This window comes from Miscanthus floridulus, chromosome 8, assembly GCF_019320115.1.
Source record: "Miscanthus floridulus cultivar M001 chromosome 8, ASM1932011v1, whole genome shotgun sequence".
In the NCBI taxonomy this organism is placed as follows: domain Eukaryota; kingdom Viridiplantae; phylum Streptophyta; class Magnoliopsida; order Poales; family Poaceae; genus Miscanthus; species Miscanthus floridulus.
This window is the reverse complement of record NC_089587.1, coordinates 43,768,394-43,839,685: the sequence shown is the minus strand read 5'-3', so window position 1 is coordinate 43,839,685 and position 71,292 is coordinate 43,768,394. Positions and strand designations below refer to the sequence as shown.

General features: G+C 46.8%; 3 protein-coding genes and 1 pseudogene across 5 annotated transcripts; 1 reads left to right on the top strand and 3 right to left on the bottom strand.

Moving 5' to 3' along the window:
- Positions 1–17,248: 17,248 nt before the first annotated feature.
- Positions 17,249–37,760, bottom strand: LOC136471804 (cysteine-rich receptor-like protein kinase 15). 2 transcript variants are annotated; one of them, XM_066469552.1, is made up of 7 exons: positions 36,824–37,760; positions 19,768–19,896; positions 18,918–19,054; positions 18,504–18,711; positions 18,176–18,413; positions 17,863–18,016; positions 17,249–17,785 (listed from the first exon to the last, which is right to left on the bottom strand). In XM_066469552.1, exons 1-7 carry the CDS (start codon positions 37,701–37,703, stop codon positions 17,411–17,413), a joined length of 2,121 nt encoding a protein of 706 aa, XP_066325649.1. In that variant the 5' UTR covers positions 37,704–37,760; the 3' UTR covers positions 17,249–17,410. The 2 variants fall into 2 exon arrangements, with proteins under 2 accessions (XP_066325649.1, XP_066325650.1); XM_066469553.1 differs by lacking the exon at positions 19,768–19,896.
- A 10,016-nt stretch (positions 37,761–47,776) lies between these two features.
- On the bottom strand, positions 47,777–49,719 carry LOC136471803 (uncharacterized). The gene is made up of 2 exons (XM_066469550.1): positions 48,335–49,719; positions 47,777–48,098 (listed from the first exon to the last, which is right to left on the bottom strand). The coding sequence occupies exons 1-2, from the start codon at positions 49,653–49,655 to the stop codon at positions 48,064–48,066; spliced, it is 1,356 nt and encodes a 451-aa protein (XP_066325647.1). The 5' UTR covers positions 49,656–49,719; the 3' UTR covers positions 47,777–48,063.
- A 3,805-nt stretch (positions 49,720–53,524) lies between these two features.
- On the bottom strand, positions 53,525–57,397 carry LOC136476258 (uncharacterized). Of its 2 annotated transcripts, none has more exons than XM_066474027.1 (5): positions 56,935–57,397; positions 56,121–56,235; positions 55,352–56,041; positions 54,609–54,780; positions 53,525–54,060 (listed from the first exon to the last, which is right to left on the bottom strand). In XM_066474027.1, exons 1-5 carry the CDS (start codon positions 57,015–57,017, stop codon positions 54,038–54,040), a joined length of 1,083 nt encoding a protein of 360 aa, XP_066330124.1. In that variant the 5' UTR covers positions 57,018–57,397; the 3' UTR covers positions 53,525–54,037. The 2 variants fall into 2 exon arrangements, with proteins under 2 accessions (XP_066330124.1, XP_066330125.1); XM_066474028.1 differs by having other exon boundaries at positions 54,702–54,780.
- Positions 57,398–65,398: 8,001 nt separating this feature from the next.
- LOC136468961 (uncharacterized) lies at positions 65,399–67,783 on the top strand (annotated as a pseudogene).
- The last annotated feature ends 3,509 nt before the right edge of the window (positions 67,784–71,292 follow it).

Here is a 71,292-nt window from a genome sequence, read left to right as displayed (position 1 = left end):
TTCTTACTGGATCATGCCTTCCGTGATGTTCATTGACATAGAACCTGAATGCCCTGTTCGAATTATTTTAGCGAATGCAACTTGTTAGTATCCAAAAGTGAACGTTACAAGTACGTATACAAATATATAAGCTAATGAGGATTGTCGATATGTATACGTCTTGAGAATCGATATGAAGCCTTTGTATGTCACCGGGTCCCTATCTATTGAATCAAAGACCCATGCCATGCTCCTCCCAACATCGACGTCTCTACAAATCCAGTGGTTGCTGCATGAATTTAATCATAGAACTAGATAAGCTCTTTTGCATCAAATAAAATATATCAAACAAAGCTTTAAGTATAGAGTTGAACTTACTCAAAGTTGTATGGTAGCCATATAGTAGAGTGTTGTTGGAGATTTTTAAAAGCCAGGGCAATGTATGCCGAAACCTTAAGGGACTCTTGCCTTAGTTTCTTCTCACGAATGTCCTTTTTCTCTCGAAGGGTCTTTCCAGCAGCTAGCTCTTTGGCATTCAGATTCCACTGTCTAGGGTAATTAAAATTTGTTTATGCTATAGCTTGAGGGTCTATATACCTGGCTTTCACACTTGGCATTTGTTTTATAATGTGCACTTGCATTCTACAAATCACAGCGAGGGTTAGTTACAACAAAATCCAAAGATTACATTCATATCATATCGGGAGGGCAAGGACTTACAGGCACCACGTGCGAATTAGATTCATTTCCATTGCTCTAAGGTGAAAGCCTGTCTGCATGTTTTTGAAGTCAAAGATAATTTTCCCGACTGGGCTTCCAAATGTGCCGGCGGGGAAGCATGCTTGTACGAGGTCTATGCTCATTAGGAGAACATGCAAGTACCAATCATGGAACCTTCTCATTCCAAGTGGTAGGCACTGGATGTCCCGGTTTGGTAGGAAGGGCTTGCCACTTTCATATGTTTTCGGGCAATCCTTTCATCATTTGATGGCATCAACATTTGGATACTTCTTTGCTATTTGGTGGACTTTGCTAGTGACGGCCTCCTCAGAAGCCCGTGTTGGGACTTTTTTAACTTGGTTCTCAGGCTTGAACCGGTCATGGGCATACCACTTGTGCATCGACGAAACTTCTTTCATCGGAACATAAATTGGCCTTATGGTGATTGGATGCTTCTTTCGAAGTTCCCATTCAGGCACGTCCTCATCTTCTTGTGCATCAGCTTCTTCAGGAGGCACTCGTTGTTCATGTATCAACTGCGCTTGTTGAGAAGACTGTGGCATCTTATCATGCACTTGCTCGGTACGAGCTAGAGAAGGTTGTGGCTTATCAGGCACATGCTCGCTAGGAGGTCAGAAAGAATGTGGCATCTCAGGAATGTGGTGGTCACAAGATGGTGAAAATATCTCTCCATCCTCAACAACTCGCTCCAAATTTAAGAGAGGGGGAGGCTGCGAAGAAGCAGTCAATATAATGTCCTGTTTGTGCCAGAGGATGAACTACCCCATTATGTCTCCGAGTAACACTAGCCCCTCTAGAGTTGTGTAGTCTATCCTCCACTGCATGAACTCGGGCTTCATGGTATGCACCTCGACCCTAGTGTAGTCCAGTGGTATCTTATTATTGTGGTGTAAGCCACCGGGAGGATGTGCCACACCCGTTGACACCTCCATCACAATGTTCTGCCGGCCGCTGAGAAACACCAAGGTGCAACTAGTTGGTTCCCATATGCGATCGACGGGGGTTGTGGCTGCAGTGGAACCTTGGCTGCTAGGAACTTCCGGAGGGCTGCCAACTAATGCCAGTTCTCCCGACGGCGCCATTAATGTTCATGGCTACGTAGACAGTCCTTGCTCCTCCAGCGCCTTTGCAACTAGAGCCTTCACTTGGAGCTCAAGATTAGCCTCCCGGTCTCTGCCATGTTTCTTGTACATGTGCCTATCCTCTTCGAATTTGTGCTTCTAGGTCATCCTTTTCCCTAGCCCCCTGGTGCGGCCTGTGTGCTCGTTGTTTCCCAAGCCAAGGCTAAGCTCATCCCTCTCTCTAGAAGGATTGAATGAGCCCTTCTCCTTGTCTTTAGCATATTTTAGTATCCTTTAGCATATTTTAGTATCCTTGATACTGCCTCTTGGGTCTCTAGCTTATCAAACTTAAGATTACCGCTGGATGATTCTGTACTCCTTGCATATATTCAATTCTTTGAGCGTACCTTCAAATTCTTCACACCGATATTCCTAGAAGCTATGGCCTCTTCGTCCATCTTGCTAAACTGCTCTTCCTTGGCATAGTAGCCATCGGGGCCTAGATGATGGTGGTGTTTGTACCTCTTTGCCAGCTCGGTGTTACGGGCATAGAGCTCCAATGCCTTCGGTGAAGTCTTCTGAGCCACGAGCTCCTCCCATTGACTAGGAACTATGTTGTCGAACTCGTTGAAGGGAGTTAACCCCTTTTGGATATACTTCTTATGAGCTCCGACCTCCAACATCAGAATGACTCTCCCATGATCTTGAAAGCATTTTTTCCCAGTTCTTGCTTACCCTCTGAAAATCTAAAATTGAGCTTCATCTGCTTATCCCATGGTTCATCCTTTTTCTTCTCTGGTACCTCTTTCCAGTTAGGGATTGCTGGGTTCAATTTATCTCTTACTAGGGCCCTGATCGCATTACGGAATCGTCCTCTAAATTCCTTTGGCTCAAGGATCTCCCATACTGGCCCGACCTCCGTTATCACATAGCATGCCTTATCTGGATATTGGTTTGCTTTTCTATCCCCTCGCTACCTCTTTGGCTTAGTAGTCATGTTTGTGGTTGTGTCTTGAGGTTGTGGAGCAGAGGCATCAATGTCCGTCTCTATGGCTGTTGCCTCTGCTCTCCCTTCCTCTACTCTGTCTTGTCCGGTGAGATGTCACGGACGTCGACGTCGTCTTTTCTGAGTTTTAGGAGGGACCTGTATATACGACAGGTCAAAGTGTTAGCAGAGGTAACACAGCCAAAGCTTTAGCAAAATTTACAAGCTAAGGCTTTATCCCTACCTCCTCGTTTGGGTCAAAATCCTTGTCCAAATCTTCCTCCGTTGGCCTCCTTCTGGCTTCACGTGGGAAAGTAACCTCGGGACTTACATATCCCTCTTCTAAGTCCTCCTCCTCGTCGTCTTCATCATCATCATCCTCTTCTTCTTCGCCTTCAGCAGCCTCTCCTGCTATTCCCTCTGCTCCCCCTTCCTCCTCGTCACACTGCTCCTGAGTAAGCATCACTTGTAGATCATTTTCTAATTCATTATCTAACTGCTCCTAAGTAAGCTGGTCCTCTAGTGCTTGCTCTTCATAGGTTGGCTACTCATCATGCTTGGGGCATCAGGCTGCACTTTCTGCTGTCCGCGACATTATTTCGTGCTTTGTTCGAATAGATGCAAGAAAGTGTGCTTTAAGTACGCGAGAAGGTATAAGAAATAAAAAAGGTCTATAAAACAAATTAGTCCTATAAAACAACAATATATAAAAAACGAGTAGTAGCAGTAGTAGATGCCTCAGAAACATGTCACTCATCATTTGATCATGAACTTGGAGTATCAAGGCATCATAACACAGAATAGAGGAGAAGGTAATGTAGGGGCGTCTGGTAATGATGTCAAGTTCCTCACAAGTTCTTGATCATCAGCTCATATTCCATATAATGTATGGACTTAGACAATTTCATCATCGGCAAAACAAAGGAGAGGAGAGGAGAGGGGAGATTTGGCAAAAAAAAAGCAACAGCTGCTTAACAAACATAGAGAGGAAAATGTGTAAAAAAAGTAGCAGCTGCTTCCCAAACATAGAGGATAGGAAAGATGGCAAAAAAACAACAACCGCTTATAAGTAGGGGGGCATTCGATCATCATATGAGCTACCTCATATGCATTAGAATGAGCTATAGTGTACCTTCTTTTTTTTCCCAAATTTCAATTTCTCTTATGACACAGAATATAGATTTGAGAAAGTTCTTGTGACACAAAATATAGATTTGAGAAAGTTGTCCTTTTGAATGCGTGCAGCTTCTGCTCTGGATTTGTTTAAATTTCTTTTTTCTGTTGCCTCATAGATCTGTAAGATAGAAGGAAGTTTTGTACGGAGAAGAAGAAAGAACTAGCCACATCAGATAGCTTTGCCTGTGAGAATTGAACCTTAACGCTTCCAAATTTTTAATGATGAGATCAGAACAAAAGAGAAAGAGTTGATCGTAAAGCTGGATTATGATAGAGTTAACTGGTGTTCACTGTATGCAGGTTAGAAAAGAAATATGAAAGGACCCTTGTGATGCTCCAGACGATCAGCATGTATCAAGGTAGAAATACGAAGTATTATTATATGTTGATCAGACATTTACAGTTACAGTATATTTTAAGGAAAGATGAGGAAGGAAGAACTTAGCCAGCAGAGCGGAAGGTCGTAGTAACCACATAAGTTCAAGAGGTGAGCCAAAATCACTTGCCGTATTAACATGTATGCCGTAGATTATTAATTTCATAGACTTAGGGATCCAATACAAAGGATCAGTGTATTTAATGGTTGAACAATTATATTGTACTTTTCGACATTTCTATTCATAAATCTAGGATTTGGTGTTCAGTTCAAGAGAAGTTTTAGGTTCAAAAGGAAGATAAATAAATGCAACCTGAAAGAACAGGGGGAAGCTTCAAGGGGAGTTGTGGCTAAATGTTGACTACATGTCAATTTATGCTTCTGATCTTGTACAAGCAGTTCGTAAATCTGCTGGAGACAAAGGTGCTTTCATGTGCTATATTTTAAAACTAATTTTTTACTTACTAGACTAGAGTACACTGTTGGATTTCTTGTCTGACACATTAACTTTTCATGTCCAGTTATCCACTGACAATTTCTTCAATCTATTTGATTACTTTTGTGTGCTCAATCAAATTCAGTTAGTTATACCTTTCGTCCTCCACTTGCACTTTTTAGCCCCTTAGGGCCTGTTTCGATAGAAGACGAGGAGATCCCCTTCCATCTAAACAAGCCCTTACGATTTGTTGCAATACCAACTTATTGTTTGAGTTTTTCTTTATCTTATAGTTATGATTTGTAGACACCATCTTATTTTGCATATACACCATGCCAATTTTCAACATTTTATATTCTTAGTTGTTTATTTTCTGCACTTCTTTACAAACAGCAGAAATTATCTTTTTGTTTCTGGGTAATCAATTTCTACTAGTGTTCCAACAAATCTGTCCATGTGAGTGATAGATATAGTGAAATTTTATGAAATGATTGAATGTCAAACATTAATATGACACAACTTATAGCCTTCAGGGAAACAAACAAATGAAACAACTTATGATGGTTATGTTTTTTTTCTTTGGCCTTAGAAAAACCATTGGAGTGACTGCATATAATCGTTGATGCAGGGAATGGTGCTGGTGGTTTTTTTGTGGTAATGTGTTACACTTCCAAAGTCCTGTACCAATGTACATCTTTTAGCCTTGGTTCATTTGTTATGTTGTATATCATTACCTGTGGTCAAATGGTTGATCAGTCTATTGAAATGCTTCACACTCTCCTCTCTGCAGTTTAATATAAGGCTCTGTTTGGCATTGAGATGGATTATTGAATATTGATGATATTGTTTGGTGGAACTTCTTTTAAAAATACTAATGTTGGCTAACTGTTTTTATTCTAATCTATCTTGCATATTAATATGTTTCATCTTACACAACACGTGTGAGAAAATCAACAACTCAGCAGTTGTGTAACACATTTTATCTAGACTTAATTGGATTTCCCTAACAATCTATGACATCTTCGTTATTTGCTTCCTATATTGCAGCCTCAAAAAATAAAAGACTTAATTGGATTTCCCTAACAAACTATGACATCTTCAGTTATTTGCTTCCTACATAGCAGCCTCAAAAAATAAGTGCAGCATGGCACAACGGCGGCAAACAGACCATTAATGTAACAGCTAGAGAAATCAAATTGTTTAAGTTTGAATTTTCAACCATTCCCCCCCTTAGAACACGCAATTTCCAACCATGTAGGACAGCAGATAACATTAACATTCAATTTTCATTCAAATGTTCAGTCAAGAATTTCAATCTGCTCTATATAAAGCAAGTCGGTATCTATCCATTTCAAAAACTCCATCCTAGAGTAATTTCCCAATTCAGAGTTCTACATTTTTTTGCATGATTTTCCTTTTACAGTGCCAAACTCTCCACTGAATACATAGGAGTGATACTCCTGAAACAACTAGCTATTGATAAAAGAATGGTTTTATGTTTGTGGTTTTTGTATTAGGATAAGGTACTCAAACCATTAGGAGCTGTTACTACTGGAAGTCAATTCCTTGAGCCTGATGGTAATAGCTTATTGTTTTCTTCATGCAATTATAATACTTTTGGCCTTTCTTCCATTTCTTAAACACCACTTATTTAGGTTTGTTTCCCAATCACATTCCCAACCCTGAGGACAAAACTGCAATGATGTCTATTACACAAGTAGTTCTTGATAACAAGGCAGACTTAGGCATCATATTTGTTTCCCAATTTGCAGTTGCTATACCATACCAATTTGCCAAGCATGCAATGAGCATTTACGCAAATAAGCACACAAGCATTGACAAACTAAGGCAATGCACGTTGGGTAAAGCATCAGGAACAAGTGATGGAGCAGCGAGCAGCAGCAGTGGTGGATCCGAACCTGTAAGGTGTAGGGGAAGCTGTGGAGGAGCATGGACGCCAGTGGAGGTGCGCGGACGCTGGAGAGAACGGGCAGCCGGGCCGCCCGCTGTTGGAGGTGTGTGGACGCTGGACCCTAATGGGCACCGGGGCTGCTAACCGGGGGATGGAGCGTGGACGCTAGGGAAGGAGCGCGGACGTCGGAGAGCTCGGGCACCATGGCCGCTCGCTGGGGGAGGGAGCACGGACACTAGAGCGCACGAGCACCTGGGCCACGGGAGGGCGGGGAGCAGGCCCGCGGCACCTCAAGGTCGGAAACAAGGCAGCGACGGACCGGGTCATGGATGTGGACGGCACAACCGCAAACCCTAACTTGTTTGGCGGCCTGGGGGATAGAGCGGGTTGGCGGAGCTCGAGGTCAGAGATGGGGAGGAGGCAGCGGGTCGATCGGCTGGGGGCTCTAAAACCCTAGCCGTCGTGGAGATGGGGCGTGCGGCGTCGTGGTGGCCTAGGGATGTCGATCTGTGGCCCGGGGGTGCGGAGAGGGGGCGCCGGCGTCAGGAGAGGTCCGGGAGGCAGTAGCGGCGGGGTGCCGGGAGAAAATTTGGGCAGCCTGATGGCGTCGGAGGAAGAAAAGAGCACCCAACACTTACAAAATTTTGGCCCCCGAGCACCCGTGCTTATATACCCAGGACAATTTGTAGGGGTGGCTTAAAACATCAGCCGCCCCGGTTCCTGATCTGGCCGCCCCTACAAATATTTTCCATTTAATTAAATTATTAATTCTATATTTTTTATATCATAAAAACACAAAGTAAATGTATATAATATTTTGTATTATTCTATTTATGCACAAATATATATAAAAACAATTCGGTGATATTCAAAACAATATAGAAAACAAAAAAAATTCAAAAATTAAAAAGTTGAATTTTAAAACTTCGACTATAATTTTAGGACATTAAATGATCTAAAATGAAAATGTTGTAAACATAAAAGTTGTATAACTCATCAACATGTACAACTTTTATTTTGGTCATCTTGTCATGTAACTTTGTTTGAATGATTCAAAATTTGAAATTCAAACAATTACAACTTGAAACAATATTTTGAAAGAGTATATGATTTCAACTAAAAAGTCATGAATATAAAAGTGGTACAACTCATCAAGATGTACAACTTTTATTTTGGTCATCTTTTCATGTGATGAACTTCGAACGATTCAAAATTTGAATTTCCGAAAATGACAACTTTAAAAAAGATTTTGAAACACTAAATTATTTCAGCTGAAAAACTCATAAATACCAAAGTTGTAGAACTCATCAAGATGTACAACTTATATTTTTTTCCTCTTTTCATTTGACCAAATTTGAACAGTTCAAATTTTGAATTTCAGTAAATGTCAACTTCAAATAAGATTTTGAAACCTTAAATGATTTCAAATAAGAAAGTCATGAACATAAAAGTTGTTGAACACATCACTTTCGACAACTTTTATTTTGGTCATCTTTTTCATTTGACAAAATTTGAACAGTTTAAATTTTGAATTTCAATAAATGGCAACTTTAAACAAGATTTTGAAACCTTAAATGATTTCAACTACAAAAGTCGTGAACATAAAAGTTGTTGAACTCATCACTATCTACAACTTTTATTTTGGTCACTTCTTCATTTGAAAAAGTATTAGTAAACATTGTTCATAAATTCACATATCACTCATAGTTTCATGAACTATATGAGAGACGTGTTGATTTGTGAACAATGTTTACTATCACTTTGTGAGATGGAAAAATAATCAAAATAAAAGTTGTAGATCTTGATGAGTTATACATCTTTGGTATTCATCACTTTTTCAGCTGAAATCATTTGGTGTTTCAAAATCTTATTAAAACTTTTTATTTTTTTAAATTTGAAAATTTGAATTGCTCAAACTTTGTCAAACGAAAAGAATGACCAAATCAACAGAGTAACTTGATAGGGTATGATTTTAGAAACTTTTAGGAAAAAATCATCATATTTGGAGTTAGTATGAGGGAGAAAGACTAGTTACAAATTTTACCCAAAGATTAAAAAGAAAAATAACAAATGTTCATGATGATCCATGATGAACAAGTGTGATTTCTCTTGTTAATCTATGGCTGAAACTTGTAACTAGTTTTTCTCCCTCATACTAACTCCAAATGTGATAGTTTTTTTTTCTAAAATTTTCTAAAATCATGCTCTATCATTTTAGTCTAGTCATCTATCTTTGTCACTAATTTTGGACAATTCAAATTTTGAATTTCAGAAAATGACAACTTCAAACCTGATTTTCAACCACTAAATAATTTCAATTGTAAAGGTGATGAATATAAAAGTTATATAACTCGTCAAGATCTCCAAATTTTATTTTGATCATTTCTTTATTTCATAAAGTGTTAAGTGTTTGTTTTAAGTGTTTCAATAGTAGTCCGAACATGTTGCAGTAGTAATAAGTGCATGTTTTAAGTGTTTGCGTGTTACGACTATTTTAGTAGTAATAGAGTGGATGTTGAATAGGTTCATCTAGATGTTGCAAAGGGTAGTCTCATACACATGCATAAATGTAGTTTCACACACATACATAAATATATAGTCTCACACACATACATAAATATATAGTCTCACACACATGCATAAATGAAGTCTTACAAACACACACACTTACACATACACTTCACGTTCTCTGTTATGACGTCTCTCCAGAGGGGGTTCAATCTCTGGGGTGTTATCATAAAATCTAAAGAATAATTTGCTGCGGTACTTGTGACTTGTCTTTAAGAAGCACTGGTTCCTTCGGTAAACTATATTCTTGGATGCATTCAGGAACACCCATGTAGGACCATCCAAGCAAACTAAGCATCTCGTCTTCCCTTTGATCTATCCAGACAAAGCAAACAGCACGGGGTAATCATTGGTAGTAACAAATATTATTGCTCTACATATGAAGTCCTCCTTTTGGAATGCATCGTGCATCAGCTTCCCATGCCTACATAGCCTCTCCATTTCTTGCATCAAAGGCTCGAGGAACACGACTATATCAATGCCTAGTTGTTTAGGGACAGAAATAAGAATAGTGAGGAGAAGGTACTTTCTCTTCTGACACAATCACGTTGGGATATTGTATATGGTCAAGATCACTGGCCAAGTGTTGTGGTCGCTCATCCTCTCATTGAAGGGATTCATTCCATCGGTGCTCAAGCCAAATAGTACAGTCCTTGGGTCATCGCTAAATTTTTTGTGCTTCTCATCGATCCTTTACCACTAACTACAATCAACCAGGTGTGCAATCTTATCATCATCCACCTTGCGCTCATTATCCCACCATGTCATGAGTGCGGCTTCTTTAGGGTTTAGGAAGATACGTCTCAAGCGGTCGGTCACTGGCAGGTACCACATTACTAAGGCATGAATTCTTCTCTGCTTTGCATCGTTGCTTAATGGAGTGTCCTCTAGGGCCTAAGATTCTTGTACCACCTTTTTCGTACCCTTCTTATTCCTCTTTTTCCTCATGGAGGCTTCATCCCCACCGTAAAGGTCATTGTTCTTGTATCGGCTGGCTCCACACCGGGGACATTTATCTACTAACTTGAACGTTTCGCCATGAAAAAGGATACATTGGTTGGGGCATGCATGGATTTTTTTCAACCCCCATTGTCAATGGACTTATGACCTTCTTCGCTTGGTATGTGTTGGTAGGAATTGAGTTTGGTTGTGGCAGCACCCATGACAGGAGATGCAATAGATCATTGAAACTACAGTCTGACCAGCCGCACTTAGCCTTCAGGTTGAGTAGCTCAAGCACAAAACCTAGCAATGCCCAATGTGTCGGAAAGCCCTTTTCAACACCATACATAGTCTCCTTCGATGCCTTTGTTATCCTTTCCAAATTTTCTAGACCTTTCGGGCTCTTTAGTAAAATCTCTGGTCCAAGGACCCAAATCATTTCCTCCAAATCATCAAAATCATCTTCATCACCAACATGTGCTCTCCCATCATTATTGGCACCACCTTCGTCATTACCATCCCAACCACCAGCTTCACCACCTTGTTCATTGCCAAACTCAGGATCCATTTGTGCATCAAACTCTTCTGAGTATTGGGACATGTATTCTAAGGTTTCGGCGTCGTCTTCTTCATCATCGTCGTCATTATCAACAACCATTGTTTCACCATGATAAATCCACACTGTAGTCCTCAACAAATCCTCGCACAATCAAATGTTCTCTGATGATACTCACATCTATTCATGCCATAAGGTTCTTGCAATCTTTGTAGGGATAAATAATTGTATCCTTATTCTCTGTCAACGTCGCTGCATGATTCTCTATGGCTTCAATAAATTTGTCCACCTCTTCACGGAACCTGCCTTGAACCTTAACGAACCATACATCCAAGACTTCCTGTACTCCATCTTTTAAAACATAATAATTAAAGAAAATACATTAAAGGACTACTAATTCAGATATATATGTAAATGAATCAAATTAATAATTAATTTCTTAACAATAATTCTATATACTTCAGATATATATAAAAATAAATATAAAATAAAATTACATGAAGCATATCAAACACACACCATGCTAGAGGGTAATTAATTAATGTCCTATTTATCAATAAATAATTAAAAATATATATTTATTAATTAAAATAAATAATTTCAAAGACAATAATTTGCAACAATTAATATTTTACCCACTACCTTTCATGCAAATCCTATTCCAATTTTATGAAACATAAATTTACAAAATTAAAATTAAAAAAACAAACCCTAGATCTAGATCTAAATCTACATGTACATGAAACATACATAAAAGTAGGGTGTAATCTCAACTAAAATCAAGCAAGATCGACTAATAAATGGTGTAATCTCATTTATCTAACTAATTTACACTAATAGCTTCAAAACTAGAGTCTAATTTGCTTCATACAAAGCTCAAGCACCGTAGAAGAGAGAGAAAAGCAAAACTCTAATTACGATCACTAACCAACCATTAAAACTTCAATTAAAGGCTTGGAATAACATTTTCTTACCTTGTACAACCTCTCCACCAAAGTATTTGAGATCAAAACCTCTCCCGTTAGTAGAGCAATTTTTGGGAGGAGCCCAAGGCCTCGCAACCTTTTTTGCTTGGGTTGGAGAGAGTGGCCTGAGGTGGAAGAAGGTGGCTGCTATATATACAACGAGTATTTGTAGGGGAGGCTGGTGATTCAGCCGCCCCTACAAATGGACACAGCAGGGGTGGCTGGTATACAAATCGACATATTTATAGGGGTGGCTCGTATTACCAGCCGCTCCTACTGTGCTATTTGTAGGGACGGCTGCTGTGCTGGAGCCCGAGCACGCCACTGTAGGGGCTGCTCCAATGACAGCCGCCCCTAAAAAAAGCTCCGTTACTGCAAACTATTTTTCACGTAGTGATGTGGCCAATTTTTTTAAGAATGTGTAATAGATTCACGTGTGGCATATCCATACATGTGTGTTGGACGTTGGATTAAAATCAAAAAAGGTATTCACGTATGTTTCCTTACTAGTCAATGGTCAGACTAAGGAAGGATGCCTCAGTAGATAAGAAGGATGCCCGATGAGATTTCTAGCCTTTTCTTTTTTTCTTTTTTAAATGACTTAGTTATTTAATAATTACTTAATTTTTGTATGGATTTTAAAAATGAAGGGCTGAGTTTGTTTGACATCTTGCCTCTTACGAGGTAAAAGTTGTACCATAGCAAGGCCCATCATTAAATATCATTACATGAATCCCACAAACCTTTAACACAACTATAAGGAAGTGATTAATAATCTCCTTGGTCACTGCATCTACCATGCGGGCATCAACAGGGAAAGCACTTGTCTGGTTCTCATGGAAATCCTAAGGAAACTTATCATAAGCTTCTACATATGATTACCTATCTTCGATTTTGTTGAAGTACAGCACACTATATAAAAAAGCCACATATCCACCACCTCACCACAGACGCGACTAGTAAGGCGCGTCTGCTGTAGTACAACTATAGACACGCCTTCCTGATGCGCGTATGTAGTAAGACGCCAGCAGGGGTCACCGGTCTGGTGAGGTCAACACGCGTCTGTAATAAGTGCTTACTGCAGACGCATGTTGGTAAAAGGCGTCTACGATAAACCTACAGACGCGTGTATGTAAAAAACGTCTGTATCTGCAGCAGTTATTACAGATGCGTGTTGTGATTTCTGAGTCTCGAATAACGGGATCAAACGCTACAGACGCACGTACGTGACACACGTTTGTAGTAAGATCTCTTATTGTAGACGCGTAAGTTGTTGCGGACGCATGTTTTGAGTAATCCTACTTGTAGCAGACGCGTCCTCCCCTATACGCGGCTGTACTTTATGGCAGATGTGTGTTCCATACACGCTTCTGTAGCACTTGACATGCGTACTTAGCCGTTGGCATGTGCTAACGGGCAGAGGGATGTACTTGACGCATACGGAACACAGCGGGCAGTGGCTCTTGCGCATGCGGGCGGCGGGCGGCCGAAGGAGGGGCTCGCTGCTACAGCGAGCGGCGGTGTGCAGCCTTGGGCCACGCCACGTAGGCGGCCAGGCATAGGTGAGCAAGTCTTAAGCTCGAGTCGCCGGCGCTCCACTCTTTCCCTCTTCTCGCCGGAGCACCGTCGCGCCGCTCGACGGCGAAATTCGTTGTCGTTGTTCCATCTTGTACCAATTTCTCGCGCTCCCAGCTCCGCCTAGTTCTTGCGGTCCTCCTCGAACTGCAGTAGCCACCTCTCGCCGCCGCAAACGCCTTCGACATCGGTTGCCGCCGCGGCCGTGCCACCATGGCCGCCATGGGCAGCTCATCGTGGCCAGCTCGTTCCGGCACTCCTCTGGTGATCCTATTTTCTGTTTTAGCTCTCCTACGACTCCGTGATGCTCATCGGCTTAATTCTTTTATCTCCACCACGCAGGTCGCGGCGGAACGGCGACCTCGCCACCAGTTCGCGCCGCCACACTCACCATCACCGCCGGCCATCTAGCTCCGCCTCGTCCCCGGTTCAACCAAGCAGCGCATCGACATCGCAGTGAGCTGCTCATGCAGCCTGAGCCCTTAGACTAACCTATACCATGTTGTATTTGCTGGAGCACCGCCGCGCTGCCGTTCTGTGTCCGCCGCACTGCCATGGAATGTGAAGAGAAGAGGACAACTGGGACGGTTGCAGTGTTCAAGAAACAACATTTTTGGCGTGAGATAGACACTGAGTTTTTTACTGTGGGATTAGAAGACTTGTTTGATCTCTTCAAACTTGATGGATTGGATGTAGGATTTCTTCACGTGTTGTGACTGTAAGTACAATTTCATCTATTTTCTAGGCTTGTTCATTTTTAGCTAGGGATGCTCTTCATATATTTGCTTGCTAAATTGCTTTTGTATGCTTCTTTATTCCTAGATGCCTGATTATAGAAGCTAGGACCAAAGATGTGCCTGTTGGCATTATTGATCCAAATCCAGTGCCAATAAAGACTATGAACACTGATAGAGGCTATAGAATGGATTATCTGGAATATTGCCTAAGGAAATATGCCAAGAAAAAGTTTGTGATGTTTGCACATAACTGTGGTGGGCACTGGATTGTTGTCATCATCGCTCGAATGTGGCAGAAGGTGATATACCTCGACTCCAATAGAGGCAAGAGGTCAGATTTGACTCCTATCAAATCTGTGATAGATGAGTGAGTATTGTCTAACCTACTATTGACCCATGTATTTCTTTCTTAATTATGTTAGTGGAAGTCAAAAAAATTTCATAACAACTCATGTATGTGTAGTGCTTTTGGCAATTGCCAACCCAAGCCGAAGAAAGGGCAGAGAAAATTGAAGTTGACCCATGCATTCAAAATTCCAGTAAGTAGTGCTTCACTTTCACAGTTGTTTTGTTAATTCAATTATTAACCATATGTTTCCTATGTTCGCAGTGCCAGCAGCAAGGTCTGGACCACACATGTGGGTTCTTTGCGACCCTCAACTTGATGCTGGCGATGGGACAGGCCAATCTGACTGATCCTCAGGTACAACTGCAAATATATATGTACTTATTACTGCTCAGCTGCTGTGATCTACTTGGAATGCCTTGATCCCCTCTTGTTATCATATATACTGCTGCTGTCAATTTTTGAAACTGCTACTATGATCTGGAACAAGATGAAGCTGTTGTTGTGATCTGCTGCTATGACCCTTTTGTAGACTATGGCTGGCTTATATACATTTACTTGTAAATTTTAGTTCTGCTATTGTCACACACACACACACACACACACACACACATATATATATATATATATATATAGTCATCTCTTGTTGTGCAGCTTCGTTTTATGGATGATGGCTATACACATGTGCAACTTCATCTTATGACTACCTTTCTTTGTCTTAGGAATTTGAAGTGCAGTCCACTGAAATCAACTTTGCGGACATTAGAGAGAAGCTCGCCTCGTTTATTGTGTCGCAGATCCTCGACGAAACATGTGAGTTTCATTGTTCACATACAAAACCATGATGAAGTGCCTGGTATATATGTTCATTTGATATGTGAACTTTGGAGTCTATGAGATACAATTGGAGCCGTGAGATATAAACATATGAGAATAACCTGGTAATAAACAATCGATCTGCTGTGAACTATGTGTGATATATGTGTACTTTGAACAAATTAAGTTTTGAGATGAACATATATGTCATTTCTGTGATCTGTGTATATCTGTGCTATTTGGGCTGTGTTGTGGGCTACAGACGGGTCTAGGCTACTGTAGCATTTTCTTACTACAGACGTGTCTATAGACTGGCCCCGTCTATGGTAAGAAAAATACTATAGACGCGTGTAGAGAACACGAGTCTGTAGTATGCTACTTACTACAGACGCTTTTACAAACATCGTCTGTAGTAGGATTCTTACTATAGACGCTTGTATTATACACGCGTCGGCACTATGTTTCTTCACATAGACGCGTTTACAAACAACGTCTGTAGTAGGATTCTCACTACAGACGCGTGTATTGTACACGCGTCGGCACTATGTTTCCTCACACAGACGCATTTACAAACATCGTCTGTAGTAGGATTCTTACTATAGACGCTTGTACTGCACACGCGTCGGCACTATGTTTCTTCACACAGACGTGTTTATAAATATTGTTTGTAGTAGGATTCTTGCTACAGACGCGTGTAAAGGACAAGCGTCTGAGATATGGTTCTTCACACAGACGCGTCTTAACCTTCTCACGGGCGCGTGTAGATACTCACCAGTCTCTGTTAAGGGCTCATCACAGACGCGTGTTCGTTTTTGTCACAGTCGCGTGTTAGTAACACGCGTCTGTAGTGTGTGCTTATTACTTGCGCGTCTATAATAAACCTTATTACGGACACGTTATGGCAGATGCGCCCAAGCACGTCTGTGATGTGCCTGAACGCGTGTCTGTAATGTGCTTTTTTACATAGTGGCAAGTGTGAGGACCGTCCTACTCAACTAGTACAACATGTGTTTATGCAATGCTAAAAACGCCATACTCAGGTCTACTACGTGCGGTAAGCATTTTTAGTTGATCATATTTTAAGATGTGAAAACATTTTTTGCAAACCCACATGATTAATGGTGAAATAAGCTGGAATTTACAAAATAGAAATTTCGACTCTTTTGTCTGTCTGTGATAGTCTTGGGATATCTCGGTTGCATCCAATTTTCAACTAATTACATTGTCATACAACATCAGAGTACATAATAAGGTTTTTTTACAAAAGTTTGGATACAAGCCCTTGGTGATAAATAAAAAAACACTAATTTCCTAATCATAAGGCATCCTTGAGTGTGGACGAAACCAAGTACTATCCTCAACACCACAGCAAGTCTAGAAATCTGCACACCATTATATGTGTGTGGGCCATGGTCAACACCAATGAGCTTCAGTGAAAAACAGAAAATAAGGGATTCAGTGGTCCTAGTAGTTTGGTTGTAGTATGTGTCCTTAGCGCATGCAAATAGCATCAAGTATATAGTATATCTCTACAAAACCAACCCAAAACTCTCATTCTCACCATCCACACCACATGTCTCATCTTCCCTCACAACACCCTCATTCTCTCGGTCTAAGCGAAAGGTGGCCATTGCACGCCCCTCATCTCAATGGCGTCAAGCCGGACCTATCTTCGAGGGAGGAAAGCAACGTGAGGAGCAGGGTTGATAGAGACGGCTGAACGAAAGAATGGTGAAATCAAACCGGCTAGGTGGAGGGATGGTGTGCGGAAAGAAAAAAATGGTAGGGTGAAAAAAAATAGTGGGTGTGAAAAAATCATCGAGAGGGGGTGAGTGGTCAGCGCTCCATTCTTCCTGCTAGATAGACGTTGGTCTTTTTTAGTTGTAGAGATACAATAGGTTGCATTCCTTTATTCTTGACGATTTTATCCAAATATCCAGAAGAGGCGTTGAAGCTCATCGTGGGGTGATGGTTGACAACGTAAAGCTACTGGATCAAATGAAATGGACGATCGCTTTGATGTACATGTGTATTTGGCACATGACAGTCTCACGGGTACCAAAATTTCTGTCTTTTCTCTTTGCCATAGTATGGTTACTTTTGGCCATGCCTTTGAAGCAAACTTTTGGTACATACTACTTAGTACTTATTACTTTAACATCCATGAGATTAATTATAGGTTGAATGGGCTCAGCTTGCGGCTTGTGCTCCACACCCTGTGCTGCACGTATCTACCACTCTACCTCGGCTGAAGCTCTGATATAGACATCTCATTCTCCGAAACTGCGGCCACTAACTGCTGCTGATTGCTAATCAGCACACTGTCAGAACTCCAAGAAGCGGCTCTTGGGCCATCGTATGAGGCAGCAGCAGTGATGCCGGAGCTGAAGGCGAAGGCTGGCCTGGACGGGGCTCGCCTGTCATCAGAAGTGGAGGTCGGACTGCTGAGCATAAGCACCACTGCGGAGGCGTCCGGCCGATCCGCCGGGTTCTCCTGGACGCATAGGAGCCCGACCTCAATGCAGTTGAGGACCTCGCCTTCTGGGTACCCCGATTCGGCCAGCAATGGGTCAACCACATCTGCTGTCGAACCTGTTCTCCACTTGTCCCAGACCTGCACAGACCATTGATTTTCATATATGATACATGGGACACGGGAAAAAATCATTCTTAGCAACATTGTGCACTTACATGGCTCAGCACAGACACGGAGTCTATTTCAGAGTCGTATGCACTGTTGTTCCTTCGCCCGGTCACCATCTCCAGGATTATAACACCGAAGCTGAACATATCTGACTTGGAGGAGACATGCCCCCAGTAGGCATACTCTGGAGCCATGTACCCGCTACATGCATCGACAACGTGCTATCAAGATCAGTAATTAAGAATTAATCGAGCTTACTAATTAATTATATCGATTGGCACATTGCTCATAGCCAACAAGACCTGAGCATGGCCCTAAAACTCTAAAAGTTTGGCACATTGCTTGGCAGTTGGTACTTACAGGGTTCCGACAGGTCGTCTTGTTATATCCCTAGACTGGTCTCCATGGAAAGCTCTAGCGATGCCAAAGTCTGAAATTTTAGGGTTCATATCCGCATCAAGCAACACATTGCTCGGCTTTAAATCTCTGTGGATGACCTTCAGGCGGGACTCATCGTGGAGGTAGAGAAGTCCCCGTGCAATACCACAGATGATGGCAAACCTCTTGCTCCAATCCAGCTGCTGCCGTCTCACTGGATCTGCATAATCCCAACAAGAGAATAAAATTAGAGGATGAATAATCTATGTGAGTTCTCTTATTTGAATTTGAACAGTAGTTTGATGTATACCAAGAAGGAAGGTATCTAAGCTTCTGTTGGGCATGTACTCATAGATGAGCATCTTCTCTTCTTGCAGGCACACCCCCAGGAGCTGCACCAGGTTCCTGTGCTTGAGCTTGGCAGCCAGCACGAGTTCATTCTTAAGCTCGTGGAAACCCTGTGAGGAATTCTTTGAAAGCCTCTTCACAGCTATCTCTTCCCCGTCCTGTAATGTACCCTGCACAAAGCAAAGAGCCCGTTCTTACCATTTTCGACAAATCATTCATATATTTTCATTGTGCATTTTAGATAATGCTGCAACCCGACACTCTAGTACTGCACAGTATGCATATTGCCAATTCACGATAATAGTGCATCGTGACTGAAAGTACCAAGTATTTTGTAACACCACGTTATGTGATATATAGAGAGAGGAAAATGTACCTTGAACACTTCTCCAAAACCTCCCTCTCCAAGTTTGTTTTCCTCCGAGAAATTGTTTGTTGCAGCTCTTATCACAACTAGATTAAGTTGCTCGGACTCAAAATATCCAATGTCCTCTTCTTTGCTACTACTGTTGTCTGCCACACAAAAGAAACAACACATATCCGTGAGGAAAAGATGATATAGTTCAAATTCTGGTGAGAGACTGACATTATTATTAAGTGGAATCTAGTCAGAGCACGCCCATCAAATTGAGAAATGAAATGTTGTTTTCCCTAAAATCTATCATATAAGGGATGTATGGGACGAAAACACGGTCTAGTAGATTGAGAAAAAGACCCCTTTCCTTAAAATATTTCCCCAATTGAGAAAAACAATTCCCAAAACCGCTAAAGAACGGGTAGCACACCTAGCCATCTGCTTCCTCTCCGCACTAGGTGTACTCACCTATGCCACAAAGGTTGTGCGCAGACCACCAAGCCACTGCCGTGCCAAGGCTGCAATCATTGAAGATGGAGGGAGAGCGTGCGGGGTGATGGGAAGGTGGAGGGGGTAGCGGGGCACCGAAAGACGAGAGGGAGAGGAAAGAGAAAAATTATTCACCCCACTTACACATGGTTCCCACATGTTAGTGGATGTAAGAGGACGTGGCTTTCCTAGCCTCCCACATATACCTCCTTTCTTAGCTTGAATCCTGCTTTCTCAATTTCATTTAAATAGATACAGGTATAATCAAAAATTCATTTTCAAAATTAAAGATTCGTCCTTTTGGGCTCCCCACGGCACCGAGACTAACGAATGAACCGGTGGCAAGTACTTAATTAGCTAGGGCCTAGGAGCATGGGCGTACCTTGTGGATTTTGCTTCTGGTTGGCCTTATTTCGTTTGTACAGGAAGACACCAACGACGACGACTGCGGCGGCTAGCACCGTTCCAACAGCGAGCGCGACCGGGAGAGTCGCGCCGAACGTCTTTTTTCCTGCGTTGCAGCCAGTTTTTTTTTAAATAAAAACGTACAACACCACACGTATTTCATTAGCAGCAGTGCCTTCGTCCACAAAAGAATGTAATTCTCGCTTTTCGAAAAGTCAGGTCATTTGAATTTTGACTAAATTTATATAAAAAAATACTAACACTTATGATACAAAATAAGTATCATTATATTAGTTATAGAATATATTTTTATAATAAATTTATTTAGAGACATAAATGCTAATAATATTTACTATAAACTTGGTCAAATTTAAGCTAATCTGACCGGTATGGATCCTATAATTAAATTCTTTTGTGGACCGAGGTAGTACTTCAGTGGGGAGAACAGAGTACGACCTAGAATGCCGATCGAGGAGCGACAATATTACAGCGGTCCTCTGTTGTTTAGCCCAGGAAAGAGCAAAAAGTAAACATGAAATTCTTTTATTGATCATGCGAGTCATGACTCAAACTCTAAACTTTGTTTCTGAAGTAAAAAAGTTGCACAACCATGGCATAGATGTTGGAAAAATGGGAAGAAAAGAGCGAGAAGACGATAGCTTGTTAAAGCCAAAGAATTGGTTGACGATGACTGTATGGAGTTCATACCGATGGATGCGACCGAGACATATGGTGAGAGTGGAATTCTAGTGAATGAAACAAACAAAACTATAAAACATTTTAAGTAAAAAAACAAATAAATGAAAAAAAAACTAAGGAATCCATGCTAGTTTTAGTTATTTACTTAACCCACTGTTATATAGATGTACTAGGAGCATCTCCAGCAGACAACCTAAACAGACAACATATCCTCAATTTGGATAGTGGGGCAAGAAAATCAACTCCAGCAGACCTACTTAACCCAACAAATTTGTTGGCTACCCAAATCTCTCTTCCCACTACCCATTCGTGTTGGGCCAGGAGGGACTACCCAAATTTCTGGTGCGCGGTTCTCATACACGCGCGCTCGAGTCTCTCTCGGTTCCGCCCAGTCTTCATCACCTCCGCCCCCCTCCGCCGTGGCTCCCCAATGCTGGCTGAAGTCCCTAGCGCGGTGGGCCTCTCCGACGAGCACGACGTACCTCCCCGGCGAGTGCGACGTGCCTCCCCAGTCCCAGATCTCGCCGCCCAGTCATCCGCCCTAGCCCCAAATCCCGACGGCGGCGCCATCCTCGAAGCCGGCGGCTCTGCAGCGGGCCTCGCACGGGCGCGGGCAGGCCTCGCACGGCTCCCGTGAGGACACGGCGGCCTTCTCCGGCGAGGACGCGACAGCCTTCTCTGGCGAGGACGGGGTGGATCTCGCCGCCCCGACTCCGCCACGACTCCCCCAGCGCGGGCTCCTCCACCGTGGCTCCTAGCGCGAGCGGATCTCGCCGCCGCGACAGCCTTCCCCGACCTGCTGCTCATTCCCCACAGTGGCGCACCCTCATTCCCCTCTGGCAATGACCGATGGTCGAGTTCCTCTATAGCGAGCCAGAGAACATAACATGTGGGTCCTACATGTCATACTCTGCTATGATGGATTTGGAAAGCCTGTTTTAGGTAGTATTGCTGGAAACGAGAGCAAAACATGGGTAGTATCAAGATAGATGGCTACCCAAATAGAGAAGTAGGTAGTCTGATTTAGGTAGCATTGCTAGGGATGCTCTAAGCTCTTGTTTGGATATAGTCGGATTTGCATCAATCCACATGGATTGAGGTGAATCCGATAATGTCCAAACAAGGCCTGACGGTGCAGAAAGTGACCAACACGTAAATATTTATAGTTTTGTCGTACGTTATGATCGGATGTGGCCTAGCACTCAATGACACAAGGTTTACACTAGTTCAGGCAACGTGCCCTACGTCCAGTTTGAGTCGGTCGGTGACTTTATTCCTAAGCCCAGGTGTTCGAAGTTTGCTGTGGGGTTACAAACGGAAGGGAGTAAGATGGGGGTGCAAGTGGTCCGGTCGGACCCTGGTCCGAAGGACCGAGAGTGACGGGAGCTCCGCTATGTGCTAAGTGTTCGAACGTATGTTGTTTGTTGGAATCCTTGGTTGTTCGGATCGTTGGAGCATGTTTCAGTTGTCGTTTGATTGATCTCCTGTTGGGAGAGAGCGCATCCCCTTTTATAGATGAAGGGGACGGCCTTTACAAGTGAGAGAGAGAGAGAGAGTTCATATGCTACTAAGTCTTGTTGCCCACGCCGTCGGGTACAAGATGATGGTAGGCGCCCATAACACTATTTATGTCAGACGCATGTGGGAGGTTTTACTGTATTCACCATGTACGGCAAATGATGGCACCCACAACACTGTCGATGCCCAGAGGCATATGGGGGTTTTTTACCATGTTTGCCTGGTATAGAAATTGATGGCGCCCACAATACTGTAGGGCAAATCGTCAGCGCCGACAACACTGCTTCGGTTCTGACATGCTCGGAAGGTTGCAGGGCACCCTTCCGACATGTCCTGTCGGTACTATCCTGCAGGTGTACAGGGTACAGTCCTTGGTTTTGCGGTTGACTTGAGCGTCCTGCTTTACTTGCCCTGCCCGTTTCCTAGTCCTCACCTAGCGGGCATCCCTGGTCAGTTGGTCCCAGTCAGCTCTGACTGCGCCAGTCAGAGAAGATCTGTAAGCAGAGGTTCGGTGTATCCCCGGTCGAAGACGTGGGTTGGAGTCGGAAGCGTTGTTGGCCATGCCTTCCGGTTGGAGAGTCAGGCCGAAGTCGAAAGCGAGGCCTTCCGGTCGAAGAGGCGGGCCAGAGTCAGAAGCGGGCGCCGTTCCTCCTTGGCCAGGCCTTCCGGTCAGAGATTGGATCACCCTTCTGGCCTGTCGTTTAGGTTTTTGGGCCGGCCCAGGAGTTGCGCATCATTCGCAACGTCGTCTGCTGGGCTGAGCTTTTGCTGGGAAGCAGGTCCATGAGGGACCCCGGGTTTATGAACCCGACAGGAGCCTCGAGCCTTCGGGCGATTCAGGTAGAATCGTTTGGGGATTTTTTGTCTTGACAACGGGTGCGTGCGAGCGCACCCGTGGGTGTAGCCCCCGGGCGATTCAGGTAGAATTATCTGGGGGGTTCGTGTTTGCCAGCAGGGGAATTTTTTGTTTCGTCAGCGGATGCACGCAAGCGCACCCACGGGTGTAGCCCCTGAGCCCCCGAGTGATTCAGGCAGAATCGCCAAGGGGATTTTGTCAGCGGGTGTGAGTGTGTGCACCTTAGTGGGTGTAGCCTCCTCTTTCTAGTTTCTGATCCATTATTTCTAGGAGCATGGTCCTAGGCATTTGGTCGCGGCCAGACCAAGGCGTCGGGTGACAGCCGAGGGATCAAGCGAGACGGGCTCACGGACCAAGGCATCAGGCGTAGCCAAGGGACAGCCGAGGGATCGGGGGAGATGGGCTCACAGACCAAGGCGTCGGGCGCAGTCGAGGGATCGGGCGAGATGGGCTCAGGGACCAAGGTGTCGGGCGCGCCGAGGGATCGAGCGAGTCAGAGTCGTGGATCCAGGCGCAGCCAAGGTCATCAGTTGGAGTTTTCATGCGCTACCCCGTCCATGGTTTTCGCAACTGGAGGGGCTGAGCTAACGTCGCTTGCCTCGATGGCTCGAGTGACGCGCTCGGTGAGCTCGCTAACGGGCACGTTCGAGTGAAATCTAGGTCCGTCGTTTATGACAGTGTCGGCATAGCCCTCATGTGACATTCCACTACTCCTTAACCTGGGTCCCGACAGATGCCTGGGTCATTCCGGAGACCGACCTAGGTGTCCCGCTGGCCTCCCCTCGATGGAGATTCAGTGGGCTTGGCTCGAGGTTAGGATCGAACAAGAAGGTTGAGATGAACCTGTCTACTTCGGAGCAGACTGGGTGAGGGCCGCTTGTGGCTCATCTACGTTTTCTCCCCTAGCTCTGTTTGATGTGAGGCGGCCTCGAGCCCTTCGTGGGCCGGCCTTCGAACCCCGGTCGGTCATTGCTCATGTTGAATGGGGTAACTACCACTTCGTGACGCAACATGGAGCGTTGTGATGCATTTAACTGCATATGTGATGCTTCAGATGTATGGGATGAATGAATGTGAATGCGTGCATGAATGTATGAATGACAACAGATGAATGAATGATCGTATAAAGAAATAGTGGGGTTTGGTAATGTTACCTTGATGACTCGAGTGACGGGGTTTGAGGAGCTCCTATCGGATATGTCCGACCAGGATCCACACTCGTCGTTCATGACAGAGTCGGCATGGCCCACATGGGGTGTCCCTCTGCTCCTTACCTATCTCTCAGCGTTCACCTGAGCCGTCCGATCGACTTAGGAAGCCCGTTAGTCTCTCCTGGGTGGAGATCCCATTGTTGGGCCTTTCCAAGTCCCGCCTAGGAAGGAGGAGGGCCGCCTAGGTGTAGTTGCTCCTTGTTTCTCGTGCCCGGCATGCGGTAGTGGTCGGCCATGCCTAGGCCATGTCCCGTCTGACCAGGCATGGTTTCGTCGAGCAGGGTGTGTCCCATCGGTCAGGGCGCGTCCCGTCGTTTCCCATCCGCATTGAATGGGGGAAGGGAGAGGGTTTTTCACCCCCAGTCCCTCGCATTTCCCCAACTGTTGCGCCTCCTCTTTAAATAGGGGAAGGGAGAGGGCTTCTCGCCACAATCCTTTGCCTATTCTCCAACTGCTGCCTCTCCTCCTTCATCCTTCTCACCAAGAGTGCTTGTGTGCCACGGCGGTTCCTAAGTGAGAGAGAGGGTAAACGAGGGGGAGAACTCATAGATCCATTCGTGAATCCGGAGCGCAATGTCGAGCTGGAGGCCACCCGAGGTGGTACTGGCCACCTTCGCCGAGAAGGGGCTGCTTCTGCCAAAGGAAGTAGTGCACTAGATCCTACATGAGCTCCTTGATGAGTGGGGACTGGAGCTACAGTGCCTCAATCTGGCTGGGGTGCTGCGTGTTACCAACTTCGTCACCGTCTACGAGGCCTTCTTCGGGATGGAGCCGTACGTGGACTCTTTCCGGTGGATCTTCCCCGGGCGAACCTTGTCCGAGGAGAATCCGCCCAGGACCGTGCCGGTGGGGGGTTTTGCCCCTACAGCTGCTCAGGTTGGCCAGTTCATAAAGTTTGATGAGATGTCAGAGACATCCTCTAGCCATGGCGGCCATACTACGGCAGGCAGCGTCCCTATCCAGGGGCTACCCTACCTGTATGGGAAAGTCTGGAGCTCCATGTTCTTCTGTTGAGCGTCTATGGGCGTGACGCCCTTGAGGAACCCGTTGCGCTCGCCGAAGTTGAGGAAGCAGAACCGGGCGGGGCCCTTGCGAGCGTGACTAAAGGCGTGCGTCAAGAAGACATCACTCAGCCTATGGATGGAGTGGAGGTCGGGTCGGAAGCTCTACCCGAGCCGAGCGTTGCCCGTCAAAGGGCGAATAACCTTTATCTTCATCGGTCGTGTCGTCAACCGATGCCGTTGAGCAGCCACAGTAGGAGTAGCCAGTAGATGTAATAGTTTAAGTTCATGGGGGGCCCCAGTGTGAACAGTTGTATTGATGAATACATCAATTTTTGTTTTGTGATGAATTTAATTTAGGGAAGCTTGTCCCATCCGTTCCTTAGTTTTACCTTAGCATAGTTTTGTTTTTATTCTTTCTTTTTCGCACATCTTGTTCATCCCGTAGACTGCAATGTTAAGAGCCTAGGCGTGGCCTACGAGGCTCAGCTGCTCGTAACCGTAGGTAGAGGCGGGGTGCGATCGGTCGGAATGTTGAAGCAAAGTTTACGTAAGATAATTAAAGAAACGGACTACCCTTTTGTTTGGGTAGAAAATGTATTTACCATATGATAGTAAAAAAGAGGTGGTATCGCACCCTCATGGAGCCCCCGAGTGACTCAGGGCGAAAGTGTTCGGGCCGGGGTGCTTTGCAGGAGCGAACATTGAATGAAGAAAAAACAGTAAAGACAGAATTTTTAGGGGAAGAAACGATGTAATTGTTCGATGTTCCAAGTGTTGGTGAGAACGTCGCCGTTGTCGTCCTTCAGTCGGTAGGCTCCTGGTTGGATCACTTCGGTCACCGTATAGGGTCCTTCCCATGGCGAAGAGAGTTTGTGCTTCTCCTTGGTCGACTAGGTCCTTTGAAGCACAAGGTCTCCGACCTCGAGGATTCTTCCTCTGATTTTCCTCTCATGGTACCTGCGGAGAGTCTGCTGGTAGTGAGCAGGGTGAATGACGGTCGTCTCGTGGGCCTCCTCGAATAGGTCGACTGTGTCTTATTGAGCCTCCATGGCTCGGTCGCAGTCGAAGGCCTTCACTCTTGGGGTGCCGTGGTGGATGTCAGAGGGCAGCACTGCTTTACCTCCGTAGGCCAGGAAGAAGGGTGTGAACCCTGTGGATTGATTCGGCGTTGTTCTCAGGCTCTAAAGGATCACTGGGACCTCTGCAACCCATCATACAGCATACTTGTTGAGTCGATCGAAGATGCGCGGCTTAAGTACTTGGAGGACCATGCCATTGGCATGCTCGACCTGGCCGTTAGTACGTGGATGTCCGACCGAGGCCCAGTCTATCCTGATGTCGTATCCACCACTGAAGTCCAGGAACTTCTTTCCGGTGAAGTTAGTTCTGTGGTCAGTGATGATACAGTTAGGAATGCCAAACCAGTAGATGATGTCGAGGAAGAACTTGACTGCCTCCTCCGAGCGGATGTTGGTGATGGGCTTGGCCTCTATCCACTTGGTGAACTTGTCGACCGCTACGAGTAGGCGAGTGAAGCCGCCTAGGCCCTTTTTTAGGGGTCCTACCATGTCGAGGCCCCAGACCGCGAACGGCCAGGTGATAGGGATGGTTTGGAGCTCCTGAGCCGGCAAATGAGTTTGTCGAGCATAGAACTAGCATCCCTCACACCTATGAATGACCTCCTCTGCATATCATAGTGCAGTGGGCCAGTAAAAACCTTGGCGAAAGGCTTTTCCGACCAGAGACCTTGGGGCTGCATGATGTCCGCAGATTCTAGCATGGACCTCGAGGAGGAGTTGTTTCCCTTGGTTGGTAGGGACGCACTTCATGAGTACCCCCGATGGACTTCGCTTGTAGAGTTCATCATCGATGGCGACGAATGTCTTGGCACATTGAGTGATCCATCGAGCTTCAGTCCTTTTGGGTGGGAGAACCTCCTCGAGGAGGTAGGCGAGTAGCGGTGCTCACCAGTCGGTTTGATCGGGTGCCAACACGGCGACGTCGGCGGGTGACGTCGTCATGGAGGCACTAGGGTCGAAGCCCCCGAGCGCTGGTTTGGTGTCAGGGTCGGAGCCCCCGAGCGCCGGGTTGGCGTCGGGGTGTGTCTGGGTTGGACCTTCTAGGATGTGGGCGGACGGCTCATGGAGGTCGTTGATGAAGACCCCGCTTGGAGACGGATCCCGCCTGGCGGCCAATTTTGCGAGAAAATCGGCGGCATCATTGTCCTTTCGAGGGACGTGATGCAGTTCGATCCCCTAGAATTTGTCCTCGAGCTTGTGCACCTCTTGGCAGTATGCTACCATGAGGGGGCTTTTGTAGGAGGACTCCTTCATAACCTGGTCGACGACCAGCTCTGAGTCGCCGCGAACATAGAGTCATGCAGCGCCAAGCTCGATGGCGATGCGTAGTCCATTGATGAGGGCCTCATACTCCGTGGCGTTGTTTGAGGCTGAGAAGTGGAGGCGGATGGCATAGCGGAGCCTACTCCCATCTAGGGAGATCAGAACCACTCTAGCCCTGAGTCGGGCGCCATGATGGACCCGTCGAAGTACATCATCCAGTACTCGTGTGTGACGTCTGGGGTCAATAGCTGGACCTCCGTCCATTCGGCGACAAAATCCACGAGAGCCTAAGACTTAATAGCGGTACAGGGGATATACCTAATGTCGCGGCCCATGAGTTTGAGTGCCCACTTGGAGATCCATTCCGCATCGTCGCGGTTGTGGACGATGTCTCCGAGCGAGTATGAAGTGACGACCGCGACTTCGTGGTCAGTGAAATAGTGCAGGAGCTTCCGAGTTGCCATCAGCACAGCATATAGGAGTTTTTGCACCTAGGGGTACCGAACTTTGGGGTCGGTGAGTACCTCTCCAATGAAGTATAAGGGTCATTGGACCTTAAGGTGGTGTCCCGGCTCCTCCCTTTCGACGACTAGGGCGGCGCTTACCACGTAGTTGCTTGCCGCGATATAGAGGAGGAGGGGTTCTCCCCATTCGAGAGCGACAAGGATTGGGGCCAACGTTAGTGACTCTTTGAGGCACTCCAAAGCCTGTTGTGCTTCCTCAGTCTAGACAAACGTGTTTGTCCTTTTGAGTACCTTGTAGAGAGGCATCCCTCACTCGCCGAGCCAGGAGATGAACCGGCTCAGGGCAGCCAGACAGCCAGTGAGCCTCTGTATGCCCTTGACGTTGCGTATAGGGCCCATGTTGGAGATGGCCATGATTTTTTCGGGGTTGGCCTTGATACCGCGTTTGGACACGATGTATCCCAGTAGCTTCCCCTTCGGAACCCCGAAAACACATTTTTCGGGATTCAATTTGATGTTGAACCTTTGGAGGTTCGCTAATGTTGCGGCCAAGTTCACGATCAGGTCACAAGCTATTGCCATTTTGACCACTATGTCATCAACATAGATGGCAATTGTTGGTTTCAGCCGCCCGGCTTGATCAGGCTGATCGAGTGGGTCAAATTGATCGACGAAGCATTGCTGCATGCACCTTTGGTAGGTGGCGCCAGCGTTCTTCAGACCGAAGGGCATGGTTACATAACATTACGAACCATACGGGGTGATGAACGAGGTTGCGAGCTAATCAGTCTCTTTCATCGCAATATGGTGATAACCTGAGTAGGCATCTAGAAAGGGGAGGATCTCGCATCCCAAGGTGGAGTCGACTATCTAGTCTATGTGTGGCATAGGAAAGTGATCCTTTGGACATGCTTTATTGAGGCTAGTATAATCGACGCACATTCTCCATTTTCTGGTCTTCTTTTTAACAAGGACAGGATTGGCAAGCCAGTCGGACTGGAATACCTCTCGGATGAAATCGGCTACCAGGAGTTTGGCGGCCTCCTTGCCTATGGCCCTGTGCCTCTCATCGTCAAAGTGGTGCAGGTGTTGTTTGGCAGGCTTCAAGCCTAGGATGAGGCGTAGTGCGTGCTCGGCGACCTCCCGTGGTATGCCTAGCATGTCAGATGGTTTCCATGCGAAGACATCATGGTTGGCGTTCAGGAAGTCGATGAGCTCGCATTCCTATTTGGCCGGGAGCTGGGTCCTGATCCGCACCATCTTGGTTGGGTCAGTGGGGTCGATCCCCACCGCCTTAGTTTCCTCGAGTGGGCAGAAGGCCATCGAGGAGGTTGGTTTGTTGCAGTCCGAAACTGCTGGGGTCGATGACTCTCCAAGCCATGGGAGCTTCGAAGAGTTGATGACGGCAGTGGCAACCTCGTAATGCTCGTGGTCGCACGTGAAGGCGTGCAAGAAGGTGCTACCCATAGTGATGACATCGTTTGGTCCCGGCATCTTCAGCTTTAGGTAGGTATAGTTGGGGACCGCCATGAACTTGGCGTAGCATGGCTGCCCCAAGATGGCGTGGTAAGACCCTAGGAAGTCCACCACCTCGAAGGTAAGCACCTCTGAGCGAAAGTTGGCTCGGTCGCCAAACATGATGGGCAGATTGATCTGCCCGAGCGGGTCCGCCTGTGCTCTCGGGATCAGGCCATGGAAGGGAGAGCTCACCGGTGGGAGCTCCGACCGGGGGATGAGCATGGCGTCAAGGGTGTCGACGTCGAGGATGTTGAGGCCGCCACCTCCGTCCATCAGTACCTTGGTGAGGCGCTTCTTGTGGATGATGGGGTCGACAATGAGTGGGTAGCATCCTAGTCTGACAACGTGGGATGGATGGTCCCTCCGATCAAAAGTGATCGGAGATTCCGACAAGCGAAGGAAGGAGGGGACGGCCGTTTCGGTGACGCACGCCTCTCGGTAGCGCACTTTGTGCTGGCGCTTGGAGTACATGGCATCGGATCCCCCAAAGATCATGATTCATTCCTCAGGGTCAGGGAAGCCATCCCCATCCTTGCTCGCCGTGCCTCCTTTCTTGACCGCTGCCTCCTTGCCCGTTCCTTCTTTTGGCCCGTCGGCCTGTTGTACGAAGCGCTTGAGGAGCTCGCAGTCCTTGTAGAGGTGTTTGACGGGGGTAAGCATGGTTGGTGCAGCAGCTATCCATGAGCTTGCCGAAGAGGTTAGGCAAGCCCTGCTGGGGCTGCTTGCCCGTGCGATTAGCTATGGCGACCAACGCGGAGTTGGCCAGTCGGTGCCAATCCTTCTTGTTCTTCTTGCCCCTCTGCGTGGAGGGCCATCATCTTGGTCCTCGCGCTTGGCCTTGCCCTTGCCCCAGCCTCCGTTGAAGACCGCTCCGACCGCCTCCTCGCTGGAGGCGTGGTTCGTGGCAACGTCGAGCAGGTCGCGGGTGGTTCAGGGCTTCAGGCAACCAAGTTTGTGGATCAAGGACTCGTAGGTCGTCCCGGAGTGGAATGCGCTGATGACGTTCGCGTCGACGACATCAGGAAGGGAGTTGTACCGCTTTGAGAACCTATGGATGTAATCCCGCAGGGACTTGTTGGGCTCCTGCTAGCAGCTCTTGAGGTCCCAGGAGTTCCTAGGGTGGACGTACGTCCCCTGGAAGTTCCCGACAAAGATCCTCTTGAGATCCGCCCAGTCATGAATGTTGTCATGTGGGAGGAATTCGAGCCATGCTCGAACATGTTCCCCCACATAGATGGGGAAGTACTAAATGATGAAGTGATAATCATCCACTCCTTCGGCTCGGTAGGCGAGCCGAAAGTCTTCTAGCCATATTTTGGGGGTTTGTCTCCCTAGTATACTTGCCGATGTTGGTAGGTAGTTCGAAAGCACTATGGGAATGCCGCTCTCTAGATGCGCCGGCCAAAGACCCATGGTCTCGGGCCATCCGGGCTAGGGCTCCCGTCATCCAGTCAATGACCACGCCTGGGGTGTGTCTCCCCGGTCTCCTCAATGGTCCGGTCGAAGCCCGTGTCGTCTGCTCTCACTGCCGCCCTATGGACGTCATCATCATGTTGGGCCCGACGCCGGTTGCTGATGACGCTGTGAGAGTCTTGGTTCGGCCCGAGGCGTTCGCGCACAGGCGGTCAGTGTGGAGTGGGTGCCGGGTTAGGCTATGGCACAGCTGCGCCCTCCTGTGCAGCGCTCGGCGGCTGTAACGGTGAGCGGATGGAGCGATTCGTCTAGTGCGTCCCCACTCCCCGGGTGGGGAGAGAGGCCACGAGTCGGTGTCGCGATGCGGAGCTCTCCGCCTGTTGAACGGTGGTGGTTTCCACCAGTGCCCAGAGGTTCCGGTGGGTCGCCTGTTCCTAGGGGTTGTCCGTCTCGGGAAGGCTGCGCAGAAGCATCGCCGCCGCGGCGATATTTTGGCCAGCCTGAGCGAACTATTGGGGACCATTCCCCCGTCCATGATGTTGCACTGGACCTGGTGGGCCCGACCCTGGGTGCCGCTCATCGGGTTACGCGCACGGGGCGCATCGTGGTGCGCCGAGCGCGCTAGCACAGGTGGCGGCTAGTTCTGCCGCCTTTGTCGTAGCTCCTTGCCTTGCTCCTGGGCACATGCGAGGGCATCCGCGCGAGGGTCCATAGGGGTGTGGGTGTAAAGAGACTCCACTACTATCGGCGGCTCTCCTAGGGCGTCCACCATAGCGCACTCCCGGGATAGAGGGTGTCTAGGTGCCACGACGTCGTCGATACTGGAGTCGTCGCTCTCAACATCGTCATCCAGGAGGTCATGAAAAGAGGCAGGAGCGTAGCTCGCCATTCCCATGAATTCGGATGTGAGTGGGGGCAGCGCCAGCATCCTTCGGAGCCCCCGGGCATACACGCCCATGGGAACGCGAGGCTGTAGGGGAACCGGTCGCATGGCAGTCGCGGCAGGGACAACAGGGTTCCTCCAGAGAATCGGCGAAAGACAGTAAATAGCGAGTAAATAACAAAGCTTACATTACTCACAGTGGGGTTTGAGCAGAGCGTATGCTCGGAATGAAGCGCAGGCGCCTCACCGTCGAAGTCGTCGGGTGTCCCGAAGCCGATGGAGGACGGGCGCTGGAACAAGTGCCTCCTTGCGGAGGTGCAGCACGCCGAGCCGGTCAGCGATGAAGTCCTAGCTTCCGAAGAGGAAGGCCTGGGATGGCTCAAAGACGGGTGGAACCCACATCCCAATAGGTGGGAGTGCGGGAAACTCTAGTGAGCCGAAGTGAGTCATATCGCTTGAGCCCACCATGGCGGAGATGGAGGAAAAGTGGGCCATCCGATGACCAAAAGTCTGAACGTACGGCTCTTCCCCACGGACGGCGCCAACTGTCGGTGCAGAAAGTGACCAACACGTAAATATTTGTAGTTTTGCCGTACGTTATGATCGGATGTGGCCTAGCACTCAATGACATAGGGTTTATACTGGTTCAGGCAACGTGCCCTCTGTCCAATTTGAGTCGGTCGGTGACTTTATTTCTGAGCCCAGGTGCTCGAAGTTTGTTGTGGGGTTACAAACGGAAGGGACTAAGATGGGGGTGCAAGAGGTCCGGTCGGACCCTGGTCTGAAGGACCGAGAGTGATAGGAGCTCCGCTATGTGCTAAGTGTTCGAACGTCTATTGTTCATTGGAATCCTTGGTTATTCAGATCGCTGGAGCATGTTTTAGTTGTCGTCTGATTGATCTCCCTGTTGGGAGAGAGCGCATCCCCTTTTATAGATGAAGGGGATGGCCTTTACAAGTGAGAGAGAGAGCGAGAGTTCTTATGCTACTAAGTCTTGTTGCCCACGCCGTCAGGTACAAGATGATGGTAGGCGCCCATAACACTGTTCGTGTTAGACGCATGTGGGATGTTTTATGGTATTCACCATGTATGGCAAATGACGGCGCCCACAACACTATTGATGCCTAGAGGCATGTGGGGGGGGGTTTACCGTGTTTGCCTGGTATGGGAATTGATGGCGCCCACAACACTGTAGAGCAAATCGTCGGTGCCCACACACTGCTTGGGTTCTAACATGCTTGGAAGGTTGCAGGGCACCCTTCCGACATGTCCTGTCAGTACTGTCCTGCAGGTGTACAGGGTACGGTCCTTGGTTTTGCGGTTGACTTGAGCATCCTGCTTTACTTGCTCCGCCTGTTTCCTGGTCCTCACCGAGCTGGCGTCCCCGGTCGGTTGGTCCCAGTCGGCTCCGACTGCGCCAGTCGGAGAAGATCTGTAAGCAGAGGTTCGGTGTATCCCCGGTCGGAGACGCAGGTCAGAGTCAGAAGCGTTGTTGGCCAGGCCTTCTGGTTGGAGAGTCGGGCCGGAGTCGGAAGCGAGGCTTTTTGGTTGGAGAGGTGGGCCAAAGTCAGAAGCGAGCGTCGTTCCTCCTTGGCCGGGCCTTCCGGTCGGAGATTGGATCGCCCTTCTGGCCTATTGTTTAGGTTTTTTGGCCGGCCCAGGAGTTGCGCGTCGTTCGCAACGTCGTCTGCTGGGTCGACCTTTTGCTGGGAAGCAGGTCCATGAGGGACCCTGGGTTTATGAACCCGATAAGGCCTAAATCAGTGTTAGAGAGATTATACACTACTACAGTGTTTTTAATGGAGGTGGGCAAAAACACTATACCAAGGCGGGCATTCAGTCTGCCTCCATTCAAAGGTCTCGGTTAATGGGTTATTAACCCAAGCGGCATAGTGCCCTCCTCAGTAAATTAAATTAAAATAAAAAAAAGCAATGGAGCCCAACGCTGAGCCCATCTAGGGCCCGACGTCGAGCCCAGCCACGCCACGCCGTCGTCGTCGCCGTCCTAGATCCGCCGTCACCGGATCCGCACCTGGACGAGCCGAGCAGCCCGCCGCTGCCGGATCTGCACCTGTACGTGTCGAGCGGCCCACCGACGCTGGAGGTGGAGGGGGCCCGCTCGACCCTCGTGCGCTGCCTCCGCTGGACCTCCTCCTTGCAGATCTGCCCTTGACAGACCTCCACCTCGTAGATCCGCCTGAGCGCCGCTGCCTGGGAGCCGCCAGGACACGAGGAGCCCTACCAGCGACGGGCGCGCTGGGCCCCAGCCACCGACTAGTGAGCGCCACAACCGGATCCACCGCCCCACGCCCCACGAGCCGCGCACCACCGAGAGAGGGAGAGGGAGGCCGGAGTGGAGAGAGAGGGAGACGGCTCGGTTCGGAGAGGGAGAGGGAGATCGCCAGAGGGGTGCCGCTCGGTCTATCGTGGGAGGGGCGCCACTCGGTCTCTGGAGAAAGAGAAGTGAAAATGAGAAACCCTAGCTAAGTGTCTGTATTTATACTCGAAATTTGTGATCCTCCGGCATTTTTTGAGGCAGTCAAATTTTGTGACCACCTCGGTTAATGTTTGGGCACTGCCTTGCAAAATTATTTGTGTGGTAGTGATACCCATATCCGGTGAAACAATAAAAGTGATATAGGTAAAGAATGTTATCTTTCTCTAAAATTAAAAGCGACATAGATAACGTACGTTATCTTTTTCTAATATTCACTACTACATAAATGATTTTCTTAGCAATGGAGACATTTCTAATAGAGGCGGCTCTATCAAAATCCACCTCTAAAAATAGTTCCCGAGCCGACTCGCCTCTAGAAATCAATTTTTATCCAGCTGGATCTAGAGCCACGTCTAGAAATCGATTTCTAGAGATAGGTAGATCTAAAGCCATCACTAGAAATAGATTTATAGAGGCGGTTGGTTCTAAAGCTGTCTCTAGAAATAGATTTCTAGAGGTAGATGGTTCTATAGCTATCTCTAGAAATAGGTGCAGCAGAGTAAAATTTATAATTTTTCAAACAATGTTGGATGAAGAGAAACTTTATATCAAAGTTGTACATCTCCAACAGATGTTCAACATTGTAGTTGACATCTTTTTCATTTGAAGTCATTTAAATCCCACAAATTCTGATTGAAGTTCTCACATTTTGAAATTCAAATTTTTTGAATGTTTCAAACGATCACAGATGGAGAAATGACCAAAACAAAAGTTATAGATCTTGAAAAGATAAAAAAACATTGCAGCCGAGAATTTTTTGTTTAAAATAATCTATGGTCCCAAAGTTCAGTTTGAAGTCCTCACATAGTTAAATTCAAAAATTTCAAATGACCTGGATGGAGAAACGACAAAAACCAAAGTTGTAGATCTCGAAGAGGTATAAAACTTCATAGTTGACAACTTTTTCATTTGAAATCATTTATCTAAGGAAAACTCTGTTGGAATTTCTCAAATCTTGAAATTCGAATTTTTCAAACAAAACCAAAGTTGTAATACTCGATAATAACTATAACTTTTCATTTGAAACCATTTTCATTTTAATTTGTTTATGGTATCGAATATTCATTTCAAAATCCAATAAAGTAAATACAAAAGGATTATATATAGCTTTTAGTCATAAATGACTTTGGGTGGAGTAGTACGGGAAGGTATGTATGAGTCCTGAGGTTATGAATTTGAGCCCCCATGGTTATATATCTAACTTATATGATTTTCTTTTGCTTTTTTATCAATTTGTGATTTCTAGATGCGGCTTCTGTTTTCAGCCATCCCCTACAAACCGTTGATTTGTAGGGACGGGCAGGTAGAGATGGCTGCGCTAGTGGTCCCTATAGAGATTTTCGAGCCGCCTCAACAAATCATTTGTGTAGTATTGCTTCTACTTTTCTCTCCTTCACACCTTCTAATTCTGGTTCAGTTTTCTCCTGCCTGATTCAGTTCTGTAACTGATTTTGTTCCATAGAAATAAAAGCAAACTAGAAAAGGTTGTATACTATATATACTAAGAAAAATAATTGAACTCACTGTGACCTTGGGTTTACAAAGAGGGATTCTACCACCAAAATGTTGCTATGTTTGTGTAAGTTTGGTGGACAAATCATCATATTTAGTTGTTAGCTGCAATTCAACCTCTCTAATAACCAAACAAATCAAACCGCTAAGCACCATGCCATCTTCACCCAGGTTGTAGCATAGAGAATAGCGAGAGGGTTCACGGTACAAGGTAAGTGAGAGGGATGCATGTGTAATTGATTCCAGTTTTGTTCGTCTGGTCTCCACGACTGAGTACAAAAAGAAAGTATTTCGAATACGTTTCCATGTATGAACTATATTTTTTAAGAAGTACTAGTATTTTTTAAAATAAAATACCTAATAAAAATCTATACTTGTCAACAAGGATAGGGTGTAAAGTTTGGAGACAACGTTCACTAGAATTACCTTATTTTTTTTGTCATATATGTTTATATTAAACAAAATCTATACAAAGTTGTCAACAAAAATAGAGGGTGCTGTACAGTTTAGAGACAAGCAGGTTCACTAGGGCTCACTGATTTTTTTTTCTCTTGCCATGTTTATATCAAGCTAAAGGCATATAGACATTTATTTTCGTCTTTCTGCTATAAGACACGAGCATAATTGCTACTCCCTCCATTTTAAATTACAAGATATTTTGGTTTTTCTAGTTGATTTTCTAAAAAAAAACTAAAACGTCTTATAATTTGGAGTGGAAGTAATAATATAGTTATATGGGCCTGTTTGGTTTCTCTCCCACCTCCTAAAATTCCTATCACATCGAATATTTGGACACATGCATGGAGTATTAAATATAGACTAATTATGAAACTAATTGCATAACTTGCGACTAATTTGCGAGACGAATCTTTTAAGCCTAATTAGTCCATGATTTGACAACGTGGTGCTACAGTAAACATGTGCTAATAATAGATTAATTAGGCTTAAAAAATTCGTCTCGGAAATTAGCCTCCATCTATGTAATTGATTTTGTAATTAATTTATATTTAATGCTCCTTATTAGCCTCTAAATATTTGATGTGACATAAATTTTAGGAGCGACTAAAAAACCAAACACCCCCTATATGTGGCAATGCTTACAGTTGAGAAGCTCACCTGGCCGACTTTCTCCGACGAAGGTCGAGGGAGCTGGAGCTGGAGCTAGAAGCGGTGTCCCATCGAGGGCCAGATCATAGTAGGGGTAGACCTCCATGCGCAGGTAGCAGTTGTAGCCGAGCACAAGCCCGCCCCTGTGACCACTGCAACATGACGGCAGCCGCTGCACCGAGTCATTCAAGCACTTGCGGCACTCCGCCGCCGTCCGATCCCTCATGCACTGCAGGAGCCCATACATGGTGCCATTGGGTGCAGTGGAATCATACACTGCCGCCCCTGTTGCGAACATGGGCGCCGTCGATGACGTGGCGGAGCCATCGACGACTTGCCTGGCGAGCCTACTCATGAGCGTGTTGTAAGTTGTCTCGAAGGTAACCGTGTTGGAGACCACAGCGCCGTTCTGGAACTCCTGCCGGTACGCGTCCTCGTAGGCCGTGGACGCGTTGGTGTCGGCGTAGCTGACGAAGCAGAACATCGGCGCCGGATTTGCCACAGCGGAGCCGTCGTCGTACCAGATGGCTGCGCGACGGGTGGTATTGCAGCGGCTCCTGATGCCGAGCGCGGCGTTCTGGACGTACGTGGCGCACTGAGCTGCCGTGGAGTCGCCGCGGCAGATTCCGCGGACAAAGGCGCGGTCAGTGCCGTTGCCTCGGGACAGGGAGGCGACGCCCGTGGGCACCGCGGCCGACGGGAGCTCGTCCAGCAGCGCGACGACGTTGGACCAGAACGTGCTATTGGTGGAAGAAGCGGCCGCCACCGACGACGATTGGCAGTCGAACCAGGTCCACTTGCTGTCCGTGGATAGCACGACGGTGAAGAGGCTCGCCACCATGGCAAGGAAGAAGAGCAGGGCAGAGCCACGGGATGGAGACGACGGCATGGTGGCGTTCCGGAGGTGTGGCGACAACGGCGTTGCAGGAATAATCTCATCCCACACTTGGATGATTGCACGCAGTGACGCCGATGTGGATGCCGCACCTAACAAACGGGTGACGCCGACGCCGATGGATGCCGGACCAACCCCAGCGTAGACTGGTGGACTTGTCTGATACCGTCGACTTCTATTCTATCTCTATGGCACATTTGTTCGTTGCATATTTTCCTACGAATAAGGCCGCGGATGGAATAGCTGTCTCGACCATTCGGCGAACACATAGGAAATATCTTTCCATCTTGGCGACTTGTACGCTGTCGACGGGTCCGGTGAGAGCAGCTCCACTATCCTTTCTAATTATAGTACAGTGTCCGTGCTAACGTCACGGTTTTATTTCAGGAATGCATGAAAACAACCAAACAATGATTTTTTTGTATAGTTTAGGTTTTACGCAATTTTATATGATATTGTATATAATCCGAAAAATAGCAGAAACAGTAGGAAAGAACCAAGTTAATCAACTCGACAAAATCAACATAGCAAGTAACCGGCCATTTGACCACATCGAGCAGTTTAAACGTTGAAAGAGCATCAGGATTACTTTAACATGTTGTCTTAGCTCCATTTGGATATAATATTTTTTTGTCTCTAAGCCACCATAGTCATGCTATGGCTGCAGATAAAAACTTAGGAATTAGCAGACTGTTGAATGATTTAGAGTTTTTGATAATATATATTACATATGTAAACTCTCAAGTATGAACTACTGTTAGCCATTGAGGCCTGCTGCTAAAGAGCAAAGCTACTGAAAGTCCACTACATATACATAGGTAAATTAGGTGAAAAACAAACTGACCCATTATTTGTTTGCAACTGCAAATGTAGATCCCCTGCAGGAAAAGAATAGAAATCAACAAAATACAGTTTCAGGATTATAACAATCACAGTCCATATTCAACTACTGTGAAAATTATATTTTAGACTACTTACTTAAGGAAATAACAATTTTAGCTACTAACCTTTGGACCAAGATTCGAAAGCAAAGACTCCGGCATTTCAATACCAACAGCCAAATGAATCAATTGTCAAAGAAAAAAAAAACAGCCAACTGAATCATATCTTAATAACAAAAAAAATGTTGATTACTAACCCAGCAAACTGTTAAAGCTCAAGAAAGAAAAACATGGCAAATAAATAAACCAACCATTGAATGTTGTCTCTGCAGTGACGCTAATTATGAATGTTTAAATTTCCTACTCTGTTCACATCTCTGCCTGGTCCAATCAACTTGATTATAACAAAATTCCAATGAGATAGCAACGAGGGTTGTTTTTATTTCACATACTCAGATGAATGACAGAAAACTTTGAATTCATAATATGTTAGTAACTGCAAAAAAAAAGCTCACAGGTCAAATTGCTTACCTTGTCAAAAATAGTAAACTTTGCTCTGAACCCGATACAAACTGTATCCTGGATATCTTCATTGCTGCCAGGCTCTTGACGAGCAAATTGATTATTACATGGGAATGCAAGTATCTCAAGGCCTACAAGTAAGAGTGAAAGGAAGACAAGGAAAATGAGATAAATTCATTTTGATAAAACATAATTTTTTATTATTATTTCAGATATGATTCTGCATGAGAACCCTTTAGTCAAAGAACAAATCTTTCTCTCTATATATACTTCTCGTACAAGACATTTAGCTCTTTGTTTCTTCTTTCATTTCACTTGCTTGCTCGCTGCCATTTTTTACCACTGTAGATCTGCTGGATGGGATCTGGAAAAAAAAACAAAATTGCTATTAATGACATCAGCTGGAATATCTTCTGCAGGACAGCAAGCTATTACCGTCAATCTAAAAAGTCACTAACTCGCACAAAGCCAAAGGGCGCCTAGCTCAAATGGTTAGGTTTCCCGGCGGCACTCCTCAGGTCCTGAGTTCGACTCCCCGTGGGAGCGAATTTCAGGCTGAGGTGAAAAAAATCCCCTCGCCCGTCACATGTGCCAAAGCGCAGTAATGGTCTGGCCCAGAGTCTGGTCCGGCCTGTGGATCTCCGTGTGTGTGCCTTGAGTGTCGCACGGCCTAGGTCCGGCAGACGTCTTCTCACTGGCCAATGATACCACTGCGTCAGGATGTGGACGGGGTTCGGGGGTTTTCTCGATCTGTGTGAGAAGATCTTCTTCTTAGTAAGAAAACCCGGGGGCGTCATAACCGGCCCGCAGGTCGAGTTTTTTTTTCACTAACTCGCACAAAAGATCAATAATGTAAATTGAGTAGAAAGGTCCTACCAGTACATGTAGGTATTACATGGAGGAAGTCGTGCTGGTGGACATTATCCATCATCTAGGTATTACAGCAAAATGGCTTCGATTCCATTACTAGCTACAGTGACTTATCATCTCGGCAAGGCATGCTGGTGGACAATGCTCCATCATCCCGTCCCCGCACATGCATCTGCATACCCATATCAGATTTTAAGTGAAAAAATAGAAAGCTTTAACCTACGGAGAAGACAACTTGCAGCCGATTTAATTGCCCCTCTCAAATATTCTGTAGCAAATCTTCCAAGGCCTCTCAAATATCTTCCGTACCAAATCTCTCAAATATTCTTTCATGATGCGGTAGAGAGTACCTTGCAGGCTGTCGGGGGGGCTCCTAGCACCGCCGGGGGCTAGCCCCGCCCTTCCGCGTGCTGCGGGGGATCGTCGCGTGCCTCCCGCACGCCGCCGGGGTGGTCACCGCCCTCCCGTGCGCTGCCGGGGGTGACCGCGCGCCCTCCTCCGCGCCGCCAGGGTGTGGCCGCGCCTTCGCAGGGGCTTCCCCGCGCCCGCGCCGCCACCGTGCATGCTGTCTACCGCCGGTCTTCGCTAGCTCGCCTTCTCACGGATGATTGAAACCCTAGCTCCTGTGCCTCCGGATTGGTGGGAGGTTGGATCTGAGGCGGAGCCGCGGAGGTGCTCCATCACCAGGTAAACGCGCGTATCGTAGCGTTGAGTTTTTTTTAGGGTCATGCGCGTGGGAGGTCCGCAGGAGGGCGATGGAGGGCAGACACACTAAACATGAGACGTCGGATTTGGATGAATAATGAGAGAGAATGGCTAAGAGATAATCTGGTACATCCGTTTTGATGGTGTTATATTTTCTGGGTGCATTTATGGATGTGGATGTAGCATAGGTCATGACTGTGGAGCAGGCATTTGTTGTGTGGCTGTAGATTTATTCTAACTGGTGTATTATAGGGTGGGGTAGATTAGTAGGAATAAAGATTTTGATAAAAAAAAATATTGTCAAACAATTTTTTTAATTGGTTATCTAAATATAGACATCTTCTATTCTAATTTCTCGCTAGTTAAAGATAGAGAGGGAAAATAGCTCACTAGAGTTGCCATAAGATATAGAAGCTGTTGAAAAGTAGAAATATATATAAAATGGTTTTTCTACAGATGACTTCAAATGGTGATTTAGAGATTGGGGTTAGAAAGACTCTGGGAGATGCTTAATTGATTTACAGGGAAAAAAATTCACATGCATTATGTCAGGATCCAATTCCAGATCTGGACCCACGAGTAGAGAACATACTTTTGGTATTTGGCTTTAGTCTCAGCCAGATTTAGGCCAAAAACTAAAGAGAGAATTAATCCGGGTTGGAGCCACCAACCGGGACTAAAGTCCCGGGTCCAAATCTGGCCGAGACTAAACTCCCCTACCGATTAATTCTCTCTTTAGTCGTGGATCCAAATCTGGTCGAGACTAAAGCCAAAAACCGAAAGTTGACTTATACCAGAAAAAGTTGTGTGAAAGTCGTAAGCCCCCGCCATTATCGGACTATGACCGCTCTCTCGACAAGTCATATAAGGCGGCGAAGAAAGCAAAGAGAGCAGAGAAAGATGTTGCACAGCTCGGACAACAATCTTTGCAATCAATCGACCCGCTAGTTGTAATTAAGAATGACTTAGGAATCTATCTCACTTCTATTTAACTTAGACTAGCAATTGCTATTTTATGGAGTTTCTGTCTGAATGTTAAACTTATCAATTATTAAACTTATCATATACATCTATCTTTTGGATTATCCCTGTTTAGAGTAAGTGATTTGTTACTTGATAGCATCATAAGTATAAGTTATCAATCTCTTTAATGCCACCCTCCCTCGTAGTAGTAAAATATAAATAACAATATCTAGAATACTCCCGATGAAATACTACAAATGGTAATCTATGCGCCTGTAGAATTCATAATATTCTATTTACACTCACAAACACCAGCAGTCGGCGGGGTTGTCGCCGTCGATGTGGAAGCACTCACGGGACGAAGAGTAGTAGTCGATGTCATTGGAATCGTACTCCGGGACGTTCCCTGAGAGGATCTCGAGGAAGGTGAGCAAGGAGGGAACATCGGTCCCCACCACGCCGGAAAGGATGGCACCACGTGGCGCCTCCTAGCTAATGAGGTGCTCCAGCTCTAGCTGGAAGGACGCAGCAGTGTTCTCGGTCCCGAAGACTCTGGAAGATATAGAAGCTGTTGAAAAGTAGAAATATATATAAAATGGTTTTTCTACAGATGACTTCAAATGGTGATTTAGAGATGGGGGTTAGAAAGACTCTGGGAGATGCTTAATTGATTTATAGGAAAAAAATTCACATGCATTATGTCAGGATCCAATTCCAGATCTGAACCCACGAGTAGAGAATATACTTTCTGTCGGGTTCATAAACCCGGGGTCCCTCATGGACCTGCTTCCCAACAAAAGCTCGGCCCAGCAGACGACGTGGCGAACGACGTGCAAATCTTGGGCCGGCCCAAATACCTAAATGACATGCCAGAAGGGTGATCTAATCTCCGACCGGAAGGCCTGGCCAGGAGGAACGACGCCCGCTTCCGACTCTGGCCCGCCTCTCCGACCAGAAGGCCTCGCTTCCAACTCCGGCCCGCCTCTCCGACCGGAAGGCCTAGCCGAGAAGGAACAGCGCTCGCTTCCGACTCCAGCCCGCCTCTCCGATCGAAAGGCCTGGCCAAGGACGAACGTCGCTCGCTTCCGACTCCAGCCTTTGGCCCGCCTCTCCGACCAGAAGGCATGGCTGAGAAGGAACAGCGCTCGCTTCCGACTCTGGCCCGCCTCTCCGATCGGAAGGCCTGGCTAAGGAGGAACGTCGCTCACTTTCGACTCCGGCCCGCCTCTCCGACCGGAAGGCCTGGCCAAGGAGGAACGTCGCTCGCTTCCGACTCCGACCCGCGTCTCCAACAGGGGATGCACCGAACCTCTGCTTGCAGCTCTTCTCCAACTGGCGCAGTCGAAGCCGGCTGGGACCAACCGACCGGAGATGCCCGCTCGGTGAGGACCCAGGAAACGGATAGAGCAAGTAGGGCAGAGCGCTCAAGTCAAACTCAATACCAATGACCGTACCCTGTACACCTGCAGGACAGTACCGAAAGGACATGTCAGAAGGATGCCCTGCAACCTTCCAGGCATGTCAGAACCCAAGCAGTGTTGCGGGCGCCGATGTTTATCCTACAGTGTTGTGGGCGCCATCAATTCCAATACCAGGCGAACACGGTAAAACCCCCCACATGCCTCTGGGCATCAACAGTGTTGTGGACGCCGTCATTTGCCATACATAGTGAATGCGGTAAAACCTGCCACATGCGTCTGACACAAACAGTGTTATGGGCGCCTACAATCATCTTGTACCCGACGGCGTGGGCAACAAGACTTAGTAGACGTACTCTCTCTCACTTGTAAGGCCGTCCCCTTCATCTATAAAAGGGGATGCGCTCTCTCCCAATACGGTTCAGCCACCAAGAACAACTCCCAGACTCTCCAACGATTCGAACAACCGACGATCGACTCACTCTCTGCTAGCTTTAGACACTCTAAAGCTACACAGAGCACACGCTCGAATACTTAGCACATGTAGGAGCTCCCGTCGCTCTCGGCCCTTCAGTCGGGAGTCCAACTGGACCTCTTGCACCCCCCATCTTTCTCTCTCTCGTTTTTAACCCCACAGCAAACTTCAAGCACCTGGGCTCAGGAATAAAGTCACTGACCGACTCAAACTGGATGTAGGGCACGTTGCCTGAACCAGTATAAACCCTGTGTCATTGAGTGCTAGGCCACATCCGATCACAACGTATGGCAAAACTATAAATATTTACGTGTTGGTCACTTTCTGCACCGACACTTTTGGTTTTTGGCATTAGTCTTAGCCAGATTTAGGCTAGGAACTAAAGAGAGAATTAATCTGGGTTGGAGCCACCAACCGGGACAAAAGTCCCTGGCCCAAATCTGGCCGAGTCTAAAGTCCCCTACTGATTAATTCTCTCTTTAGTCGCGGACCCAAATCTGGTCGAGACTAAAGCCAAAAACCAAAAGTTGACTTATACCAGAAAAAGCTGTGTGAAAGTCGTAAGCCCCCGCCATTATCGGACTATGACCGCTCTCTCGACAAGTCATATAAGGCGGCGAAGAAAGCAAAGAGAGCAGCGAAAGATGTTGCACATCTCGGACAACAATCTTTGCAATCAATCGACCCGCTAGATGTAATTAAGAATGACTTAGGAATCTATCTCACTTCTATTTAACTTAGACTAGCTTTTGCTATTTTATGGAGTCTCTATCTGAATGTTAAACTTATCATGTACATCTATCTTTTGGATTATCCCTGTTTAGAGTAAGTGATTAGTTACTTGATAGCATCATAAGTATAAGTTATCAATCTCTTTAATGCCACCCTCTCTCGTAGTGGTAAAATATAAATAACAATACCTGGAATACTCCCGATGAAATACTACAAATGGTAATCTGTGCGCCTGCAGAATTCTTAATATTCTATTTGCACTCACAAACACCTGCAGTCGGCGGGGTTGTCGCCGTCGATGTGGAAGCACTCACGGGACGGAGAGTAGTAGTCGATGTCATTGGAGTCGTACTCCGAGACGTTCCCAGAGAGGATCTCGAGAAAGGTGAGCAGGGAGGGAACGTCGGTCCCCACTGCGCCAGAAAGGATGGCACCACGTGGCGCCTCCCAGCTAATGAGGTGCTCCAGCTCCAGCTGGAAGGACGCAGCAGTGTTCTCGATCCCGAACGGTAGATCCGGGAGGAAGTACTAGAGGCGCTCAGGAGGTGGGAGCACCTCGCCCGTGGCGATATGACAGTGGACGTTGGGCAGCATGTAGAACATCTGGCATCGCTCCGACACGGTGGGATTCGAGCCTAGGTCATGCCCGATCTGCCGAGCCAGGACCTCGAGATCCGCTCTCAAGAAGCCCAGCGGGGGAGACAACGCCAGGGACTCCTTGAGCGGCTGAAGCGCTCCACGCGTGCAGCCTTCATCCACGAAGGATGTCACATCACCGTCCATCGCCGATGGGGGAGAGGAAGCGCGGACGGAGACAACAAGGCGCGATGCCGCTTGAGGGGTTCTGCAGGTAGGGGAGAGGAAGCGTTGCAGAAGGGGCATGGAGGAGAGGAGGCACCGCATAAAGCGCGGGGCGGACGGAGGCAGCGAGGCACGATGCGGGTGGAGGTTTTTTTTCATTAATCATCAATTTGACGGGAACCGGCAAAGTAATCCAGAGAGGCCAAATCCATACGTGGGCACGCACCCACGTGGCAGCACCAGATTGGTCAACAGTAATCAAACAGTAACTGGAGCTTTGCCCGTGAGCGGATCCTACGCGCTATATGAAGTTTCATATATAACATAGAGTTCGGGAACTAAAAACTGAAACAAAAATACGGATGTTATTTGAATACTATAGACCAAAATGCATTAACATTGTTCACTTATATGGAACAGAAATCTTGTGCATTTAGATGCTATTATGGTATAAGTTGTGAGGCAAGGTAGATGTAATTAATTCCATTGTCTAGTAGTGTTACATTATCATCATGCATACATTCATGGAGAAGTCGTACTGCTAGCTCCGCCTGGTCACTCCTTGGCGTTCACATGGTGTAGACCATCCAAAATTTAGTACTCGACTTAAGGTGAGTCTCGTACAAACGTTTCGGTTTCATATTCTCTCAATAAATATTTTAGATGATAAATCAGAATCACTTCGTGAGATCACTTATATGATAGACTGGATTCGGACTTAGAAGAATATTTTTTTCTTAGAAAAACATATAAATTAAAATATGCTTCATAAAAAATCTTAAATTGTTTTATGGGCAGAAAACAACAATGCAACTGATTTTAATTTGTTACACTAAAAAATAATTATAAATAAATAGAATACAATTTCTAGAAGAGAAGGGAGACAAAGGAAATGGTACTAGAATCACTGCAAAAGCAGCATATAGCCGATTAAAGTTCGTGGGCAAAGGAGGAACGTTTGTAGACTGAGACGTTTGAACATTTGCACCGTGTTTTTAGCATTACTCTGGAACAACGATTTTCTCTCACAACAAATCAACATCAGCAGCCAAATTTCAATGAGCCGAACAGGGCCTTGGTCATTTGGCACATATTCTTAGGTTCCATGCAAGAATCCAAAAGAACTCTCCTATTCAAATGTCCCCTTAATATTATTGCTTTGATGTGGACAGTCTGGCGATTGAGTACTAATTATACGTCAACAGTCATTATCGCTATAGATACATCCGGCACTCTGGTATACCCGGAAGATCGATGGCGAGCTAATTAATTATTCAATGATGTGGTAAATAAATTTTGTGGGGTGAGGGAGCAAGCTGCAAGAGACAAGAGGCAAGCGAACATCCCCCCCCCCCCCCCCAACGAGACCCATCTGTACATAAATTTTGTTTCCGAGCGTTTCATTTGATGGAGCCTATGGCATTGTGCCTTGAGAACCTAATAATTTGGTACCCAGAATGGCCGCAAGCCGCGGCACCATTGGCTTCATGCCACAATATACAGGGCACCGTTACCGGTGGATATGTTCCCGTTCTTGGTCTCTCCAACATCGTCAAGAGAGGTACACCTCACCCACGGCGATGACATGTCGTGCAACTGCAACGGCTGGGCCATCCCAAAATCGACAGTCAAGATGGTGCCAAAAAAAAACAGAGGTGGCCTGTGACTGCACAGCCAACATAGAAGGATGTGGAGAACAGAAGCGCTAACCGGACTATTGTGGGATGCGTTCGGAGAAGCACCGCGCGGCGAGTCGGACGGCGGTGTCGCGCTGTAGTGGTGCGGCGAGGCTGGCTGTCCCGTGGGCGCCGTTGACGACGGCGACGCCTGTGGCACCTGCACTGAGGGGGTTGTAGCTGCAGCCGGAGAAGAGGCCTGTGCCGAGCGTGGAGGAGAGGCGGGAGGCCGCCTTCGTCGTTGTGCAGCTTGGAACCCAGGCGTGATCACCTGGTCGTCTTCAGGCAGAGCGGCATCGCCAGCATTCGGGGAGCACGCTGGAGAACGAGACAGCTGCTGAAACAGGAATTGCAGCTCGTCGAACACCACATGGCGATAAGTGATAACTTTCCTGGTTTCCAGATTGTAGCACCGGTAGCCCTTGTGGTCTGCGGGGTAACCCAAGAACACGCACGCGACAGAACACGTGCTGAGCTTGTTGGGAGCGGTGGCAGACTGGTGGGGTAGCATAGGCAGCCAAATACACAGAGGTGTGCATAGCTCGGAGGCTTGCCGAAGAGGAGTTCATGGGGCGTGGTGGTGCCAGTGGCACGACAAGGGCGCCGGTTTAGAAGATAGGTGGATGTGGCCAGGGCCTCCGCCCAGAACGCAGGCGGGGCGTGCGCGTGCAAGAGCATGGCGCGGACACTGTCATTGAGCGTTCGCAGTGTGCCAGGGCTCTGATGTGAGAGCCAGGGCGATCTCTATCCACTGCAGCCGCCTTACCGTTTTGTGCAGAGGTATACGGGCAAGAGAGGCGGAAAGCGATGCCGTTGTCCTGGAAGTATTTGCGGAGGGTGAAGTTATCGAATTCGCGTCCATTATCAGTCTGGAAGCTAAGAATAGGCAATTGGAATTGGCGAGAGACATATGAACAAAATGACAGAAATGTAGGAACGACATCAGATTTGTTCATGAGGGGAAATGTCCAGACATAGTGAGAATAGTCATCGATTATCACCAAATAAAATTTGTTGCCTGAAATGCTAGGTACAGGAGACGTCCATACGTCTGAATGAAGCAATTGAAAAGGGAAATAGCTAACAGACGATGATGAACTAAAGGGCAGCCGCACATGCTTCCCTAGCTGCCAGGCATGGCAAGTGTGAGCTGCGGACTTTGTACAGCTAAACGGAAAGGAACGCAGCGCGGCGGCAAGCTGGTCGCGGCCCAGGTGTCCCAGACGCTGGTGCCAGAGGTCGACTGAGGCAGTGGTGGCGTGGAGAGCTTGGTGTGCCGGCAGCTGCAGTGGATAGAGATCGCCCTGGCTCTCACATCAGAGCTTCACCTGGTGGGTATGAAGATCCTTTATGGAGAACCCATTCGGATCGAATTCAACAGACACAACATTGTCACGAGTTAGCGAGCGAACCGAAATAAGATTTTTGATCAAGGAAGGTGTGACAAGAACATTGCGAAGAGCAAGGGAAGAGGAATTAGTGGGAATGGAAGAAGCGGCCAGATGGGTAACTGGCATGGAGGTGCCGTTGCCCACGGTGACCGAACCGGAAGGGGCGAGAGGGTGGACAGTATGGAGGTTACCAGGTGCAGAGGCCATGTGCGACGAAGCTCCAGTGTCCAGGAACCAATCGGAGTTCCCGGTGCCAGCCGGTGGAACGCCAGCGCTCGCGAGAGCAGCAAGCAGGGCGTTCGGCTCGTACGTGGGCGGCGTTCTAGGGTAGCCGATGTAGGATCCAACGGGCGGGGTGTTGTACGACGGCGGGGGCGGCGGCGCGGCGACGAAAGCCTGCTGGTTCGGCGTGCCGGGACGAGGACCGAGCACACCGGACGCTAGCGCGCGGAAGGGCATGGGCCACGCCAGGACCATGCCCTGCCACGGGTTGTAGCCGGCGGCCCACGGAGTGTTGGGGAAGTTGGGCCGCGGGCCCGTAGAGGGTGGACCAGTGTTGGTGGCGGGTGTGCCGCCGTTCTGGCCATTGCCACTACCGCGACGGCGCCGGCCGCGGTTCCCGCCGGAGTTGCTGCCGTAGCCGTTCTGGTGGCCGGTGTTGCCACCGCCCGGAGGAGGACCACCGTGAGTGCCGCTGGAGGGAGGGACGGCAGAAGAGGATGCACCGGGGTTGGTGGAGCGGGCACCGCCTTGGGCGACCATGGCGTGCTGCGCCGCTAGCTTGCCGTGTTGGCTCTCGTAGAGCTCCTCCAACAGTAGGAAGGAGCGTGCCGAGAGGAAGGTGTGGGGTGGTTGTTTGGAGGTGATGGTGGAGATGGTGTGGCGGTACTTCCCGTTCAACCCGCGCAGCATGTTCAGGACCTGGGACGGTTCAGACACCGTCTGGCCGAGATCGCGCAGCGCGTCGGTGAGCTCCTTCAGCTTGGCGATGTAGTCGGTGATGCTGAGGTCCCCTTGGTACAGGCTGCGGTATTCGGCCTCCAGGTACACGGCGCGGTGCATCTGGTGGTCGCGGAAGAGGTCGATGATGGCGGCCCAGATGGTGAAGGCGGTGGCGCCGGGAACGCGCACGATGCGGAGGACATCGCGCGACACCGTGTTGTACATCCAATTAACCAGGCACTGGTCGGTCATGACCCTGTCCCGATCGGCTCGGTTGGCGTCGGTGGGCACGGCGGCGAGGTGAGACTGGAGGCCGAACTTGCCGACGACGGAGTCGAAGAAGCACCGCCACTCGGGGTAGTTCGGATTGATGATGTCGAGGATCGCCGGGACGTGGGACTTGATGTTAACCGTTTGGAGGGAGACGGGAGCATGGGGTGGGGGTGGTGGTGGAGCGTCGGCGCCGGAGGGATGGACCGGCGCAGTGAAGGAAGCACCGGAGGAGGAGGAGGAAGCAGGGGAACCACCATGGTCGGACTGCTCGAACTCGAACAGGGGATTGACATCCATGGCGGGCAGCGGAAGAGGAGGTGAGAACCGGGCGACAGGGGATCAAGCCCGAGCTGATACCATAAAGCAGGATTAGATGAACCTCGAATTGTATTGATCTCAAGAGTTCATACTTATACATGTACAGACTCAGCAACCTCTCCTACAAAACTGCTCTACGCGCGGTCATGGCCTGCGGCGTAGCGGCTAAGGCGGAGGCGCGGCGTGCGCGTCGTGCGCGGACGTGCGTGGTGTGCGAGTGCGCGTGCTGACCTTGCGGTCTTACATGCAGTGCGGACACCGGTATACATGGTTCCGTTATCATTCATCTCGGAGAGGGAGAAGAGCCTGGAGACGCTGCACGTGGCCCTGCATTTAAACAGCAAGGTGAAGGTGCTGATCCTGGCCGACATGTACGCAGGCAACACGTCGGCGGCATGTGCATGGAGGACAGCGGCTGCATCGATGGTTGCTTCGCTCCCAACGCCAATTTCTCGGTCATCTATACGTCTCAACCAAGAAGCAGGTGGAGAAGCGGCAAACTCGTAGGACGGTGGTTTACCAGAACAGCCTAAGGATCGGCGAGACCGAGTGTCCCACTGCCGAAGGTAGGGAACTCTGGAACTTGTATTTACATTCCACTTGAAACAATTCCAAATCATAGTAAATTTTAGGTTGCATTCCATATCAGAGTAAATTTCACAATCCATCCCTTTCCGAAGCATAGTAAATTTCACTTCCCCGTTCCAGGTCATAGTAAGTTTTGTGGTCCATTCCGCTCAAAAGCATAGTAAATTTTGCATATGTCGTACTCGCAGTAAAATTGTAGTATGTCCATCTTGCAGTAAATTTTGCATGTCAGCCAAATTTTCATGCGTCTAAGCCATGGTAAAATTTCAGACTAACTGATAGTAAATTTTTAAAATTTACAAGTCAAGGCTGTTCCTTTCATATTTTCTTCGTTTTCCTAGGAGACACCATGCAAGTGAGGGGGAGGGCGGAAGGGCAGCCGGCGCGCCGAAGTCATGGGTGGGCCGGACACGGAGGCGCCGGCATAAAAGGAAAGAGGACGTACGGTATGTTGGATGTGATCATATCAGCACTAAAACACCGGATCTCATCAAAACTCCGAAGCTAAGCGTGCTTGGACAAGAGTAGTACTAGGATGGCTAAGCTAAGCCCTGAGGCACCCGATCTACGTCGACGCTCCGATCCGACCCTTAGCTCCTGCCCCGCCAACGACGCCAGCCAAGGTGTAGGCACAAGAAGACAAGCCCCAAGCTAACGAGGCTCGGGGGCTCCCTGGCGCTGCCCCTTGGGCACGACATTGCCGGCCACTTTTCCGATAAGGTCACGCACGGAGCATGACACAAGAAGACAAAGCTTCCCAGCGGCCTTCGGGGGCTCCTCCTAAGCCAATCCACCATGTTACTCAACCCCAGCCTCCACCTAAGCCAATCCAACCACTTGCCTTCATGTTTTGTTTCTGACAGGAACAAAACACCGGGGGCCTCCTCCTTATGGAGTTCAAGAAGACCACGAATTCCCGAGCCATTCCCCAATCCCCCGCAATTCTAGGCTATAAGCCTCATTTGGCTGGCACCAGTCCTACCATTTCTTCCCCACCCATCACCTCCTGCTCCTCCGTAAGTGCCCCCTCCACCTTTTTGTTCTTGTGGTCGAAAACCTCATCTGCTTTCTCCGACCCCCGACGTCTTTTCTTCTCAAACTCCACAAATTGCTCCCCTTCAATGTCTCCCAGAGCCCGCTGCAAGCGACGAAACGAACCAGGCTTCCTTCCCCATCCTCCAGCCTCCTCATCAGTCCTCCCCCCGACATCCGTCACCACCAGATTCTGCGTCCCCATCTCCTTTACCTGATCCTCCACTACCTCCGGCATCCTCCCCTTTCCTGCCCCCACCACCCCAGCATGCCCCCATCCACATCCATGTCCTTTCCTCCATCCAGATTCCCTCCCCCAGCTAGCACCACATCAACCTTTGCATTGTCTGGTACCTCCACAAGATCAGGGCTCGGCTCCCCAATAATGCCCACCATCTGTACTCATCAGCCCCTGGATTCCCTCCTTCAACTACCGACTGCCCCTCACCTACACCAGCCCCAAGGTCAGCACCACCGCCCGCCTCCTCAAAAGTCAGGCACTTTGGCTTCCCCAGCCTCTCATCAGTTTCCTTCGCCACCCTTTTCACTGGACTAGTGCCATCATCTTTGAGCTCAGGATCGATGTCCGAGCTCGTTTTAAAAGAAGACGTCTGCAGCCTGCCTCGGTCCAGTACCAAGCTTGTCTTGCCACTCTGCCTGCTCCTCCCAAACTTGCCGCTGCCTGAACTCCCCCCTTCCGACCATTTCCACCCGCTTCCATTCCCCAAACTGCCTGCACCCTGCTTCCTCCTCCACACACGAGTCGCACTCCTTCTCCACATGGCCGGGACGCCCACAACCATAGCAGAAATTTGGAATGAATTCGTAGCGTACCGGGCACCAGCAATCTTCCTCCCCTTCTTCTCCTTCCACCAGAATACCACACCTCAGAGGCTTGCGAATGTCAATCTTCACCTTTATCCTCAAGAATCCCCCCACAAATGTTCCATCCTCCTCCGTATCAACTGCCAGCGTTCTACCAATCCGGTTCCCCAGCAGCATTCCATTTGTAGAGTCCATCATCCCAAGAGGGAGGTCGAAGACCCTGACCAAGACCGGGATGTGAGTGAACTCAATGTCCTTCAACCTCTTGCTCCTGTCAAACACCGCGTTCGGCTGGTCCGCGCTACAGTAAAAAACCCGGATGGTTTTGGATGAATAAACAGTATTCTGTGAGAGAAAGCTGAAACAAGCTGGAACAAAACATGCCCACCCCAACGGCATGAAAATCTCCAACCGCCAGCAGATCACCTCCAAACTCCCAGGGCCCTCCGTTATGGCTCTCCTCTTGCCCCCAGCTTGCAGGAACATGAAGAGGAAGAGATTTTGCCCCAGATCCTTGCACTAAATCCCTTGCCCCGGGCACCAGATCCTGCCTAGGGTTTGCGCCAGCCCCTCTGCATAACCCGCCTTGCTCGCAAATAGCTTCCCCACTGCCTGCGAGCTTGCTCCCCGTCGCCAGCCTCCGACCGCCTAGCTCCTCTCACCTTGCTCTTCTCCTCCTCCGAGAGCTTCAGCCCCCTCAGGAGACCCTCCAAACCCTCTCCGCCATCACCATTGCTGCGCTTGCCCTTCCCGCCCCAACTCCCCCCGCCCCCACCGCCGCCGCCGCCGAACTTGCTCACCCCGCACACCAGACCGGCACGCCGAGCTTTGGGAACTGCGATTGGGTGGCTACTGAGCCGAATCGAGGTGGAATCCCGGGGATTTTCCCCTCCGAAACACTAGATCTGGTCTAGGTTCGGCACCTTCTCTGAGTCGCCTAAGGGTCTCCCGTCTCCGCGACCCCTGGTCAAACCAGAGACTGGGCGTCCAAGCACTGGTGCTTGGAGTTCTGATCAACAGCCGTCAATGGAATGGCCACGGTTTCAGAAAACGAGGTGCATCTCAGAGCTCCAGCCGAGGTAGATTTGTGTGCAGCACAGGGTGCAGATCAGAGGGCCCTAAGCTGGGCTCAGTTACTTCATGGGCAAGGGCAAGCATACCATGCCTGTGAGTTCATAAATTACATTTCAGTGACAAATTAATGCGAAAGTCCTGGTCACTCAATAAAGAAGATTTTGCCTATTCCAACACACAGAAAAAAACTACATCGTATCGTATTGGCAGTCCAAAATGGGTCGGATACAGATCTAGATACCTCCAAATATGAACAATGAAGACATGCATGGTTAAAATGAGGACAAGTGTAGAAACCTGGATCAATAAAGCACCAGTGAACAGAGACGTGCGTCCAACGGTTTGACAAATGCCAAATTAATGTATTATTATCAACAAACGTCTTCAGATCCTTCGCATAATTCATTTCACTGAGATTTCAGCACTTCCACAAATCATTTCACTCATCTTTTAAATATTTGCTGTTTGCCTTTTCCTATCAGCTCTACAACTTTTTACAATTGCATTCATGGGATATAGAGAGGGGAAATGAGCAGAGCCACCTCCATTTGGCAGCAACCAGCCATCACAACCTATCACAAATGGATCATAACTCTGATAAATCTTAGCATGGTTATGCGCCGGTGAGGAGTTTATGATATGCAATCATGCATTGGACAATCGAAACCTTCACCATCTGCTTCTTTTCCTGTCATATATGCAGCCACACATGTAAATGACATGGTTGGTTTGCTGCATTTGCTGACTTAGAATAACACCAATCATGATTTCTAGTATGAGCAGGACCATGATTAGTTGTCCCAATGTTCCTTTCCTTCACAAGTGAAACAATACATGCCTTGTCATGCTGAGACGAGAAATGGTACTGCAAAACACATAATGCGATTATTAGTATTGACAAAACAGAACACTGATTTCAACCTATATCTGTTGCACTTGACAATATCTGCCAAATGTAACATGATCGTAGTAGTTTTTTGAGCCTATGTTGATTGATACTCCCTCCGTTTCAAATTATAAGATGTTTCGGTTTTTTTAGAGACATTGCTTTTACTATCTATCTAGACAGTGTATATCTAGATAGTATATCTAGATGCATATCAAAAGCTATGTATCTAGAAAAGCCAAAAACATCTTATAATTTGAAATGGAGGGGGTACCAAACAAAAGAAAATAGCAAAACAAAGCCACACCAAAAGCATTGCTATACAAGAAGTTATACTATAAGCTATTTATGGTTAAAAAAAAAAGCAAATTCATGCTGGTATGCAAGAACTACACGCCATGGAGATCACACAGGATAGGACAGAATATATGCTCCGAAAGCATGACAGATATTTGTTTTTTTTGTTAGTGTATGTGAATAAATTTTCACTTTCTCATAGTGTAAAACAAGATAAGTTTGGCACTGACCAATTAGAAAGATACTCAACACCAGTAAGAGGGTGATCCGAATAGAACGACCAAATTGAATGTTCTGTTGTTGGCCTTGTATATGAAGCCCACCTGTCCGTCCAGAAATTCTGGAATTTTCCTTCCAACTTGTCAAATAATTTCTGCTTCTTTCGGCTAGCCCATTAAATCTCTGTAAAACATAAAGAACCACTGGATTCAGAAATTAGCTAAAGTGATAACACCAACAAACTTAATTGGATGTCATTAACTTTGTGGACCAGTCAAAAGGAGCATATTTATAAAATGGATTATGCAGTAAAAGAAATAAAATATGTTTGCTATGCATAAAAGTCAATGTCACATGCTTAGCCCAATAAAAATGTAAACCAGCAAATAACATTCAGGATTTAGGATGTAGCAATATTTCATATGCATTGGCATACAGTTGCCAAAATAAATCGAAGTTCTCCCTCCCATGACGATCTTGAGAAATATCATAACATCAATCATTGTTTATATACTGTAAGTGGTATATGACATGAATGCAGATTAACAGTTTGTAGGTTCAAATCCATTACATATTACAGAAAGGAAGGTTTGATTTCATTATACAGCCATTAGGGATGCTACACTATTGAGTCAACATCTCCAAGGATTGTTTGCACACACATATGTCCAATAAGTTGCTCTCGATAAGATCATATTACATATAAACATCTTAAATTTAGAATAGGGTGGGGCAGTAGAGGAAATTGATATACCTGTGTTAATAAGGATAGAACCCTGAGGTCAAGATTATTTGACATATCATATCTTAATGAGCGATTTTCATCACTCTTGGGTTTCCACAAGCTATTCCAAAACCATCTCACTCTTGTTAAAGATTCTGTGCTTCTCCGGATGCTTGATAAAGCAGTTGTCTGACTTGCAGCCTGAACCCCAGTTGCGTTTGGGGACGATTTTCTATCATCAACCATCTCGTTACCAATGTCAATCTTCCAATGATCATTACCTACACTCAAATTTCTTCTAAGGCCATGTAACTCCTCAGCTAGACCACAAACATCACTCTTAACAGTAGAAATTTCTCTGCGTGGCACTTCATATATGTCTTTAATGATTAAAGCTGGATCACTCTGATCGTTCATGCCAACTCGCACATTTTTTTGTCTAGATGGGACATGGTTACTGCTGTCTGTGCTCTTCATTTCTGAATAGAAGTCTGCAGGTGCTGAAAGGAAAGCGACTAGATCATCTCGCTCCTCATCATCTAACTTCACCCAATTGAGCCCTTGCCTGCCATTGTCCATTAAAGAACCGTTTATGTCTTTCTCTACACGAGAAATTTGATCCTCAATGGCTACAACAAAATGCCGACGCCTTGCCACTGTACCCTCTTCCAGTGAATACTTATCGTTGCTTGAACTTACAGCCCTCTCAAACTGTTCCAACTGCACAGACAATCACTAGCAGTAATTAACAAGACCACAAGTCAGCTACTAGTATATAAAGGTTTATGTAAAAGCATGCCTGCCATTTTGCAGTCCCTAAAGCTGTCTGAAGCTCCCTTTGCAAATCGTCTACCTCCTCTGAGCTAGAACCATTACATCGCTCACGCATCCAAGTTCTATAGACAGATTCCATCCTGCATGGAGAAATTGTCAAATTCGAGGAAAATTGCATTAGAATATATGTTCCTGAATGCATTTGACTACTTGCAATTGTAAATGTCTGTTTCAACATGAGTTATTATTAATTGTCACAACCCAAGCAGCATTACATGGCGAAATTAACAAATAGAATTGTCAACTGAAGCAAAGTTGTATTCTACTTTATTAGAATAGAGCATTAATTGCCCCAGCCATACAATACAAAACAAAAACATAAATCAACAAAATAAGATATGAGATGCCACCAAAGAACCAGTTTTTACGACATCACAATCTGAACAGAACGGAAAGAACGGACAAAATAGGTAGAGCCAGCTGTTCACCAATCAGAGCGCCGCAAAGAAGCATCCAAATCTCATCTTACCCCAATCGACAACCTAGCCCAGTAATTACTAATAAAATTAGTAGAAAATTCAAGAGTCTAGAGTTCTGGAGTCCGCAAGGACCGCAAACAAGCACGGGTCAGATCGGAATCCCATCTTAAACACAGTACATCAATAATCCACAAAGCAGTCAAGGAACAGAAACCCAACCTTCCAAAAAAAAGGACAAGGACAGTCACAATTCACGGCAAAAACAATCGCCAAGCGGTAGACATTTTTTGCATATATAAAGTTCAAACTTTTGTAGCCCCGGGCGCAACGAATCGAAGCCAAGATGACGAAGGCACTCACAAGTCCGCCGACTCCTGCACCTCCTCGGCCGCCTGGAAGAACCCGTCCTTCTGCCACTGCTCGAGCCCTCCCGATGCCGCCATGTCGGCCGCCGCCGCCGCAGCTGCAGATCAAATCAGGAACGAGACACCCGACCGACTCCAAGGCACCAACACCAAGTGCGGTGGCTCCGAGCTCCAGGCGCCCCGCCTCAATGTCGCGCGGCCAGGCCAGCGAGCGAGATCCCGCGGGGGGCTGCCGACCAGGAGCTGCGCACGCCAAGAAAAGGCAGCGATTGCTTGCGCGCTTCCGCTCAGCGGGGAGGAAGCGGAAGCGGGGACAGGAGGGAGACGTAGGACGGTAGGAGGGGCGACGCGACGGGGAGGAGCTGGCGTAGGAGGGGAGGAGAGAGGGAGGGGGAAGTGAACTACTCCCTAGCTATATGCCTATATCGCCGCCCCCTGCTGGCGCTGTTTCGTTTTGGTTCCTCGTTCTGGTTCCCGTGGCTTCAGGAATCAGGATGTCAGCCTCTTTCTTCCCCACCGCTAGCAGCCCCAACCATGGCCTTGTTTAGATTGCAAGTTTTTTCACTTTCTTTTCGTTACATCAAATCTTTGAACACATATATAGAGTATTAAATATAGATAAAAAATAACTAATTACACAGTTTAATTGTAAATTACGAGACGAATCTTTTGAGCCTAATTAGACCATGATTGGACAATAATTGTCAAATACAAACGAAAGTGCTACAGTGCCAAATACTGATTCCTAACCACAATCTAAACCAGGTCCATATTTTCAGCAAAAGCTGTAAGTGACTTCGTATATACTCGCTCCGTTCCGAATTATGATTCACTTTGATTTTTTCATATATTAATTTTGTTATATATCTAGATATAGTAGAATGGATAAACCAAAAAAATCAAAAAGCTTTATAATTTGAAATGGAGGGAGTAGTATTTTTTAGCAGGGAAATTTTCTACTTCCACAATTTTATGGGTATTTTGTTGGAGCATAAATAATTGTATATTCACAGCACAATCCATGTGACATGTCTCCTTTTATTATTCTTTCCACGCAGCTGAGTAATTTATTTTGATTATATTAATTATTACTAGTTCTATTCTAAATTATAAAACATTTTGGTTTTTCTAAATTCATAGCTTTTGTTATGCACTTAGATACAGTGTATATGTCAAATGCATAACAAAAACAATGTACGTAGAAAACCAAAACGTCTTACCGTTTAGAATGGAAGGAGTCTTAAATATGTCCATGCATTATCTATGTACGGTCATATGAAAACTCAGCTTAAAAACAGTTATTGTGTATCCTTGTTGTGAAGTTAAGAAAGGACTACCAATCATACATATGTTATATCAAATAAATTACAAGACCTATAATGAATTATGTGAATAATCCGGTACGAGAAGTTGATTGGAGATGAACTCACTCAGCTTAAAAAACAATTACCATGAATTACAAGACCTATAATAATAGTGAATTATGTGTGTAATAGGAGATTAATTAATAATCCGGTACGAGAAGTTGGTTGGAGATGAACTCACTTAGCTTACTTACGCTTTCGTTCTTGCTTCGCATAAAAAGATTAACTCAAAATGGTGGGATGGATTCTAGAACTCGTATATGTTGGTCTAGCTCACCCTAAACAATCAAGGTGGGACTAAACCCTCTATAATATCTCAATAATATACACATGGGCATCTATGGGCCTTATTCTAAACTAGACCGAATGTCACAGTCAAGCCAAGATATGAACGATACGACACCAGCAAAGGTTTTATAGCTAATAAAGATGATATCTATTATCAAATTTGGATAGGAGTATAGAAATTCTCGGAAAGATGGCATCCACACTTTTCTCAAACGGAAGTGCTATGTGCAGGGTGTCTGTCCCATTCGGAGGTCTCTTCCTAGGCCTACAGACTAGCCCAATAGACCTCCTGCGTCCGTCCCTTCCGTTGCTCCTGCCGCCGGCTCCTACTCCGTCGCTCGCCTCGCTCCTCCTGCTCCTGCTCCGCGCGTCCGCCTCGCCTGGCAACACCGACCGGCGCCACCAGCGCAAGAAGAAGCGTCGGGCCCCGGTGCGGAAGCCCTCCGTTCTCGCCTCCTTTTACGGCTGCGGCGCACCAATGTAGACGGCGAAGGAGACCGTACCCGGATATGATGCATGTTGCAAGTGTACATTTCAAAATTTTTAGATGTTTTAGATGTGTATTGCAAGTGTTTCATACGGATGTTGCAAAAGTACATCGTTATGTTGCCTATATTGTAATGGTTGTACACGTATGTTGCAAGCGTCTATTCTCAAGGTTTCATCTGTTTTTTCAGACGTATGTTGCAAGTGTGTTTAATGGATGTTGCATATGTTCCACGCATAGGTTGCAAGTTTTTATCTGGATGTTGTGTATATTTGCAATGGTTTTCAAATGTTTTTGCAACTATTTCAAACGCATATTTCAAGTGTTTCATCTGTCTTCAAACGTATGTTGCAAGTGTTACATCTGGATGATTCAAATATAGATCGGGTATTGCACACAGGATGCGTGTGGGAAGTAGAAGGAGGCGCGAGCGGACCCTGCAGCGCGAGCCCCAGCGTGGGCGTGCGAAAAGAAGGTGCGGGGCAGGGGCTTGCTGGCACGGGCACGGAGTCCAGGCGCGCGCGGGGGAAACGAATCGGCCCGGGCCATAGTACCGTCCGACGGATGGATATCCGATCGGACGTCCGGGCGCTGCCGTTGCTCAAAGCGTTGTTACAAGATAATTATCTCCTGTGACACTCTTTAATTAGGTTAGATTGCTACGGCAAGGCTTTATGCATCTCATTGTCTTTCTAAACTCTAAAAATGTAAGATACAATACTTTGAAATGTGGAGCCAATGACTAGCATAGACTCAAGAGACAGTCGCACATATTTTAAGACGTATTTCTTTCTCAAAACACGATGATTAAGACTATTTGCTTGTGTCTTTCTCTTCTCTATATTTATCAGCTTAGAGTCACTGCTAGCTCATACTACTAGAGATTTTCTTAGTAAAATCTCCTAATTATGACATCCTTCGTCACAATGATATTACAAATTCTTAGGTTTTCAATGATGTTGTAAGATCGGTGCGTGTGGACTTAACTTTGGAAGCTCTTGAAATTTTGAGCAACAATTCAGAGGTGCTCATAGAGGTAGGGTGTACGTGCATGTGTTCATAGGTGAGTATGCGCCCGTGTATGTGAGCGTCTGGTTCTATAACGGGGTCTCACAAAAAATACAGAGAGCAAACTAGAAACGCATGAATAAACAATACTACTCCATCTGTCCCACAAAACATTAAAATCTCACTTTTCAACGCAAGTTTAGTGAAAATGTGAAATTACACATATGCCTCTCCAACGTCTTTCTTCTCATGTACTAGAACTCAACATCAATCTAGAATGTTCCATTAAAGTATAACATGGGATGCGTTGATTTTTCAAAGGTGCAATGTTTTTTATTAGTGGAGTCCATCTGGAAAAAATATATATCCTAAACTCTATGATTACATGAATTTTGAGGAAAGATTTAAACAGAAGGATTACGTGTTTTGTGGGATGGACGGAGGGAGTACTACTGGACACAGAATTAATTATCCAGAAAAAATAAAGTGTCGGCTGTTTATGGCAGATAAGGCGCCAGCGCCAGAGGGGCAAAACGGTAGCGAACAAAATAGTCGCTCGCTAGTCGCTTGGATGGCGATGGTGGTGAGCCTGACTCGTGCGGCCATCCGTCCTTGACGCTGATGCGCCAGCCACACCCAAACCCAACAGTCCAACACACATGCTGCTGCTGCCTGCTGCAGCTGCTTTTATTTATATACTCCGTACTGCTACTTGTTGTTGTGAAATAAACTCTGATTACTTGCATAGCACAGTAGAGTTCATTGCTACAGTAATCTATTTATATAAGATAAGATATCTGTCAGAACTAAAAAAATAACGATGCGATTTGATCAATGTAATCAGATCTGTAAGGATGGCAATCTGGCACTGTTTGATCATTACATAATCCAAGAGAGAGCCTTGAGCCATGATTACATGTCATGTGATTAGTTGTGAGGGCCAATCATTTTTAATCAGCTGGCTATGCTCTGAGTCTGGAGGCACCAACCAAATTATGCACCGAATGACCTGTGCTACAGATGGGCCGGGTTTCCCGTGTACGGTGTACCTGAAGAACAGAACAGGAAGTACTCCAACAACAAGCAAGTTGTGAGCCACTCGTCGGTAGCTACCAAAACCCAATTAGCAATATACTTTCCAGTTACTGCTACTGTCCTTTGCTTTCGTGTACAAATATCTCTACAGTGGACCGTTCGCTGGTTGTTTTCTAGACTGATAAATCTGATCGATGCTGATTTATTGTGAGAGAAAAATACTGTTGACCTGATCAGACCGGAGCGAACATGCTGAGCATCGGATTAGGCCGCGCTTAGATGACGAAATTTTTTGGTTTTGGCTACTGTAGTATGTTCGTTTGTATTTAGCAATTAGTGTCTAATTATGGACTAATTAGGTTCGAAAGTTTCGTCTCGCGATTTTTCACCCAACTGTGCAATTAGTTTTTTTTCGTCTACATTTAGTACTTCATGCATGTGCCACAAGATTCGATGTGACACTTTGGGTGAAAATTTTTGGAACTAAGGTAGTGTTTAGTTCCTAAATTTTTTCAAGATACATCGAATCTTTGGACGCATGCATGAAGCATTAAATATAAATAAAAAATAAAACTAATTATACAGTTTAGATGAAATTCACGAGACGAATCTTTTAAATCTAATTAGACTATGATTGAACACTAATTATCAAATAACAACAAAAATGTTATAGTACCGTCTCGTCAAAAATTTCGTCAACTAAACCAGCCCTGAACAGGCCAAATTGCTGTCGATTTAAAGTTGTACTTCTTGGGATTCAGTGAGCTGATTCTGTGTTTTTTATATACGTACGGAGTATGTGTGACACTGTCTGACACAGACAGCAACCATCACTGGTGACTGCCTGAGTGGTGACCGGTGAGGACAAATATCTTACCGGCCCTTCCAATGATGTTGGCAGTTTGTGGCCACAATGCAAGGCATTTCTCCACCAAAAGCCCCTACACTTCCAAATGGGGTGTGATAAGAGATTTATGAAAAGCATAAACGATACATAGGCACTTCAATTTGTTCACCTAGAGAGTTCCAGTGCTTTATTCGGGGAAAAAAAGGTTCTTATGCTTCCAAATGGGTATGATAAGCGTGAAAACCCCAGATCGCCACTAGTGGGCATCCAATAGATTGTAATATATACGGAGTTAAAAAAAAAAAGCAAAAGCTGATGGAACTCGCGGCAAAAAAAATTGCGTAACTAATCGTCATCCATAATATTCTTTTTATTAGAAAACTGCCCCAAATCCGTGCATGTCGTGACTATACATACACGTGTCTAGGTGGCTCGCGATAAATTATACTCCATTTTCGTCATAAAACAAATGTTGTTCTCGTAACTTTGACCAAATATATAAAAAATGTTATTATTCATAGTATATAGTTAGTATCATTAGATAGATCGTTTAATCTATTTTCGTAATATGTTGCTGATATTTTCTATAAATCTAGTCAACTTTAGAAAGTTTGACCAACACATGTAGCTCTCAACAAAGAAAGAGAAAAAATAGATACATAGCACTTCCCATTTCTTTTTTCATGGACATTTGATAATTTTCATTCCTCCCATTGCAACGCACATATGCATATTTACTGGTTATTATGCACTAATGTCGGAAAGAACGAAAAAGTCTATTCAACCTCCTCAACTATCACTCTAATAATTTGATTTTTCTTCTCGAACTTTAAAACAAAACATCTTACCTTCTGAACTCTCAAAACCATTAAATTAGCTCCTTGTCCTAGTTTGGAGTGGTTTCAAGGCGATTGTGGGGGTATAACCCTCGATACCAGCAGGACTGTACATGGGCCGAGTCGCTAGGAGAGATCTAGCCCATAAGACTGCGCATGGGCCACGCCACTAGTGGAGGCCCAGCCTACGGGATGACGTCGTGCGAGGCACGACACATGTCGGCATGCCTCACAAGACTGCGTGAAGATCTTCGGTGATCTAGAAAACCTGTTCGGATATGCCAGATCCTATGATATATGTAACTTCCTATCTTGTGAAACCGATCAGGATAGAAACAACCGATCTGTAACCCTACCCCCCGAGCTATATAAGGCGGGTAGGGACCCCCTCATTTTTATCTCATCTCTCATAATACAATCCACAAAGACACAGGATGTAGGGTATTACGTCAAGCTGACGGCATAAACCTGTCTAATTGTTGTCTCTTACGTTCTGTGCCACCAGCCGGTTCCCTCACGCGCACCTCCACCGATTCATCTACTACCGTGGGTATACCCCTCGGTAGACTGCCGGATGTATTTCATCGACAATGACACACCAGGTAGGGGGTGTGCGTGCTGAATACATGGCGTACCGGATGATCACCTTCCCAAGCTCCATGGCCTTTCCCAAGCTAGGCCAGATCTTCACAGTCAGATCCATGACTTGGGTCATCAGCCCCGACGGCAACGGGGAGATCGTGGAGGCGGTGCAGGATCACCCTATGCCGATCGCGCCAACACCTACAATGACATCTCCGATCCCGGTGCCCTGCCCTGGGTTAGGAGATCCATCAGTAATGATAATCTGATCTCATCCATTGATTGGGTCATAGACTGCTTAGTGGAATGTCAGCTCCTCATGGATTCGGTCTTAGATCAATCTAGTGCGAGCGATGAATTTTCCATACTCCAAGATCACCAAGCCGCTGCAACCGAGCGACCTGCTCGGCCACATCGTTCAAGGCGGCCAAATTCCGATCTGGTGGTCATGGCTGCTCCAGAGGGGCGCATGGTGCGGTGTCGACCACTTCCCGCTACCGGCCTATGTTTAGCTAACTACGAGGCCCCAATGGAGGACCCACCGAAGCCCTATCCCTTTGGGCTAGAGGGTGCGGGATCTGCGTACTAGAACACCATCCACCACCTCTTCGTCGACCACATCGAGCACGACCACATCACCGACCTCTACATGATCGACCCGACTGACTCTGGTCAGCCCACGCGCCGTGGTCAACATGGTGGCTATTCGCCAGCTCTCGGATGATCCCTCTCTTCCGACCGAGTCTCTCCACAATGTCCTGAATGAGAGCCCCAACGATTATTCCAAGGGCTCAACCAAGATCGTATCAAGTTGCCCTACTTTCCTTCTAGGGTTTGGGGGCATGATTTTCCATGTCAGCCACGACAGCGTCACCAAGGATGGCAAAACCGATGAAGAGCGCGAAGCTCATCTAGCGAAGAACGCCGATCGCCAACGTCGTCGAGATGCAGAAGCAGCCCAAGAGGCCAACGAGGATGGTCGTGGCCCGCTCCGCCATCAACATAGTCATGAGGAGGCATTTGACATGGTGGGCGACTAGCCTGTCTACCAGACTCCAAGCGCCAATCTAGCCGTCGCTTTCAACGAGCTTGACAAACTCCATCAGACTCCAGAGGTCGAGAAGGTTCGAGCACATATCATAGCAGAGGCGGACCAACCTATAGGGCGAGCTTGGGCGGCCGCCCTAGGTCCTCTCCGGCGAGTACCACTACTACACCTCAGTTCTTCGACCGGCGATGGTGTCCATCAAGCGAGTCAGCGAGCGCAGCCACTAGGTGCGTGAGGTTGAAGAAGGTGCAGCCCTGCTGGGCCATCTGGCAAACAAGGCTCATCCCCACCCCAGTCTTCAATGGCCCATTTTTTGCCTTTCTGGACCAATAGGGCTAGGCACAAGGCAAGCCAGGGGTAGGGGCACACGCGCATTCGCTCGCATCACAGGCTCGCAGCTAGGGAGCTCGGCGGCGGCACTCCAACTGGCAGCGGCGTGACGTGGCGGTGGTGCTCTAGGCCGTGCTCGCTGCCTCCCCTCCCCGGCTTCCCATCCCTAGCCCATACGCCGGCTGCCCAGGCCCAATAGGCAGCTGAAGTTGGATCATGGATGGGAGAGGAGATGAAGCCATTGGGGGAAGAAATGAAGCCGGAGCCGGCGATGCGTCTAGCATGGCGAGGAGGCTGGCAGCTCCAACTCCATTGAGCCAGAAGTGGTATAAGAAAATAGGTACTGCTATTAATCCATTATCCATTGCAAATTGTTAGTCAATTAAATAGATAGAGATTGGTCTCTGACTGGTGAAATCAATTCAATGGTTAATTGGTTTTGCAGATTTGAAAAGCTTTTTTCCTAGTACAAATTCCGCAAGTGGAAGCAACTCGGAACCAAGTACTCGTGAAAGCGGTAATGTTGTTGTTCCTGAATCTGAAGAACAAGAAGAGCTATGAGATTCAGAGCCACATCCAGTAGAAACAATACAAGGTGTTGAACATCAAGAAGAACCGTCGTCACATGAGCAAGATGTTGAAGGTATTAAGGTTTTCAACCCGGATGTTCATCTTGTTTCTGATCCGAGCCTTCGTGTAGCAATTGATCAATTCCATCCAGACATTAGAGATGATGTTAGGATGGCTTATTTGGTGAAGGGCCCAACCAAACCTTATGGCCATAATTTTCCTAAGAAGCCAAATGATAAGAGGGTGTTTCTAAAGAATTGGTTACAACAGTATGATTGGTTGGAATATAGTGTGGCTAAAGATGCAGCATTTTGCTTCTATTGCTTTCTTTTTAAGCAAAAGCCCTTAGAAACACATTTTGGTCATGATGCATTCAGTAAAGAGGGGTATAGAAATTGAAAAAATGCAAATAATGGATTTCCTCAGCATGTTGGTGGCCCGACAAGCTACCACAGTAGAGCAAGGACAGCTTGTGAAGATTTTCGGAATCGGAGGGCAAGCGTCTCACATAAAATTGAGGCTTACAGTGTTGATGCAGAAAAGAAATATGAAACACGTGTGACGGTTTCTTTAGATGTTGCAAGTTATCTTATTTCACAAGCTCATTCATTTCGAGGCCACGATGAATCTCCCTCTTCCTTAAATAGGGGGAATTTCTTAGAGATGATTGAGTGGCACAAAAAAAGGATTGGGGAGGTACGACTTGCATTTGAGGAGTTATGTCCATTAAATGCCCAAATGCTTTCTCACAAGATTCAGAAGGACCTTTGTGCGAGTTTTGCAAGGGAGATAAAGGAAGTCATAAAGAAAGAGATTGGCAATAAACTTTTTTCAGTTCTAATTGATGAATCTTGTGACATCTCAATAGCGGAGCAAATGGCTGTGATTGTGAGGTTGGTTACTATTTAATTGCTGATTTGTAAATGATAATAATTATTAGAAACTATTTAATTTAATTGTGTCTATTGGTCTGCAGGTTTGTCAATGACAAAGGAATGGTAGTGGAAAGATTTTTGGGTCTTAAACATGTGGAGGACACAACATCTCTCTCATTGAAGAAGTCATTGCTCGATGTTCTTGCTGAATATGGTTTATCCATTTATAGACTTCGAGGGCAAGGATATGATGGGGCTTCTAATATGAGAGGTGAATTCAACGGTTTGCAAAAACAAATTCGTGATGAAAACCCACATGCTTTCTATGTGCATTGCTTTGCTCATCAATTGCAGCTAGTAATTGTTGCTGTTTCCACTTGCTGTTCATCATTCTCTGATTTCTTCAACTATGTGAGTTTGATTGTGACTAGTGCTAGTTCATCTTGTCGAAGGAAAGATATCTTGATTGCTGAACATCGTAATACAATTTTAGAGAAATTGGATGGTGGAGAGATTTTTCTGGGAAAGGGAAGCATCAACGAACTAGCTTGGTTAGACCCGGTGATACAAGATGGGGTTCTCATTTCACCACATTACTCCGTATTGAGAACATGTGGGATTCTGTGTCGAGGGTATTGTCTATGGTTCATGGAGATGAACGCAATCCTGGTAGAGCAGCCGGTTTGTTGAAAAAAATGGAGAGCTTTGCCTTTGTTTTGAATATGAAGTTAATGTTGAAAGTGCTTCGTATTACTAATGAGTTATCTCTCTTACTACAAAAGAAGGATCAGAATATAATTCAGGCCATGTCATTGCTTGTTGACGTCAAAACACGTTTGGTAAACTTGAGAAATGAAGGTTGGGAGCCATTATTTGAAGAAGTGAAAGCCTTTTGTGTTGCAAAAAAGATAAAGTTTCCAGATTTCAGTGAGCGTAGACCAAGATGGGGTCGATCAAGGCTTGATGATGACTTAATAACTAAAGAACATCATTATCGTGTTGACACTTTCTTGGCTGCACTTGATGCTATTCTCACAGAGATGGATCATCGCTTCAATGAGGTATCATCAGAGTTACTTATTTGCTTCTCTTGTCTTGATCCAAGAGATTCATTCTCTATGTTTGATTTGGAGAAGATTGCTCGCATAACGGAGGTCTATGATCAAGATTTTTCAATTGTTGATCGTTCTAATATAAGAGATGAACTTGAGACATTCATTTTACATGTGCGAAGAGTTGATGATTTCAGAGCTTGTCATGATTTTGCAAGTTTGGCCATAAAGTTGGTTCAAAGTAAGGCACACCTTGGTTTTCCATTAGTCTATCACATCATTGAGCTAGCATTGCTTCTTCCAGTGGCAACGGCATCGGTTGAAAGAGCTTTCTCAGCTATGAATATAATCAAGACTGATTTGCGAAATAAAATGAATGATGAGTGGCTTAAGGACTTGACTTTGTGCTACATTGAGAAGGAGATTTTTAGATAACTTGATCCTGAGAAAATTAAGATGACATTTCAATCCATGAAAGATCGGAAGATGAGTTTACCTCCAAAGCGGCCTCGATGTTCTTAGAGTTATAGGATGGGTATGTTTTCCTACAATGTTTGACACTTTTTTACATATTCCCTCACTTGTCACTTACTCATTACTAAATTTATTTTAATTGCAGGTTGTTTATGCTTTTTCTTTTGATCATTTCTTGTATGGTAAATTATCTGGACGTACTATGGAACAAAAATTCTCCTTATGTGCTCTTCATGTGAAAGGTAATCATGTTCGAACTTCTTATGTACCTTTTGTTTGTTGAATTATATATTAGAACATGATTGTTATGTGACATTACAATATAGATATGATATACATACATAGTTAGACACTTAGACCGGTATATCGGTTAAGTTTTGTACCTGTACATAGCGATCCGCCCTGGCTCATATTTTCGGCTGGGTCCGCCACTGTATCATAGCAGCGCAAGTCCAAGTCAACGAGTTCCAGAACGATGCCCCATCTTATTCCACCGCATCAGCCCATAGTCATCGCTCCCACTATGACGGAGGAGGCCGGCATCACGGCACCGAGGGCCCTTGACCTCAGGCTGGAGGTCCCTACCTCTATAGAGGATCCAGAGGCAACTATGAAGCTCATTCAACCCCTCTCTCGTGACCTATGTGACCACATCAATGCCGACGCAGATGTCCGCGGCTGCATCGAAAATAGCAAGTCCGCACACTACGAAGCAGAGATGGAGCGTCGTCGGCAATTCAACGCTGAACATGTGGGATTTGTTGCCCGTCATGCGCCACTTCTAGCCGGCACATCAGGACTTCGCCCCTTCATGGAAAGGCTCTGAGCCGTCCGGTGGCCTGTGAGTTTCAAGGTTCTTGGTGTTAACACCTATGATGGAAAGGCTAACCCCGCTTAGTGGCTAACTCTATATGAGATCGCCATGAGAGCCATAGGTGGAGATGAAGACATCATGGCAAACTATCTACCCATCATGCTTAACCAATCTGCGAGCAATTGGCTCCTCAGTCTATGGTAGAATTCTATCCGATCTTGGGATGACCTCAAGAAAGTCTTCACTGACAATTCCATGGCTACGTGCGAGCAGCCCGACACCAAGTATGACCTAGAGAAGCTTCATCAATCCTCCGGGGAGTCCATGCATGACTTCATCAGGTGCTTCTTGGAGATAAGAAATTATGTTCCCAATATCACTGACGCCGAGGCCATCGCCGCTTTCACCAAAGGGCTCCGGCATGAGCAACTCCGTGGCAAGCTGTACCGCAAGAGGCCCACAACCATCGGTGAACTATTACAAACAACAAATAGTTATGCCGATGCCGAAGAAGCCGAATGGGCTGCCCGCTCCACTCACCACCAATGCCACGACGATGACTGTCGTGAAGTTAGGCGCTACGTTGACCGCGACCGCCACCGCGATGACCAAGACCGTCGTGACGACCGCGACTGCCACCAAGATGACCGTGATCCCTGGCATGACGACCACCTAGATAGCTCGAGAGGCAGACAAGGCCACCATCGTTGGCCTGATAACTCCATCAACACCATCAACACCCGTGCCAAGCGCACCTACGACGCTGATTTTGGCAAGCTACTAGATGGCCCATGCCCCATCCACAAGGATGCCAAGCACACCATGCGAGAGTGTAGAGGCCTAAAAATAGCGCTCGATGGTGAATCATCAAAGAAGCCACGGCATGACGACAATGAGACTGAAAACGGTCAAGGCGGAGAATGAGGCAAGAACAAGGGCTCAACCTACTAGGAACTCAGCAAGACCATCGCCACCATCTTTGGTGGGAGAGCTATCTCTAAAGACAAGTAGGAGTAGAAGCTTGTAGCCTGACGTGTCATGTCGATCACTACATATGATGGCCCCATTGCTGATCCCAAGTACCTCTACTAGTTGGAGCACCCGATCACCTTCTCTAGGGGCGACCAGTGGTCGGATACCCCATACCCAGGGCGTTTCCCACTCATCCTGGATCCCATCATCAAGGATGTGCGCTTCCAGAAGGTCCTCATCAACGGAGGGAGCGCCCTCAACATCCTATTCACTGGGTCCCTAGAGGAGCTAGGGATCAAGAAAGAAGACCTTACCCCCATGGACTCTCTGTTCTGGGGATCGTTCCTAGAAAAGCGTCCTTGCCTCTAGGACAGATTACACTGCTGGTACAATTCAGCACCGCCAAGCACTTCCATGTCGACTACATCAACTTCCTAGTTGCTGACTTCAACATGGCATACCAAGCCATCCTTGGCCAACCAGCTCTCACCAAGTTTATGGCCGTGCCGCACTACACGTACCTAGTGTTGAAGATGCCGACGGAGCAGGGGGTCCTCTCCCTGTGCGCCAACCTCAACGACGCCTACTCCTATGAGAAGGAAAGCTTTGCGCTCACTGAGGCTACTGACATCTCCATCTGCATGTAGGACTGCCTCGCGTCTTCACAGCAGATTTCCCTACAGGACCTGGAGATCCCAACCATGGAGGCTGCCCGAGCATCAACCAAGTCCAAGGAGGTGAAGGAAGTGGTCCTCATCCCCGGTGACCAGTCTAAGACTGCTCGGATTAGGGCCGACCTCGATCCCAAATAGAAAGACACGCTTGTCAGCTTCCTAAGGGAGCTTGTTGACGTGTTCGCATGGAAACCGATGGACATGCCTGGTGTGCCTCGGGAGCTGATCGAGCACTCCTTAAATGTCTCGACGACCGCCAAGCCGATCAAGCAGAAGCTTCGATGATTCGCACAGGACAAAAAGGAGGCCATTAGGGTAGAAATAACCCAGCTCTTAGCTACCAGATTTATCAAAGAGGTGTTTCATCTGGAGTGGTTAGCCAACCTAGTTCTTGTAAGAAAAAGAATAAAGAATGGAGAAAGTGTGTTGATTACACCGATCTCAACAAACACTGCCCTAAAGACCCCTTTGACTTACCTCGTATTGATGAGGTCATAGATTCTATAGCTAGTTGTGAGCTCATGTGCTTTTTAGATTGCTACTCTGGTTATCATCAGATCATGATCAAGGAAGAAGACCAGATCAAGATGTCATTCATTATGCCCTTCGGCACCTACTGCTACACGACCATGTCCTTCGGGCCCAAGAACATGGGTGCGACTTATCAAAGAGCCATCCAATGCTGCCTCAAGGACCAGATTGAGAAGAACATCGAGGCTTACATCGATGATGTGGTGGTTAAGTCTACGACTGCCGACACCCTCATCGCCGACCTCACCAAAGTTTTCAAATCCCTAGAAGTGTACCAATGGAAGCTGAATCAAACTAAGTGCATTTTTGGCGTTCTATCCGGTATCCTGCTAGGCAACTTCGTCAGTCACCGTGGCATCGTAGCCAACCCAAAGAAGATAGCAGAAGTGACCAACATGAAGCCACCGACCTGTGTCAAGGATGTCCAGAAGCTAACGGGGTGCATGGCGGCTTTAAGTTGTTTCATATCCTATCTAGGCAAAAAGGGACTCCCCTTCTTCAAGCTACTCAAGGTTCAAGAGAAATTTGTCTGGTCAGAGGACGCTGACAAGGCATTCACCGAGCTC

What these genes read in the sequence shown, in the direction of transcription:
- LOC136476258 (XM_066474027.1), bottom strand. Translation starts at nt 57,017, where the DNA reads ATGGCGGCATCGGGAGGGCTCGAGCAGTGGCAGAAGGACGGGTTCTTC. An exon ending in GTGCAGGAGTCGGCGGACTT is followed by an intron (nt 56,236 to 56,934) that starts GTGAGTGCCTTC and finishes TTCTCCATGCAG; the next exon opens with GATGGAATCTGTCTATAGAA. An exon ending in TTCTATCCTTATTAACACAG is followed by an intron (nt 54,781 to 55,351) that starts GTATATCAATTT and finishes TATGTTTTACAG; the next exon opens with AGATTTAATGGGCTAGCCGA.
- LOC136471804 (XM_066469552.1), bottom strand. Translation starts at nt 37,703, where the DNA reads ATGCCGTCGTCTCCATCCCGTGGCTCTGCCCTGCTCTTCTTCCTTGCC. An exon ending in CTTAGATACCTTCCTTCTTG is followed by an intron (nt 18,414 to 18,503) that starts GTATACATCAAA and finishes GGGATTATGCAG; the next exon opens with ATCCAGTGAGACGGCAGCAG. An exon ending in AGACGACCTGTCGGAACCCT is followed by an intron (nt 18,017 to 18,175) that starts GTAAGTACCAAC and finishes CGATGCATGTAG; the next exon opens with CGGGTACATGGCTCCAGAGT.
- LOC136471803 (XM_066469550.1), bottom strand. Translation starts at nt 49,655, where the DNA reads ATGGATGTCAATCCCCTGTTCGAGTTCGAGCAGTCCGACCATGGTGGT. An exon ending in GCACATGGCCTCTGCACCTG is followed by an intron (nt 48,099 to 48,334) that starts GTAACCTCCATA and finishes TTCTCCATAAAG; the next exon opens with GATCTTCATACCCACCAGGT.